Source organism: Centruroides vittatus, unplaced genomic scaffold (assembly GCF_030686945.1).
Source record: "Centruroides vittatus isolate TY-2023 unplaced genomic scaffold, ASM3068694v2 scaffold_373, whole genome shotgun sequence".
Taxonomy (NCBI): Eukaryota; Metazoa; Arthropoda; class Arachnida; order Scorpiones; family Buthidae; genus Centruroides; species Centruroides vittatus.
In genome coordinates, this window is record NW_027122704.1 from 2,086,792 (window position 1) to 2,147,952 (window position 61,161).

General features: G+C 31.4%; 1 protein-coding gene across 1 annotated transcript; it reads left to right on the forward strand.

Moving 5' to 3' along the window:
• The first annotated feature begins 10,952 nt into the window (after positions 1-10,952).
• LOC136988634 (uncharacterized) lies at positions 10,953-60,288 on the forward strand. Its single transcript, XM_067286544.1, has 8 exons — positions 10,953-11,234; positions 24,435-24,736; positions 32,574-32,828; positions 36,089-36,548; positions 41,530-41,968; positions 52,453-52,587; positions 58,864-58,948; positions 59,053-60,288. Exons 2-8 carry the CDS (start codon positions 24,557-24,559, stop codon positions 59,263-59,265), a joined length of 1,767 nt encoding a protein of 588 aa, XP_067142645.1. The 5' UTR covers positions 10,953-11,234; positions 24,435-24,556; the 3' UTR covers positions 59,266-60,288.
• The last annotated feature ends 873 nt before the right edge of the window (positions 60,289-61,161 follow it).

The following is a 61,161-nucleotide window of genomic DNA, read 5'->3' on the forward strand; positions in this document are numbered from 1 at the left end:
TGATCAGAAAAAAGTCGCAAATTTGCCAGTCACCATTGGAATGTCTAAATCAGCATACATGTAAAATCCTTTTATCTTTATTATTTTAAAAGTTTCACTTTTAAAGTTTCTTTAAATTTTAATTATATATATATAATTTTTTTGTTTTAAACTTTTAACATTTTGGGGGTTTTTTTGTAACTCTTCCCGCCCTGTGGGCACTAAGAGGGCCTCTTATAGCAAGCCCATTATGGGTTCGGCCAGGCCCACAATGGGGCGGCCGGGTGGTGAGGGACGGGGACCGACATATCCAGATGCACCCACCCCCGAAAAATTCCTGGGAATTTTTCGGCCCGTCCGGATTCGATCCTGGGTCCCCTAGGGCAGCAAGCTGCTAACCTTGACCGCTCGGCCATCCGGCCGCTATTTTTTGGGGGGTATATTTTTATATGTAGAACAAGCAAAAATCAGAAAAATATTAAACAGAACCAATAAAAATATGAATAAACTAGTAGATGAGCCCGGCGTTGCTGAGGCAAAAAGTAACGATAGCAAACATTGAGATTATTACATTGTAGTCGATCTTACCCGTTTTGAACAAGTGCAAGAATTAGGCTCCCCTCTTCCGAGACTAATTAGAGACTTTTTAGATAGCTACTTACCCGGGATAACGATAATTAAGACTCGTTGCAACCACTAACCGAGGCGTAGTACCACTAAGTGATGAATAACGAACGTTTCCGTAACTCTTTCTGAATTCTTCTTCGGGTTTACTGAATTCCAAAAATAAGCTGGATCTTCCAGAATCATTCATAAATATGAATTCGAACATAAAAATCGAACATTAAGACGAAGAGTTCGAATAAAGCGAACATATGCGCTCCCCGTGTCAACTTTGAATGCGATGGAGACTAAATATCGTTCAGAATTTCTAGAAGTGTCTAAAAATATATTCGATTTCCTGCGAAAATGCAAAACACAAAAAAAGGCATCTGAAATAGTAGAGTTGAAGCCGAGTTCTTCGGGGGTAATCTTTAACAAAAATAGTAATTTATTGTAATACATAAGATTTATTACTTAAACTATATATTCTTCCATCTAAACTGTCTACGTTAAGAGAAATTACACTAAGAAATTCAGTAATATGTAAACAGTTATACGGTGTAAGGTATGGAATCGCCAAGACGCGCGATTCCCACCTGTTTGTTATAACGAACTGTCATAACGGAAAAGTCGTTAGGATCGGCCGTTGGAAACGACCGTTAGGAACTTCCGTGGGAAGAACCGTTAAGTTTCGAATCGTCAACCATCGGACGATTGGCCGGCGGGAAGTGACCGTTGGCGGCCGTTGCGGGAACATTCAAATTTGATTGGAGCAGGGTTCGAACGCGGTCGACTATTTAAGCTCGGATCGAGCTCGGATCGAGCTCGTATCGGGAGTTTGGATCGGCTGGCAGCGTATCGGGAGTTCGGATCGGCTGGCAGCGTATCGGGAGTTCGGATCGGCTGGCAGCGTATCGGGGTGATCGGATCGGATCGGATCAAGGGAGATCGTCGTTATCGAGGTGCTAACTAACTCTCTCGTTGGAAGTTACGTGTTTGTGTATGAACTTGTTCCTGACTCGGAGGTCTTGTTAATTACAAGTCTGTTTGTTCGTAAGGAGTTCTTTCGACGAATTTGTACGGGAATAGTCGGTTGTCGTTGGATTATTGTTTGTGCATAATTAATTGTAACTCTAATTTGGATTATTTTGTACATTTACTGTAAATATAAAATTTGTGTTTTTCGTCAAACCGACTGAGTGGTTATTTTGAACATTACTGGCGCAGTCTCGACAGGATATTTTGGATAGTTTGGATTACGTTGGATTATCCTGGATTACACTTCAAAGAATCGGAAGAACTGAGCTACGACAGAGAAGCAGACGTACGTACAGAGCATCACCAGCAATTAGACCCAGGTAAATTTTTTGTTTCTCGCTAGCACACAGAGATGCCTAGACGCGCGAAATCGCGGCAGCTAGAGGCTAGGGACTGGGAGGATGACGAGCCGAGTTCATCGCGTAGGACAAGCGGGTCGGGAGACGACCTCGAAGCGCTTAAGATACAGCTCGAGATCGAGAGAATCAGGTCCGAGGCAGAGACAAAAAGAGCGGAAATCGAGGCAACAAGCAAAGAGAGAATCGCAGAAATACAGTTAGAACGGGATAGGTTAGCACACGGGTCCCGGAATAGTGAGGACGGTCTCGGCAAAGCGAGTTTTGACGATTACGCCCGTAGAGTAAGGGGGGCTCTACCGAAGATGCCGGAGGAAGAAGAGGCAGTGCCTTCGTGGTTCCGCTTGGTAGAGGTAATCTTAGAGACCTACGAGGTTCCGGCAGAAGTACAGGGGCAGATAGTGTTGGGCGCATTGTCTGAGAAATGTAGAGCGTCGCTGGCTAGATTAGCAGCGGAGAAAATTAAACATTACCCTTCCCTGAAGGAGTTCGTCCTTGAGGAGCTGAGGCTCTCCCCCGCGGAATACTTAAAGGGGTTTAGGCGGGCAGCGCGCTTCCCAGAAGAAACGTGGCCGCAGTTTGCGTCGCGCCTGAAGGATTTATACGGTTACTACGTAGACAGTAGGGAGGTGCGGACGGTAGAGGACCTGGTAGAATTGACTGTGGCGGACCACCTAAAGACGCTATTGCCCCACGAGGCGAGGAAATACGTCATACTGCAAGAAGGGAACGGGTGGAGCAAACCCGCGGTTCTAGCTAAGCATATAGAGAAATTTGCAGAAGCGACGGGCGGCGAACTAACGTTAGACAGGGAATCTGGACGGCAGCGGGAACAACAGGGGAAACCGTCAAGGGAATCGAAGCCCGTGACACGGGGCGCGCCCGAGCAACACACGAGGAATAGTTGTCACGTTTGCGGTAAAATGGGGCACTGGAGGAGGGACTGCCCCGAGCGGAAGCGGTCCAGCGAGCCGGACCGGGCGAGGTTAGCACCTGCAAACGAGCCATCCCGACCGAACGAACGTTTAGTGGCAAGAGTGACAACGTACGACCAACCGGAAGCCGACGATTCGCTACGCAGAGTTAAGTTGGCCTGTGGCGGAAGTTGTTTGTCAGCTATAGTCGACTCGGGAGCCGAAATTTCAGTTTTGAGGAAGTCAAGGGTACCAGCGGTGACAGAAACGAGGGGGAAGACACGGTTAGTGGGAGCCTTCGGTCACCAGGTAGAGGCAGGCTTAGCGTCAGTACCGCTTGGATTGTGGGAGGAAGGACGCGAAGAAACGCCAGGATCGGCACGGGTGACGTGTGCGATCACCAATAGGTTAGGGAAAGCGACAGACGCTCTCTTAACGGAAAGGGACTTCCGAGCGCTGGTAGAAGCGAGAGAGAAAGCGGATTCCGAGGCAAGAAAAAGGGAATTAGCTGAGGAGCAGAGTATATTAAGTGCGGTAGCGGGGATGTTCGTGGAAGCGAGCGAGGCGGTTAAACGAGAGCCGCCCGACGACAAAAACCGGGGGATGGTCATAGGACCGCTTGACCAGACACAAGAGCGGCAGCGCACGGCCCAGTGTGAGCGGAGGGCGCAGTCTGAGCAAAATAAAGCAGGGGACGCGATTCCTATTGCGAGGAGATATTCCGGTAGCGAATCGGATAGCCGAAGCGAACGACCCGCCGCGAACAGGAAACTGGAGGGCGAGGACGCTGATGAAGGGAGGCCGGGAGTCAGAGCAGTAAAGAACGGGGTAGCTGGGACGCCTCAGGGTCAAAATTGTGGCGTCGGGGAAATAATCGACTTGGGAGATATCGGCCGGGAACCCGCGACTCAGTTGGCGCAACACGCCGATGACCAAAGACGAGCGATCGGGGAAACTAGCGAACCGCTGCTAGGGTTACCGAATACGACACGGGATGAACCTCTGGATGCTACGAAGGAGTGTTATTCCGTGGACGACTTGGCCGGATTGATTGGGCAACAGGCGAACGTGATCGTGGCGACAGTCACTCGGGTTCAAAGAAAACACAGCGGTGAAGAGACCCGGAGGTCTCGGGCCACGGCGGGCGCGGCCAGTGGCCAATCGGAACTACCCACACACGTGCTAAGTCCGGAGGGAGGCATATCGCCGGTCCGGAAAACGACGGACAACGGGCACAACCGAGCTCGCGGTAAGAAACCCAAATTCCGTGAGAAGGGCCGAGCGACATCTGGTGACCAACAAAACCGGATGACGCGCCGAAGGCGACGGGGACGACCTCCTCGTAGGGGGACCCGCGCGGATAGGTCTCGGGGATCCAAGGGGTCCTACACTATCGCGAGGCATCTCTGTGCGCGGGTTATAGCGAGTTTGCCCGGTTGTACCGGAGGTAAGGGTCAGTCCGCACCAACGGACATGTGTAAAATTGCTGAGTGTTGTTGGATCAAACAGGCTTGGGCTAAGCTCAGTTTGATCCTTGGCCGCGGAGGTGTAAGGTATGGAATCGCCAAGACGCGCGATTCCCACCTGTTTGTTATAACGAACTGTCATAACGGAAAAGTCGTTAGGATCGGCCGTTGGAAACGACCGTTAGGAACTTCCGTGGGAAGAACCGTTAAGTTTCGAATCGTCAACCATCGGACGATTGGCCGGCGGGAAGTGACCGTTGGCGGCCGTTGCGGGAACATTCAAATTTGATTGGAGCAGGGTTCGAACGCGGTCGACTATTTAAGCTCGGATCGAGCTCGGATCGAGCTCGTATCGGGAGTTTGGATCGGCTGGCAGCGTATCGGGAGTTCGGATCGGCTGGCAGCGTATCGGGAGTTCGGATCGGCTGGCAGCGTATCGGGAGTTCGGATCGGCTGGCAGCGTATCGGGGTGATCGGATCGGATCGGATCAAGGGAGATCGTCGTTATCGAGGTGCTAACTAACTCTCTCGTTGGAAGTTACGTGTTTGTGTATGAACTTGTTCCTGACTCGGAGGTCTTGTTAATTACAAGTCTGTTTGTTCGTAAGGAGTTCTTTCGACGAATTTGTACGGGAATAGTCGGTTGTCGTTGGATTATTGTTTGTGCATAATTAATTGTAACTCTAATTTGGATTATTTTGTACATTTACTGTAAATATAAAATTTGTGTTTTTCGTCAAACCGACTGAGTGGTTATTTTGAACATTACTACGGCTTCTAATTAGTGATTACAATTTAATTATTTTAAAGCTTCGAAACCAATGTTCAACGCCTGATGAATTATTAAATTATCAAATTTCATTTTAAATGTCGTGATTTGTCAATTTGTGTTATTCAAATAAATGCCTTTCTTATTACCATAAAACCTGTCAAAAACGGAAACCGTTAAGCAAGTAAATATGTTTGGTAGCGTTCACGCAGCTTTTAAATTCAGAAATTCAAAACAGAAAACAGTTCAAACATTCAAATAAGTTTAAATAAACCATTTAATAGTTTAAATAATTTTGAAACGGGTCGTGTGGAAAAAACGGACTTTATAAATTATAAACTCACTTTCTGTAATAAATCCTAAACAATCTTTTTTGACAATATTAAAACAACGTCTGTCCAAAAAGGAACCACCATTTATTTCTTGCGTTCGTAGACAATTCACACATTCGGCAACTGACCTTTCTTTTTAGGCTGCTTTGTTGCCGGAAGTTAAAAATGTCTGTTTTTAAAACACAAAAACGTTCAATTAAAATTACAAAAATTTCTAAAAAAAAACCGGTGACATACAGACTGTTGTAAACATCCATCCATGCTTGGGGTTGTTGCTGCTTTTATCTACTGAGAAAAAGCGCTGGAAAATGTAGATTTTCGGAAAGCGGCCCCCTGGTGACGATACATGTAGAATTTCTTCTCTGAACTTTTCGTCGGATTGGAGAATTATTTTGACAATATTAAAACAACGTCTGTCCAAAAAGGAACCACCATTTATTTCTTGCGTTCGTAGACAATTCACACATTCGGCAACTGACCTTTCTTTTTAGGCTGCTTTGTTGCCGGAAGTTAAAAATGTCTGTTTTTAAAACACAAAAATGTTCAATTAAAATTAAAAAATTTCTAAAAAAGAACCGGTGACATTTCTAAAAAAGAACCGGGATCTTTTTTGAATTAATCGATAATTCTATAGGATACAGTACCTGAACTCTTCCAGAAACTTCGAGAAATTATCGTGTTTGTCGTAGTGGGCTCGTGTCTCGTTAGGATTGGTTAAATCTGGACCAATGGGAAACGTTGTATGATCCGTTGGATTAGAATGAGCGGCGGTTCGACATAGAGCTATAGACGATAGGAGACGCTGATTGGTTGCCGCTTGACTGTTGTCATGCATACGGGACATTCCAATTTTCAACGACGACTAAGCGCTGATCTCAACGTTTGTCAAAAGTTGTTCCTTTTTTCAACGTTAAAGTGGCGCTGTTGTCAACGCTGTCTCAACACACTCAACAGATATGTTGACTGCTACTTTCCAATGAATTGTGGGTAATTGGTGAGACATTTGAACGAAATCCATCTTGCTGAGAATGGAATTATGGAAAGTAAGCACTTCGTACTCAAGTTGGAACGTCGTTGATGACGTCAAATTGTTGGTTTCAGCACTCAACACTCGTGTTGAATATTGGAATGGCCCGTTATATAAGGTCGTTTGGGCGGAAAGATTGAAGTGGTTTCGTTTCGCTAAGAAGAGATATCGTCTGGCTAATAAGAAGTTATCGTCTCGCCAACGACGGTTTGTGATTGCCGTAAGAGCTGTTGCGTCGTAAGTTGAAGTTGAAAACAAGCTTTTGAAATGGGTAGAAAAAGAAAATGTTGAAGGAATTCCATTGAACGGTTTCCCGATATGTTAAAAAACTATGAAGATTGTAGAGCTTCAATTGTGACAAAACTTGATTATTTTACACCAATAAAGATATTTATGTATCAGTAAAACTAGGAGATGGATACCAATTGTGAATTAAAATTTAATGTTAAATATAAATTGGAAAATATGAAAACACTTGAATTATAACCGATGAAGAGTATATGGCCCGAAATGTACATATTGGTTTAATAAAATCTTAGTGAGCTTTCCAATTGAAAACTGGTGTGATAAGTCTTAAAATATAAACTGTAGCAAATTTAATTAAAATTATATAAATTCATATTTATTTTGTTCGTTTTCCTCGGCGATGATTGTGGTTTGAATATAATGCTCTATAACTAATCCTCTACATCCTCTATAATGGATAGTCTTTTAAAATTTTTTCTGCCCTATGCACACCAAGGCCATTTTTCTGTACCTTTCGTGGGTTCGGCTTGACTCACAATGAGAGAACTGGACCTAATATATTCAGACGAACCACCATGAAAAATTCCTGAGATTTTTCGAGCGTCCGAGTAATATTGAAAATTTTAAGAGATGAAATCTTAAAATACTTTATAATTTCAGGAAATTGCAAAAGTAAGGCACAATTCCAATGAAAAACATAAGGTAAAATTCATTAAAACTTTTTAATCCTGTTAATTAAATATTAAACATTTAAATAATACAGCTGGAAAGCACTCGTGGAATCTGTGCTGCTCTCATTTTCCCATAAATAACAACTCCACAGTTGTGTTCGTGAGTATAAGGCATTGCCATAGTGCTCTATCAATTATCAGAATGCATGATGTTGACTTTTTACTTTTCCGGCTGAAATTGCATGAAATATCATTCAAGGAAAAATATATCATTTAATAGGTTCTTTACTTTCTGCACAAGATGAAGATGCCAAATATCTTCAAATTTTTTTTGTTACAGACATTTTATTCTTACTTTATAAAAATATTTATTTATGAATTTTTGAAATTAGAAGAAATGTTTTCAAATTTGGTATTTATTGTGTTACGAATTTTCTGTTTTCATATTCAGGGCGAGATTGGATAGATGTGAAGAGATGCGCGGGATATACAATCCTAACAACCTGGATCACTTCAGATTTCGGAGGAATAAAAAAGGCCTCCTGGAGCGGGATGAACCCGCGTAAAATACTTTTGAAAATCATATCAATCCTGCGTATAAAAGGTTCTGAATAAGAATCGGTCTTTGTACCAGACTTCGTGCGATCGTTTAATAGGTAAATTATAGTACTGTTTATGTGTAATACAGTTACCGGTATATATATTATAACGTAGTACAGGTATGCACCACTTAACGAGGGAATATGTTCTGAGAAATACGTCGTTAAGGAATCATCATAGACTACACGTACAAACTTATATCGTTATTCTAACATTCATACAAAATGACAACACATCCTCTTTTCGTCTGATTTTACCCCTGAAAAATAAAATAAAATTTTAAATAGAATAATTTTATATGACTTGTACGGCAATTGGGCCAATTTACAAGTCATAGATTATTTTTTATGTAAGTAAAGACATTTTTTAAATACGCTTTTCACTGATTCTTCAAAAATGCTTGGATTAAGACTAGGAACAATGTGGTTACCCTCATACACCATAATAATAATAATCTATATAAATGATACTATGAAACGGTCCTGTTAGATGGGCACTAAATCGAGCGTGTGAGGTATCTCAGCAACAAGAATTACAAATAATAACGAGTTCTGCACACAAGTTCGAATTTCAATTAGGACAGGCCTGCTCCGTTCCGAAACTAGTAATAAATTTAATAACGCGATACTTTAAGTCCGTGGTATTGTAAATTCTTTCTTTCCATGTTCAGTATGAGATTAATCGAAGATGACGAGGAACACGAACTGAACAATAAGACATTGTGGTTCCTCCAAGTAGCATCAAAATGAATAAAAAGCACATAAAGCACGAAGATCATATGCAAAATTCTTCTGGATATGATGGTATATATGCAAATGCCTATGAATATCGAGATGAAAATAAATTAAAGAAAGTGGGATCCTTCTTCAAGGCAATGTGGAAACCCTTAAAGAGGTAAGATTTTGTATGTACAAAGTTCGATTTAGGCCCATTACTCGTTCGTCTGATATTGACGCTAAATGAAGTATGGTGCTAAACCCAAACACTAAAACTTATACGTAATATTCGGATGTACGCAGAAATTTGAATTCGAAACCTTTGTCATTTGATGAGAATCGTATAAATTTGTCGCTATATCGAGATTTGCCGAACCTGTACCATTTCTAATTCAACGAGTAAATATGCTGGATGTGAAATAATAAAGCTTACTGAATGTCAAAAGAATTTACAATATTGAAATTATTTCGCTGACAATGAATTAGTAGAACGTTTGAATATATTTCAAATATTGAATCTGGGCATAACATCGTCAATATATTTTAAGAGAATCGAAATTCAGATAGACGTTTCCAGTGAGTAACTTTGTAGTTTTGCACTTGTGTAACTCTGTAGTAACGTTTTCAGTCTGTAACAGTGAGTGAACATTTTATTTGTATTCAGATTCGTGCACAAAGTGTGGAAAGGCATAAAAGATGAAGAAACTGAATACGTTCAGTTGAAACAAGATCTCTTGCTTCCATTATTGTATCAAGCATTTGGTCTGAGTTAGTATTGGGTAAGTGTTTAATCGGAATATTTTTGTATATTATACTAAACATTCACTCGTCATCTAAACATTTTAAAATAATCAAATTGAATATATATGTATATATGTCAATAATATATCAAATATATTATTGACAAATGGCAGTGTCCAACTAATTGCACTGAGCAATATAATTTCCCTTTCATGCATATATCTGTTTTTCAACAAAAATAAAGTTATTGGCTTGAAACTAATTTAGATAATTGAACATTTTAGATAAAGATGTTGATTATTTTCATTTTATTTACAGATTTAAGAAGAAATCCAGAGATTTTTATCTCTATGTATATAGTTTTTTCTTTTTTTCTTTTATTTGTTGGTTATTCGTCTTTTTCGTCTCTTATTGCATTGTTTTTTTAAAATTTATTTCGTTTTAAATCATATCGTTATTGTTTTTATTTAATATTTCTTTCATTTTTCTTTATTCTAAAAAACTCAAAAATATATATAAATGTGGTCAGCATCTCCACCTATGAATCGGAATGTCTCCGGGAGACATTCCGATTCATAGGTGGTGATGCTAACCACTGTGCAATGGAACTTGATGGTTGGGAAAAGTGAACTGCGGCAATATTGCCGAGTTTACTCGGTTCTATATGCGACGGATAGAATAACTGAATAAATTCAAGTACTTTTAAGACATAGATTGAGCGTGATTATTCTTCAGTTTACCCGATATCCAGGTTACATAATGGTGTTAATGCCCTCTATTGATAGCTATACCTGTATTTTCATTATAATTGAAAGTCATTCTAGGAGCCAACACACTTTTTTCGATTATTTCTTGCTTAAAAATCTTGCTTCTTGAACCCATTCTCTTCTCCCAATAATCAATTCAATTACATACATTTGATAGCTTCGACCACCTTATAATACAAACGTACACCAATATGCGTGATATAATTTTTAATTAAAACAAAATGTATCAAGCGCGTTCACATCATAAAAGACAAAATTCTAGCCCGGACCTACAGCGGCGAAGAGTTAAATCCGAACTTGAGTAAGGATGAGGCCCGATCATTCATGAAAAATTCCCGATTGCCGAACTGTAGGAAATATCAGATTCAATTTTTTTCAAATTCATTATATTGAAACCCGTCGGAAGAGAAATATATTTTAGTTGCATTTATTAATAAGAGAATAAAAATTATTTTTTAATTGTAAATTTTTTCAATTGAAAGTACTGTACAGTAAATTTTTATTTGCAAACATTTATTAGTTCGTTTAACATAATCGGAAATATTTTCTCCGTATATCTGATTTCCATTTCGTAGGCAGTAAAAGAAGAACAACTAAAAAAAAAAAAAAAAGCCTGATATAAATGAAATTCGAAACCGAATCATGTCAGCGGAGGCGAGATGTTATCAAAGACTCAATATGGCGCCATATGTTATTTTCACATTCTTTTTCTAATTTCACATATTTGAATAACATTATAACTAATTAATTATTACACAGTTGTAAAATTGAGATATTTTTTCACAAACATCCATAAGAAATACTAAAAATTAATAAATTTCTATAACATGAAAGTTTTATAAATGTTTAATATTTCTTAAACTAAACTATATAATAATAATTCAAGATAAAAATCTAATATTTTTTTTTAATTCTTATTAACTTCAACACGATTAGATAAATTAACGAAGTTCTTGCTTTACAGAACACAACATGGCGCCTGGTCTGGCGATGTGTACGTCCATTTTTGGTAAGTTCTTAATTTATGTTGATAGAAAGCTTCAAATGGATTGTTATTACGGCATTTTTTAATATACAATCACTTCTATTTTTCATCTGTCCGTTGTGTTGTGTGTATGAGATGTATATTATGTTTATGTCCATTAATCAGTATAATTTAGTATTACTTTAAAGGTCAAAATAAGGCATTTGTTATAAACAATGCAAGGTCGTTGTTTGTTAACTGTCTGAACGGAAATTATTTAAGTTACAAGTGAATTTAAGTAGTCATGTGTATGAAATAAGTTTTTTTTTCTGTCTACACTATGTGTCTGGATTACTTAATAAATGTTTTTAGATGCATTCCTGCTTAAAAGGAAAATGTATAAATATTTTAGTCGAGTATCTTCTATATTTAACAAATTTCTTGCTATTTTAAGTCGACACAAGTTATTAAAATCATTCATATACTTGCACAGTATTTAAAATTAACAAACATCTGATAGGAAGATAAATATTTGTATATTAAAATTTGTTATATTTAGTATTGTTTAATTTAATACTACTGACATTCCATTTAAAATCAAATGAGTTTTATTAAAGTATAAACTGTAAATCAGTACAGATTTAATTGTAATAGTTAAAAATAGTAATTTAAAGTAATAAATACAGATGACATAGTTAAAATAATAAAGCTACGACATTTTAGATTTATAAATGTTTTAAAGTTTAAAATAATTCGGTGAATAAATTAGAAAAGGGCAAAAAAGCCGATTATTATAGAACTAGGTCACTACAATTAATGTTTGCTAATAAACTATTAAATATATATGTAGGGAATTATTAAATCTTTGTTACAGGCAATCAACTCTAATTCCTATTTCTATTATAAATAGCTTTTATAATGTAACATAAAAATGTTATTTGTTGAATGAAGCATACTTCCCAGTACTTCAAATTTTTACATTGATATTCAAATATTTAACATAAAATTGAATGAGAATCATTTTAAGTATCCTGTTTTAAATTAAGATGTTTTAATGAAATTCATTTTTTTTTCTTCTTAATTTTTGGATTGTAATTATTTTACTTTATAAATTACAAAGTCATATAAAATACTATAATTTGAAAACTTTAAAAACAGTTTTATATAATTTTATTAGCAATATTTTTTATTTAAAGTATTTAAATTAATTATTTAAATAATTTTAAAAAAAACTTAGAAATATATCTGTATTTCATCTGACATTCTTCACAAAATATACTGAATTATTTCAAATTCAGTTTTTTGTTTTTGCTTTATTAATATTTTAGTGATTTTAATAATAATTTTATATACAATAAATATAACAATGCATTTAATATACTTTATGTAATGATTTATATTGTAAATATTTAACAATATCAGTTTGTTTCAAAATGGTATCTTTTTATACATCTTTATTATTTTGAAACAATTGATTTTTGACTTTAATTATATTTAACAAAAATAACAGTTTCGAAAGAAAAGTTATGATAAATTAGATAGAGGTTTATGAATCAGCAGTATGTGATGGAATGAGTAATAGTTAAAGTTTCAACTACTGTAAATGATTAATGATACAGATTATTTCTAGTTGTTTTTATTAATCAGTGTAAAATTTAGTTACATATAGAATATATTTTAATATATTAATATTTTTCTTTTTATATATTATTACTAAGAAAACACGATTTATATTGCAATTCATACAAAAATTTAACATCGAATAGGATGAACATTGCAATACAATATTTTAAAATACAGTATATTAACTATTACAGTTAAAGGAACATGTATATAGAGTTTGTTTCATACAAAATACATTAATTTACACAAAACTGCTGCTTATTGTATATTATTTTTTAAAAGAAGAAAGGAAAATGTAATCATTTAAAAAAAGTATAAGTAATGAAATATATTCTATTATTAATTAACATGATATATAGAATGTTTTGTGAGAGTAAGAGAAAAATAATAATAGTCTACATTCTTATCAGTTAAAAATAGCAAGAATTACAAGAATTGCTAGAATAGCATTAATAAATATAATAGATATTTTGTTTTTATTTTTATTATACAGATATTGCAAACATTAAAAAAATAATAATTACATTGAGTAATAGTTTTCTTTTAATTCATTTTCATCATAAATTCAAATATTTGTTTAGAATTGATATTTATTATGAAATAATAATAATTTATTGAATTTCAAATGAATAAAGCTAAATGAGTTATCAATATGATTAAATTATCTACAATTATTGGAAAATATGAAAATAACTGTAGACCTAAATTAAATTGTATACAGTCAAGTTCACTTAAAAGAGCATCAGATAAGGAAGCAGTTTAAGAGAACACTTTTCCATATTCCCAATTTTCTTCTGTATGTTTTACACAAATTGGACTCTTTTTAACAGAGCACCAGATAGTAGAGCAATCCATTTAAATGAATACAGTGTCAGTGGCTTTCCAGAGTAAGTTTTTATAAGTGAGCACTCTTCTAAGGAAGATTTATAAGGGTCTGTGTTTAATTTAAGGCATGTCATCACCCAGGGTGCATGGCAACAGGGCTGCTGTGGAGTCGTGTAAAAATCTATCAACTCTGACTTTGCCTTAACATCCGACTCTGACCAGGGGCAGACTTGTTACCAAAATAGGCCCAGGAATTCTGATGTCATCATGTGACCTCAGAATAAAAGCTTCAATAAATAGAGTTGTAATAAAGATAGAAACTTTTTTATTCCAAAGCTAGAAGACTCCTCTAAGTAATGACATGGTCAATATATAAATATGTATTCAATAATTTTTACTTTCCCAGCTGTTATATATAATAAAGGAAAAGTATAGCAATCAGTCAAAAACTGACCCCCCCTCAAATGTTTACAGTTTTGGACTCAGGACACTTTGAAATGTCGAGATATGCAAAAGATTTTGTTTTTTTTTTTTTTCCTGTATGTGTGTGGGGGACACAATTTTGTTCACCCTGTTTGAAGCCTAATAACTTGTGTGGTTTTTGAAACTGAGTTGGATGGTTTAACACAGGAGTTATTAAGCTTCAGAGTGGTTGAACTGAACTGATCTGTCATTCTGACATCTAACATTCTAACATCTCAGGTGAGAACATCTTAACTGGGTTTTACTGTACTATTATAAAATGACAAAAAGCTTAATTTTGAGGGTAGAGACAAGTTTTATAAAAAATTGTGAATGCTAATAACAAGTAAAATATTAAGTCTGACCACATTGGAGAGATTACACATTACCCCTTCTATGTCTCTATCCTGTCAACTTTTAATTAAGAATCAAAATTTAATAGCATTAATGCCCCTTTATACAGAAGCTACTGTGCCAAATTTTGTTTATTAAACTATTTCCATTCTGAGATATTGTTTAATATCTTAGAACAGAGAATAAAAAAATTAAACAAATTAGATGCCAACACAAACGTGCACAAATTTTCACTCTCTGACATTTTTTGGGTTCAGGAGATTTCTAAATATGTAGATTTGCAAAAAACTCAGAGTCACATTTGACACAATTTTAATACTTTTTCACTTTATATACATAACAAGTTGAGAAAGTAAAAAGGAGTTGGAGTTGTTGGATTTTTGATGACTCTGACAACAACTAAAACACTAAAACTCTACGACTTCAACTCCACAGCCCTGCTACAGTATTTGTTGAAATATGGAGTATGGTTGATGAAGTAAATGGAGATGCAGATGTAATATGGTGGAGGAAGATGGAGAGGTTGAACAAGAAAAAATCAAAATGGAAATTGTTCATGAATCAACAAAATCTGTTTCTCATAAAAAAAATGTACCATTTCATTTAAGTATGGTGAGAAAATATTTAGAAGAAAATTTTACCAACTGTAATGTATTTTACAAGAGTGAGATGATTGAAAGGAAAGTTGTGAATAATCTGAAAGAAATTAGACTTTGTTAAGAAAATTTGTTTAGGTTATTGCTTTAGTAGTTATGGTAGTGCATGTAGTTAACTTCCATATTTGTAAATTATTGTAATAAAATATGATAAATATAAGTACAATACTGAATGAATAAAGTTATTTGTTAAAGTTATTTATATTGTATTTCCCATTAGAGAGCATATAGAAAGTTTGGAGCAAGGGTGATTGCATCTTCTCAGATAGACCCTACTACATTTTTGGGAAAAAGTGAAATTAATGTGGCTGATAAATATACTGTTTGAAAATTGATGATATAAGAACAGAAACCAATATGTTCAATAAAATTATGTGATAATAAATTTTAACACTTCCAAGTGTGTTATAAGTAAATGTAGAACATCTAGACACTAAAAGTAATAAGTTAAATCATTTTTAGTGTCTATTTATCCTAACCTCACTTATAGGATAGATAGCACTGGCGTGTTGTCCATGGAAGCTGTGGAAGTGCTGCTTTCCTCATATTTTCTAAAATACAAATATATATTGTGTGATTATTTTCATATTTTAATGTATTTTGAATTACTTAAAATCAATATTTTATTATATCTGCATTATGTATTTTATTACAAATTTCTGTAAATGTGAAAAACAACGATAAGATTGCTATTGTATATTCAAATATAAATTCATATATGCATATTCCCAATGGAAGCGCCATATTGTAGAATATGGGACAGCTTCCACAGCGAAAATATTTGAATGGTGTAAAGCAGCCAGATTATAGCATTATGCGCTTTACAGAGCACCAACCTCACGCGGTTTAGCTGGTGGAAGCTACACACCAAAATATTGTATAATGCTTCCAACAATTAGGTTTGTTTATAATTTTTACAGAAACACAGCTTCCCTATCATCAAATGTCACCGCATGCCACTGATATATGAGGGCTGTTCGGAAAGTTTGCGGCCTCAAATAGAACAACAAACAAAATAATGTTAAAACTTTTTTTATTTTTCAATGTAGTCTCTTTTGTTAACAATGCACTTATTCCAGCGATGTTCTAGCTTTTTTATGCCATCGCAATAGGTCGATTTGTCAAGGTGTGCAAAATACTCATTCACTTCAGAGATGACTTTGTCATTTGAGTGGAATTTCTTTCCAGCCAAGAATTTTTTTAGGTTTGGAAAAAGGTGGAAGTCACTGGGGGCCAAATCAGGTGAGTACGGTAGATGTGGAACTAATTGGAAGCGAATTTCATCTATCTTTTGTTTAGTGATTCTGGCGGAATGTGCAGGTGCATTATCGTGGTGGAACAGAACCTTTTTCTTCAAGTGTGGCCTCTTTTTTTGATTTCTTTCTTCAGTTTTTCCAAAAGTTCACAGTAATAGACAGCATTGATGGTCTTTACTCTTTCTAGGTAGTCAATAAAGATGATTCCTTTAGCATCCCAAAAAATCGAGGCCATCACTTTCCCTGCTAATAGAACTGTCTTTGCCTTCTTTGGTGGTGGTGAACTGTGATGTTTTCCATTGTTTCGACTGTTCTTTTGTTTCAGGAGTGTAATAGTGGATCCACATTTCATCAGTAGTCACAAACCGATACAGAAATCCTGTAGGTTTTTCTGATAGAAGTCCGAACACTCCTTTGACATCAAAATGCGAACATGTTTTTGCTCGGCGGTCAGCAGACGCGGCACCCGCCTTACTGAGACCTTCGTGACACCCAAATTTTCGGTTAGGATGTGGTGCACCCGGTCAACAGAGATGCCTGTTGTCTCAGCTATCTCACACGTTTTCAAACAGCAATCTGCTAACACCAAATCGTGAACATTGTCGATATTTTCTTCAGTGACAGCAGTTGATGGCCGTCCACTGCGAGGGTCATCTTCCACACACTCTCTGCCAGATTTAAAAGGGGCTATCTATTTTTTTACAGTGGTGTAAGAAGGAGCAGACTCTCCCAAAACTTCATCCATGTCAGCTTTGATTTGAGATGGGATCAACCTGTTTTTCGTCAAGTATTTTATGACCGCACGAGTCTCAGTCTTTTCCATTTTTGACAAAGCATGTGCACACTGACTATCTGCTAAGCTCTTGTGGCAAAACTTTACGACAAATCAAGTGGTATCATATCTTTAGCAAAGATGGCTGAATTATTCCCGCCAAAAATTAAATTGATCACAGCGCTGCATATAGGCAAGGTCGCGAACTTTCCGAACAGCCTTCGTATAAAGCTATTAAAATGAAGAGGTGGAAAGATTCAAATACAAGGAACAACCCCTAGATCTGAGGGTTCTGTTAACTTTTAAGCAGACTCAACTGTATTTTAGATAGTAGTTTAATATTAGTACATAATGTTGAATTTGTATTTTACATAATTAAAATAGCTAAATTCACTGGATATCTTGGACTATAACTTTAATATTTTGTAATTTAAATTATTAATGTAATTTTTAAGTTATACAGATTATATCTGTGATTTCTTAATGAAAAACTAATTGCTATAATAGCAAAACATCGTTAAATGCTTTAGTGATGTTTGATATATGTTTAAACAAATTTTAGGCTATAATGTTGATAAAATACTTCAAATAAAAAGAAAATATGTTGCATGTCAAAGTTTTAGACTTACATTTAACATTTTAAAAAATAACTATGCTTACTAGCTACTATACTACAAAATTGATTTAGCATTAGGTAATTGTGACAATTTTAGGAACAACTCATTAAAAATTTCAAAATAACTATGCATACTATGTGGCACACAGACACAAAAAGATTTGCCATCCCTGGTTTAGACAATGACTTTATATTTATGGGAAATGCAAATAATAAAAATGTTAAATTGTTTAAAACCTATTTACCCTACAATACTTTGTTTTATAAATATATCGTATTAACATGTAAGAATATAATACATTGTTATCTCATCATTACACTATTATATTATTAAAACATACACAAATTAAGAGGTGCTTTATAATTATAGAATATAACTTATTTGTAAAGGAGAAAAATAAAGCTGGGTTTTTACTTTTTAACAAAAGATGTTTTAAAAAGTTAGTTTTGAAAAAGTTTAACTGAAGTAGTGGATTTCTTGGACTATAATTTTGATAGAAAAGTATTGTTTATAATACAGTTAATTTATTTTTTCATGTTGCTATTTAAATTTAAAATTTTTATTTTCTTTTTTACAATATTAAAAATTATTTTTTATAATATCAAAGAATATTACTTACCAGTTACGCTACCCGGACCTTCGGTCCGATCTCCCCTTCTAGTTGATATAAGATTACCGTACGACCATCGACGGCTATTACAATGCCGGCTGGGGACACGTTAATTGCCCACGTCCTCCCAAAAGCACTCAACCGGCCATCGCAAACCCCGGCAAGGCGTATACATATAAATAAACAACAACTAACCCGTTATATATAAAGACCAACAACTGCCGAATTATCGGGCTAGCAAATGGCTATAGTAATATTAATAATTTAAGTTAATTTGGTACTAGAGTTAGGCGTTAGACGCCATCTCTTGCTAAATTGATGGCGCCTAACGCCTAACTCTAGTACCAAATTAACTTAAATTATTAATATTACTATAGCCATTTGCTAGCCCGATAATTCGGCAGTTGTTGGTCTTTATATATAACGGGTTAGTTGTTGTTTATTTATATGTATACGCCTTGCCGGGGTTTGCGATGGCCGGTTGAGTGCTTTTGGGAGGACGTGGGCAATTAACGTGTCCCCAGCCGGCATTGTAATAGCCGTCGATGGTCGTACGGTAATCTTATATCAACTAGAAGGGGAGATCGGACCGAAGGTCCGGGTAGCGTAACTGGTAACGTGTCTGCACAGATAGCAGAATATTACTTAAAATTTTAAACAGTGTTTGAAATATTTTGTGGAATTTTTTTGAAAAATATATATGATGATACATAATTTTCAGGTGATATGATTTGGACTTAAGTAATCAAAACTACAGGTTTGAACTAAAGTTTTTATTAAAAAATGATCTTTTGTTTCAGGATTAAGAAATAAAAAAATATATTTCTTAGCTAAATGTTGAGTTTTTAATAAGCTTAATAACCAACTATTTTTACCTCTTACATTGTAAATAAGAACACTGTATTCTTTTGGATATTTTTGTTAGAATTTATTTTTTCTATATTATCAACTATGGGTTAAGATTCTATTTTCCCAGTAATTAAATAACTGCCATTTTTCTTTATAAAGAAACATGAGTTAATTAATAATTTTTATTGAGGCTCCTTTGTATTCTTCAAAAATCATTTTATTATAATTCCAACAAACTACTAAAGGCTTTGTTATACAGGGTGACAATAATTAACCCGTACAAGTTTTTTGTATCGTAAATTTATTAAAGAAATGAAAATTAGCAAAACAACAGCATATAACAGTGACAATACTTTACGTATTAATCAGATATTCAGCCAGTTTCAAAGTGGCCTCCTTTTGCTTTGATGCAGAGCCCCAAACGCGTTTTGAAATTCTCAGCGATGGGCCGCACTCTTCTGGAGACAGTTTGTCTCACTCCCAGCGCAAGGATTGCTTCAGCGACTCCAAACTTTCATGGCACTTAGAACAGGCCCTGGCCTCCAAAATGGTCCACACACTGTAGTCCATTGGGTTCAGATTCGGCGAGTATGGTGGCCATTCCGCAGACGAGATGAAATCGGGAAAATGAGCCTTGCACACTCCTGAGTCTTCTTCGCCCTGTGTGTCGGTGCCGAGTCCTGCTGAAACATCCATTTCGCACTGCCAAAATGCTACTGAGCCCACAGATGTACCACAGCCTCGAGAATGTCATGGGGGTACACATCTTGATTGATTTTGGCCCCTTGATCGACGAAAACAAGGGGTGTCTTGCCGCTCGCACAAATTCCGCCCCAAACCATGACTGACATTGGATTTTGTGATGTTCGATGACGGCTGAGCGTCCAGGAGCCCCCGCGGACCAGTTCCTGTCGTTTTGATGGTTGTACGGAGAAAAGCTTCTCGTCTGTGAAGAGAATGCACTCCCATTGTCGACCTGCGGCCCGACGCTTGAGTTAACGGGATCTTTGGAGTCTCACGCACTTGTTTTCATCGGTGAGGAGCTGAACCTTTTCGAACTTGTAGGGCTTGAGTACGAGTTCCTTTTTCGCCATTAACCGCACCGATTTGCGATTGATTCTGATCTTGAGCAATTTTTCTCGTGGAGACCTTCGCATGTCAGTCAACTCGCTTTGTGATGATCTTGCGGTTCCTAGACGTGTTGACAGTGCGCTTTCTTCCACGTCCGGGACGGTCACCATTGTGGCTAAGCTCCTTGAATCGCCGAACTGCATCTGAGACTGTCATTTTTGGAACACCGAGCAGATGAACAATTTCACATTGATGCTTTCCTTGCCAGAATAGCTCCAAAATTGCACAACATTTGTTCGACACCATTAAAAAAATAAAGAACTAACCCTTATTACATCGAAAGTACATCTACACGGGCAGGAAATCATGGAGAATTAAACAATAGTATGTAAATTGGTGACAGTAAAAAAGTTCAGGTGCAGCATTGCTACAAACTTTGTACGGGTTAATTATTGTCACCCTGTAAGTGTATTTCATAGTGTTGCTGTTTCCCTTCTTTCCTAATGTATTCCATATGTTCCTGTAAACTCTTTTCCATTATCCTTGCTGCATTTCCTAAATAATATAATTTTCTTTGTGTATCTTCTTCTTTCAGTGTTATGGTATAAAACTTCTCTATTATTATTATTATTTTATTTTTTTTATCTATTATTTTTTTATCATTTTTTAATCAAAAGGATAAGTTTATTTTTACATCTTTTGATTCATTATGAAGAATAATTTCACAAAAACTCAGTTACTTATTCATATTTAATCTTTCTTTCTTTAACTAGTTTTGTTAATTTTTCTTTTCTTTGCTTTTTTTAAAATACATTTAACATGATAATGAGAAATGCTGTTAGAAAATTACAAAAATATATAGATTTAATAATGAAAGTTTTTTGATGATAGGTGATCATATTGTCAAAATATTTTTATAAATTTGTATAATTTTGAAAATTCTTCAATTTAAAAAAATGTTTATAATTGAAACTTATTATAGCAATGAACAGTTATCATAAATTTTAAAATCTTTCAAAATATTTCAAATTAATGTCAACTATAAACTTTTCTCATTTTAAGCTTGTTATCTTAAGTCTTTCTTCATTTCCCATGCTTTTTCAGATGGTATGGTCCATTATCAGGGGTACCACAAACACTGTGTACCCCTGATGATGGACCTGACCATCCAAAAGTGCTTGGGAGTAATTTATCAAGTTATTTATGCCTTTATGTTCTAGGAGACTGGCAAAACAGTGAAAGATAAGTTTTTTTTCCCCTTCATTAATTTATTTAATAGTGAAATTTCATAGTTTATAATAAACTACTAATATTTACATTTTCATCATCTCCTGATTCATGTTTATATGATGTGTTTCACTACAAAAAGAATTATTATTCTGGTTGGTTATCTTGTGATGGGTTAGTTGCCTATCAAATATTAAATTTTACTATTAAATTAAAATTTAGTGAAGAGCATCTTTTCAGCGATGAAGTAATGAAAGATAATGTTCTAGTGGGAAACTTAACTAATTTAAAAATGTTTAAGATGACAATGTTTCTATATACATTACATAGTGTTGTTATTTTAAAAATATCTAATACTGTACTATTAAGGTAGAAGGAATAGCTTTAGAAATAAGTTAATTATTCAAAGGAATTTTGATGACATTATATTTGAATTGTTACTTTCAAACTGTATAATTATTTACTTTAAACTAACAGCTGATCATTATATATTTTATACATTACTTTGTAAGGGTATGAGAAATACATTTGTTTCTTAGAGTTGGATAACAATAAGCAAAACTTTGAATTAAGACATTATCATCTTGGAAATTAATCTAATATACAAATATAATGAAATAAAATAAACTACACAGAATAATTATTATATCAGTTATGTTATTATATATAACATTTTAATTAAGAATTTTTAATTTTTTTAATCAGAATTTAATAGGTCATCAGGATTTTTAATTGATTTGTTGATTAGAAGTAAACGATTCTAGTTGGCTTTAATAAGCAATTTAATTGTATAATAATATAAAATGAGATATTTGCCAGATTTTTGAAAACATTTAGATCTAAATAAAATTTCAATTTTTAAGTTAAGAGGCCATTTTTTCATTATAATTTTGTACTTATACATAAAAATGCTTTTAAAATGAATTATAGACCAATGATGATAAATAATTATTACCATTTTAAAGATTATTTTAAAAGAACATTATTATAAATTGATATTAGTTTAAAAAATACATTGCATTTTAAGCTGTATGACTTTTATGTAAATAATTTTTTTAATTGGTTTTAAATGTGTGATTTTTATTTTTCAAAGTATTTTTAATATAAATGAAACAACATACATTGACTCTTGTTAGCATCAACTGTTGGTATCCATACTCCACAAATATCTTAAAAATTGCATTAAACTGTTAAATACTGTCAAAAACTTTAGAAATTAAACTGTTCATATCACCAATTTTATACCATCTAGCAGAAATTTTATATTTTACTAGCTGTTACCCGCAACTTTGCTCGCATGGATTTTGCAAGCAAACACCATTTATATTCAGTATTTCAACAACCATAGTAATTGTTGTATAACATCTACTGCTCAGAATGATAAGAATTGCTGAGAATCAAATGAACTGTTTTCAATTTGATCAATTTTCTGGAACATTTACAATCATACTATAATCGAACCAATATGCAATAACAAATTTGAATTTAAATGGTTCAAACATTTGGTTAAAAAATTGAAATATATAAAAATATTTATAACAGTGTAGTTGAGAACAAAAAAATTGCATCTAAAATAGTACAGTAGAAGCCGTTCTTCAGGTTAAGCCTTAATGCTCTCCCTCTCCCCCCACGGGAATTTTGAAAAATTCCTTCTTGGTGTGCATTTCCATGACGTACCCTATGTACCAAATTTCACTTCTTTAGGTTCAGCGGTTTGCTCTGGGTGATGATGAATTAATCACCCAGTCAGTCAGTCAGGATAAGTAATTTTATATATTTAAATTGTACATTAACTCTGCATAAAGGAATTGTGGTTAATGATTATTATCAATCTTTTTTTCTAGTTGGAAGTATGTACAGTACATTGTAAACATTATCTCAATAAATAACTGTTTCTTGGCATTAAAACTTTTTTAAACAATAACAATTAATGCCAACTTTTCTTCAGTTTACCTACTAAAATTCATTGCTCATATTGTTTTTTATAGTTTTAATAAAAAATAAATAAAATTTTAGTATTTGGTGGTTAAAGGTTGAGGGAGTGGAGAGATAGAGGGGAGGGTCGTGTGTCATATCTCAAATAGAGTCGGATTTAATGAAGATTTTACTTATTAGCATTTACAATTTCTTTTTTTATAAAACTCATCTTTTCCTTCAAAATTAAGCTTTTTGCCATTTTATAATAAGTAAAATTTCAGAATATATTTTACTGGTTTGATTTAAAAAGTTTGTGGTATATTATATGCAATATGTATGTTATCAGCATATTATGTGAAAATATTTTGTACTTTAATTGTACATTTATTTTAAAGAATTTTTTTTAATGTTAAAATTTAAATCAACAAGTATAGGCTACATAACTAATGAGGACTTTACTTTGAATGGTGTTATCATCACACCCTTATCACACTTTTTACTTAAAAAGATACTGTTGCTCTTTGACTGTTTTTGTCAGTTTATTCAAATTCAAAATTCTAAGTATGCATTTACTTACATTGGTAAATTTACTGATTACATTGACAAAATTATATGTTAGAAAATATGCCAATTCTTCATAACAGATTTTTTTAAATGACTCATTTTATGCCTGAGAGTCTTTTTTATTCAATTCGTTTGATGATTATTTTGGTATTTTTTTTATGACTCTTTAAATAAAAAATTTATTAGAAAACAAATTGCAGTCATACAATAATATATATAGTGAAATATTTACCATATCTATGCAATATAACTATCTTTGAAGCAAAAATTTTGTAATACTTGTTAAAATCAACTATCAGTTGATGCCAACTCTTATAGGCACAGGATTTCATGCTAATGAAAATCTATTTTATTCTATTTATTCATTTGTAAACATTATTTAAAGCTTATACTATTAATTTTACAATATGATTTTAATTTAATGTTATCTTTTTTCTTCCAGATATATCTGTTACGGAAAATATATAAAAAGGAGAAATTTTATTGACATGGCTCAGTCACCAATATTGCGCAGTAATAAAGTACACACACACTAAACTATTTCTGATTGTTGACAGTAGAAAAATGTCAAATCTTCGTAGGCACTTCAGCTTTAGTCTTAATAAATCATCGTCATTTGGTTCTTCGGGATCCGGAAGAATGACAGAGGATAACATACCATCTGCAGAAAAACATTTATTTTTTAAATCTGCTTTAATGAATGATATTCGAAGTAGTTTAAATCTTTGTTCTGCTTATATTCAGGTTAGAATAAATAAATTATTTATTTATAATAATTTTTATTATTAATATTTTAAAAATTATTTGCTATACTGTAATAAATGAAATGTTCCAAATTAAAATTTTTTTATTTGATAAAAGTGAAAAATTTAATATATTTATGTTACTTTTTCATAAAAATATTAACAAAACTATCAGTTACCAAACCAGTAAAAATTTTTCTGTATAGAAATAAGAATAAAAAAATTAATATGTAAATGTTTTCAGAAAGGAAAAGGTCATAATCTTAAGCTACATTAAAATAAAGTTTAAAAAAATTACATAAATTCATGTACTGAAAAATCTTTCTGGAGGTTATTCTATATAATAAACGTACTACACCTTTTTAAGTATCCAGTAGGAAGTTTTATTAGAGTAAAAACGTTTTTGGCTGCGTTAATCAGCCTTCGTCAGTTAACGAATATCAAAAACGAACAAAATTCGAAATTACAAAAAACGGCGTTCGAAATTTACAAAAAACCGCACTTGCGCATTGACGGGTTTAAGCCCCATTTTGATATGGAAAACGGGGCTTAAACCCGTCAATGCGCAAGCGCGGTTTTTTGTAAATTTCGAACGCCGTTTTTTGTAATTTCGAATTTTGTTCGTTTTTGATATTCGTTAACTGACGAAGGCTGATTAACGCAGCCAAAAACGTTTTTACTCTAATAAAACTTCCTACTGGATACTTAAAAAGGTGTAGTACGTTTGTTTGTTTTACTGTCCAGTAAACGTTTTTTTTTGTTCTATATAATTGTTTCAAACTCAGATGAATAACTAAATAATTTTATTCTTAATGTCTAAAATATTTCTATACTTTTTAATATGATTTTTTCTCACATTAACTATTGATATTACTAGAATTTTTAAAGTAATGTTAAATCTCTTCTTAAAAGCCTGATGTTTACTAGTTTTGTGTATAATACTAGTAGGCATGCAGTGGAATTATGCTGTTAATAAATATGCTAGGTTCAAAGACTGAAAATACTCAATGAGCTGGAAAAAATGACCAGACCACTTTGTGGCTTTATTAAAATAGCCACAACAAGAAATTTTGCATCCTGAATGCTTATAATCACAATGCATTCTAGTATTTTAAAAAATATTGCAATGCGAAATTTGTGTTTGTACTAAAAACATGACTGCAATATGTGCATGCATTATCAACATACCACAATACATCATGACTGTTTTCTATTTATAATAGCAAATAAGGAGTTTAGGACTAAATATGTATAATAATTAAGAACAATGGAAAAATTCATTTTATTTTTTCAAGAATTGTTAGAATGACATGTAGAATTACAGTTGATATCTTTTGAATGACTTGTACAGTACTTTTTATTGATGTAGTACCTCTTACAATGCAGCTTGTAAAGCCCTGCTTACTTCCAGATGATATAGTTGAAACTGACTAAAGATATAGTGAACTTCTGGACATTTTCTATGCCATTAAAGTTATTGTCAGCTGTTATAAATTAATTGGAGTAAATTTATTTCAGTATATATAGAGTTGCTCAAGTTTTTTTAATGCCCTTTCTGTTTTGTTGAGAATTAAGGAGGCATATTTTCTAGCCGTTACAGGTTTGATCAGACCCACAATTGGAATGGCTCGGCCAATCCAGTAAAGGCCAGAATGGTAAATGGATGGAATTCAACATATCCAGACAGATTACCCATGAAAAACTCTAGAGATATACTAATAATATAAATATATGAATAATTTTAATCAGTTAGAGGCCATTATTTGAAATATATAAAAATATTTGTTATTCAAGTTATAAAAATATGTAAATATACATACAATATAAAAATAGAGATGAATTTTAAATTATATTTAATATAAAGAAATTAAGATGATATCATCTACAAATGTGAAATTATTTCTCTCAAACATAACTTAGAATATGAAAAGATGACAAGACATTAAAATATTTCAAAAGTAACATTTTTCAGTTTCATCATTTACATTATCATTCATGATTTTATTAAATATAAGTATGGAATAGATCATTTTAATTTTAAATAATTTTGATATTATTTTAGTTCATATTATAATCATTGACTAAATAATTATCATCAGTTTTTAGCCAGGAATAATTCTTAATTAACTTGGTTAAAAACTAGTTAATAAATTTTGAAACAAAAATGTATAGAATATTGCAATTAGTAAATAAGAGAAAAAAATGAAAAATTATACAATTTATATTATTTTATAAAAGTGCAAATTTCACTTGTTTATGTAATATTACTTATTACTTACATTACTAATGTAATATTATACTTTCACAATGTTAGTGTTGTAAAATGTTTGCTAAAGCAGTCAGATGAGTGCTTTTTTACTTTAGCTATTTAGAAGTTTTTAGTATTAACTAAAAGTTCCTTTTCTCAAATTTATGATAAACATACTGTATTTACTCGTGTATACAGGGGCAGATCTACATAGGGACTAATAGGGGTTAAGCCCTGGGCCCCCAAGTACCAAGGACCCACAAAAATTGAATTATCATCATAAATTTTTAATACTTTTTCATTAACAATGAACACTTGTTGTATAGTGAAAAATAGTTAATATTAATAATATAATAATAATAATGATAATTCATAGTATTATTTGCATTAACAAAAGATGGTGCTCCATTGGACTTCAATAAGCCCTAGGCCCCAAAAAACCTAGATTTGGCCCTACGTGTATATGATGATCTCGCATATAGGACGAGATGTGACTTTAAATATTAAAATAAACAAAATATTAGAACTGTATTAATAAATCTAATTATTTCGTTTAATTACAAATAAAATATTATCAAATGCAGGTATTAAGGCAAACAACCATGTTTGCCTTAATATGTGATGAATGGAAAACAAAACCAAAACACTATAATGCGCATGACTGGAAAAAGTTTATTTTTAATGATTCAGAATGTGCTAATATTCATTAAAAATAACAATTTAACATATATGAAATAACTATGTTTATAATCATTGCTAAGTGACCAGTATTTCATTAATGATTTTATAAGTAACAAGGAACTATTTTCTGCAGTCAAATGAGATGCAATGCAGTTTTTAATTGATAAACACAGGTTTAAATTAATAAACAAAGAGGGGGTATATCTTAGTTTGTTTACAGTAGGTGCCAACTTATGATAAATAGACTGTAGAACTATTTTTATTACAAAATTAATTAATCTATTTTCATAAAAATCTCATTTCCTAGAACAATAAAAATCTTCAGATTTATTTTTTAAATCTTTGAAGTCTTTTTTTCTGTATGTTGTATAAATGTTAAAGAATTTGATAATTATTCAAGTAACAGATCTAACATAAGGGAGGATATTACAGTCATATTTAATTTATTTAAATTTTGAATTCTATTGTGCAACATCCATACATTACATAATTCAGTTGAACATTCTTGAGTAATAAGATAACTCCTTGCTGACTTACTGATGCATGTTACTTTTTAAAATATTTTTTATTTATTAGCTTCTTTACAATAGTATTTTTAGTAGTTTTCTTTTGACTTCAAGCTGTTATAATAAATGAATCCAGCTGTAGATATGATACATTCACCACAGAAATGTTCCAAAATTGGTGTTTTTATTATTTAAAATCTTTATCTTACTTTTAAAACTTACTCCTATATATTTGTTATCAGTTTGCCAATTTGTGTTAAAAGATGTGAGATGATGATAGTATCAACATTAAATAAATTATATTTTAATTATATTTAAATTTTTTAGTAATATTTTAAATTGAAAGTATATTATCAGTGATTGGCAGATGATGTCATGCAGAGTGATTTTTAATGGCATACAATAGGTTCTGGACCCACAGCACAGAAAAACAAAAATTCAAGCAATGGAAAATAATGTTTAAATACTACATTCATAATTAATTAACTGACATTTTAAAACAAACTTCTATTCATTTTTATTCTTATTGTTATTTTTATTATACATTTTTCCACTGTGTGAATATTTTGCAATTCCACATACTATATTAGATTCACTAGAAATTTGTTCAGCAGATCACCCAAAGATGTAACTTCAAGTGCTTTATAAAATTCTTACATTCATGGTATGTAATATTAAACTTGTAAAACACAATAAAGTAATTTATATGACTATCTTGCAAGACCAATTTATAGCTGTTTACTACTCATAACAATTACAGTAGAGCATCAATTATCCAAATACCAATCAACCGAAACGTCCCAGTTGGCAAATTCAAATTTTCACTAGTGGTGTAGTGCTGCAGCACTCTCCACCTCCTGCTGACCTAAACTTTAGGCCTACTTTAATGTACTACTTTATGTAAGGCATGTATTTGTAAGACGTGATATAAAATATATATGGTACAGTTTTGTGTTTTTAATATACTTTTTGTAAATGATCAGTTATTCGAACAACCCCAGTCCCAAATTGTTTTGCATAATCAATGCTCTACTGTATTTACTAAATCACTATACCAAGTGCAATGAAAATTATGAATATTATGTCACATTAAGTTTGCTTATGATTAAATGATAAAAGTAGGTAATATGTGTTATTCAAAATTATGTACCATACTTTTTCTGCAGAAAAATTTATTTATATAAATAATAGCATTAATAATTCATAAAATGAAAGCTATTGATTTATTTCTATGGATTTTAAAATGGTTCAGTTAGATTAGGTTATTCTACTCAAATATAATACCTTTTGTTAAATTTTAGAAAATTAGTATGTGTCTTTTAGCAAAATAAAAGTGTTGTACTAATTTGTAAGACATTGTATTGTTTTACTTTGGGACTTTAGCATTACATTTGCTGACCCCTTGGAATATGCACTAGTCAATGGAGTAAGATTTAAGAGCATATATCAGAGTGGATGAACATTTCTTTTTGTAATATAACTTTTCAGAATTTCATGTTTTAAAAAGGTTTAGATACTAGATTCAAATAAAAAAACCATAAAGGTTTTTTTATTTGAATCTAGTATAGATTGAAAATATTTTGTCTGTAAATCAAGAATGACTTGTTTATAAGTACATGATATAGGGATGGTTTTCTTTATTTGATCTCTTTGAGACAGTGCATAAATATTTTTCAATTCTTTTGATATATAAATGATGCTGTATTTTTGTTGAATGACAAGCATGCTGGTCTATCCAGGGGAGACCAGGAAATCAGCTATTTCCGTATGGTAAAAACCAACATGCTGGTTTATCCCACAGGAATGCCGGCATACCAGTTTAAGTGAGGCTATACATCCCTCTCCAGAGAATGCATTAAAAAAACGAACCAGTTTTTATTCTAAAACTGTGAAACTGTCAGTATTACATCAAAAACTACGATTATATGTTTAATTTCTTCAACTGTGGAATTCTGAAAGTGCTTTTTTTTTTTATGTGTATTTTATTGTTATTTGATTCAAAAATGCAAAAATAAACATACTAAATTTAAGAAACTGGCTGTAAATTATCTCAGCTTATACTTATTAACATCAGCTTTGTGTGAAACTTGAGAGAGTGTTATTTTTAAGGTTGGGGTAGATGATCAGTGTAGCCCACACTGACTAACCACTACTACTATTGATATTAGTTAGAAAGTGGTTAATTGTTTTATTGTCTTGTAAACGAAAACACTTTCTGCTTTTAAGTCAGTCAGATTACAATGTTATTATTTTATTGTACTCAGAAGAATGTTTTTTTTTTTTTAACATTTAATTAACAACTAGTTTTGTTAGATCTGATTAATTTTATATTTTAGTGGCAGTTTAACTGGCATGTCTGTAACTTGGGGTTTCCTGAATGCTGGTCTCCTTCATTTTCAAATGGCAATTTGAAAATTTGTATTTTCTGGAGATATATCATTTTGGAAATAAGCTCTTCATATACTGGGTGATTTGTAATTAAAGTACACCCTATACAACACTATTTAGAGATATATTTAGCAGTCCAAGTACACCAATTTTAGTATAGTGGCTTTTCAGGATACGTGGAAGATATTTTCATTAAAAAAAATTAGTACCAAAACTCACTGCTACTATTAGTCCAACTTATGTAATGACTAATGACATATACATCGTGATTCAATTAATAAAAGTATATCAGAAACCATTTATTGATTTTAATGAAGGAAATAAATACTGAAAAGTTCATACTTATAATCATGTCATGTCATAGTAGTTAAACTAATGAATATCTTTATTCACTGGAAAATTAGTAATGAATGCTGAAGTTTCTGTTCTGTTACAGTTCTTAATAATCAGGTGATAGAGCCATATTAACTATTGTTTGGTTTTCAAGATTAAGAACTGTATAAATATACTATATATATATTTATACAATTCTTAATCTTTGTTTTTCTAAAACATATTTTATTTGTTTTGTTAAATTCTTCAGAAATTTCTGCAGTTGCCTTTTAAAGCAGTAACCAGTTAATCTTTTGTCTTTTGAATAGTGTTCTTTCTCTAGCAATTGATATTTGATGATCTAGTTCATCCAGATTTTGATCTCATAAATTTTAACTCTATAAAACTTTGATTTCAGGAATAAAAGTCTGGATTCTGTCTGTTTCAACACAAATCTATATATATAACCCATTCAACAGGCGTCCGTCCGTCCCGTAACAGTTTGATAACCGACACTAGAGGCACCCCTATCGTGTGTCATATTTCAAACATTCAAATTAAATTAACAATTTTAATTATTATTTAAATTAACAATATAAATTATTATTCTTCATTTGGCCAATACATTATTATTTGGTCAATATAACAATATAAATAATTCAGTATATTTGTAATAGGAATTTATTACTGTCACAGAATGCCTGTAATGTTCACTAGGGGGCGAATAATGAAAAACCGGATAGATTTGAACCGCTATGATAAAACGATAAGTGAAATAGTTAAGCTAATATTTTAATATAATAATAGAAGCCTTTCATGGCACGGACAGACGGACGGAAGGAAGGACGGACACCTGTTGAATGGGTTATATATATAGAAGATAGATTAAGTGCATCAAACTTTTAAAAATTAAGCACGCACAACTTTCGTATATTAAGTGCATTAAACATGCCTCATAGAAATTTGTAATACTGCTAAAACGCCCACTAGGGGGCGTCCCGGGCTACTAGTAGTATATAATGGATTGTTGTTTGTTGATAAAGATGTGAACTATCAAAGTACTGCTACAGTATAGCTAACTCAGTATTATTCAAAACATTCAAATATGTTTTGGCCTCCATAGCTTTGTCCAAATGAATTGCTTAACCAGGATTAAATATGGAAGAATAATACTAAATTAAGATTCTGTTTCCATGAAACCCAATTATTACGATAAAATAATAGTGCCTTCTAAACATTTCTAGACTTAAACATCATTAAGTCAGTAACTGTAATTAGTGTAAATAGTAAATCAAGAATTGTACTAATTTCAAAGTACTTACATCTTTAGTTTGGTATCGAAGAATAGTATATTTTATATCAGGTTAAATAATAACTGCATGTCCATTAATGTTTAGTTCACATGGTTCAATGCACATTATACATGTACTATTGTCATCTTTTTCAATTTTGTCTGAGAATAAAAAACAATAATAATTGTCATATAAAATTTGTTGTTAACTTGAATTAACCTATTATTTTCTAATTTAAATTTTTTATAAAAAAATTATTTAATTAAACATTTTAATATCTTAACTTAAGAGATTAATGAAACTTAGAAATATTTATTAATATAATTATGAATTATATTAAATGATAATGTTGTTTGTTACTTAAAATTTAATATTCTCTAATAAATTTTTTTTTTATAAACTATATTTTAGGCTCTTAATTCTTTGTGTGATGCTGGTACCATGTTAGCTCGGAATTTGCTTCAGACTGTACGTGATGTGCCATCATATCGAGACGTTGCTACTCAGTTTTTAGGTGCTTGGGAAGATGTGAGCAAAGCTACAGCTGGAGCAAGTGCAGATGTAAAAACAAAAACTTTAATAATGTTACAAGATGTTTTAAATAATTTAGAAGGTGAAGGTGATCATTTAACTACTGAAACTACAGCATTAGCAGAGAGCATTAAAGTGAGTTACATTTTATGATAGTAAATAACTTTAATCTTATTGTGATGAGCCATTGAAATCTTGTGCAATTATTTAAATATAAATAGAATATTTAAATAACATTCGAGCTATTTCACAGCTATATTATTACTGCTATATTATTTATTACTGCTAAAAAAGTATGAATTTAAACAAGTTTAAGTACTGTACAAGATAAATATTTTCAGATAGAGACTATATACATTTGACTGAATATAAATTAAATTGTTTAATTGTCATTAGATATATGTAAATAAATTTTTGTAATATTGGTAAAAACTGTGAAATATATTTCTTAACTTCAAACATTGAGATATAGTTTAATTATAAAAATGTTTAAATAATTAAGTTGGCATATTTGATTTATAAAAAATGAAATCGGCCATATGTATATTTTACTAGATTTAAAAGTTCCTAGAATTTCTTTATTATGCAGAAATCATTAATATTACCATTATTTAAATTAAATGTTTTTTAAAATAGCTTTATTGTATAGTAATACTAGCCAGCATTCTTCAAACTTTAGAAAGCAGACCCCTCTTTTAGCTCTTTTGTAAGAATATACAGAATTCTCTAGTGATGTTATAATGGGCTTTGCTAGTTAGTGCTAGATATAAACTAATGGTTCTGATCTGATAATATAAAAACTGCATATTAATCCTTATTAAAGATTGATATATGGGCACATTGTTATGCTGCTATAATAGCCACTATAGTGTTCATCACACATACATAAACACGAAAACAATCATTACAGAAACATTTATGCTTTTCATAAACTGTGATTTCTTCATTGCTGTGTCGCTGTAAGCTTTCTGATATATGTTTAATGTCTGTGATGATGAGTTTTAAAGCAGAACATAAAATCTGATATTTGCACATTCTTTTTTCATTTCTGATGAGAGAGAGATATTTGCACTGTACATTCTTTTAGAATGGTCCAGTGAAATCACTGCTGACAATTCAAACACACTAATTCCTGGTAATGTTTTTTCTCAATTGCTTAACTAATCATTTCAATTGCAAAGTTGCAATTTCGATGATTGAGTCATTTGACTTAAATGTTATCTCATTACTCCAAACATCTTGTTTGAAAATTGTGCTCTCTGCATATTTTTCTAGGTACACGCAAAATTCAACTTTCCATGATGATCATCGTCATTGAGGATATGGACTAATGTTGAAATAAAATGTTTCACTTCAAAATGCAATGAACATTCAGTTTTGAAATTTCTCTCTCACAAACCACTTGTTTAATAGATTTTCTTTGAGGCCATGGTAAGTTTCCAGCAGCTTATTTTCTTTTGTGGAGGTCATGGACATTTTTATTCATCTGGAACATTTCTGGGCATATTGAACGTTTCTATCTGCTTCAAATGTATCTCTAATTTGAGCAATGGTGAGTCATACTGGTGGCTAACTAAAACTTTTTCTTAAACTGTCCTTGCAGTTTACTTAAATTCTGGCATTTCTAGTAGCACTTTAGATGAGTTTCTTTCTTCAAAGGTTAGTTTCATTTCAGCCATTATTTCAAATCAGTTATACTTAAAATGAACAAAAGTTTAGTGAGTAAATGACCATAAAAGTGTGTATACATTCTTTTGGGACATCCTTTATTTAGAATTATTACTTTTATGTGAAAAATCTTTATTTCAATGCCATATTATCATAATTGGATGATTATAATTGTTATTAACTAATTATTAAATTTATCAATATTCTTTCTCTGCCCTTTTTTTTCTTCATTTTATCTTTAAAACAGTTATTGTACAGTTGAAGTAACAAATGCTATTTATTTAACTACTGTAAATGCAAGAAAATAAAGATTAAAATAATTAACATTTAATATTTAAAGCATTTTTAAGAAGAAGACTAATAATAGATATAATATAATAAAATAAATATAATATAATAAATAATATAAAATATAAATAAAAATAATATAATATTATTATATTAATATTTATATAATAATATATTATATAATAATATAATATAAAATAAAAAAAATATAATAAATCTCGGTGAACAAGACTAATAATAACAACTGAAAATGCTCGCACATTATCTGTTATATGTTGGAGCTAATAGTGTGAAAAGACAGCTCAAAAACAGCTATGTGCCTAAAGATAATGAATTATAACCAAAACTGTAAATTACAATATGCCATGTTTTATAAATGTATTTGAATTGTATGTTTTGGAGCATGATAATTTTGATAACATTAGCATTAAACAAATGATGATAATATCTATGATTACGATAAGCAGATTATCTATGCTTTTTATTAAAGTCTGGATATCAAATAATGTTTGACTATCACCTTTTAACATTATAAAGATCTTTTATTGAGTATTATTTCCATTAAGAAAAATTAATTATAAATTACAGCTATAATAGAGAAGATATTTTACTTGAAAGCTGGTGTTCATTGGGAAAAAAAAAACAAAAAATAATTAAAGAGATTATAAAGATTACTATCATATTTCAGCCAAGTTAAATATCTTTAAAAGTGATCTTCAAGTGGATCATGTTATAAATAAGAGAGAGAGATATATTTTATGTAACATATAGCATGGTTGGTTGTTTTAAAAATCAAAATAGTAATAATTAAATTTAAATAATATATATAAGTACTTTTTAACACTTTAAAAATAAACACTATTGAAGATTATTCTTCTTTCATAATACTAATTTTTGAATTATAATGGATTGTAAATTTGAGAATAGTAAATAATATAACTTATGAACCAATTTTTGATAGCTCAATAAACCTTTAGTCAAAGGCTTATTAAATTATTCTAAATCACAATTATCAATTGCTAAAAATATTAAAAGATAATTATTGTATAATAGATTAAAATTTCTGATCTTGGCAAACTTGTTCTGAAAAGGAGAGATTTCTAAAAATACTATAGAAGTTATATTATGTTGTTATCTAGCCCAGAGAAGTTCAGTTGGCAAGATTTAGAAATGGATATTCAAAGAGTAGCAGTTTAAATCTATTTTTTAATGCTTGCTTTTACATTCTTTGACTCTAGTTTTAAGTTAATGTCTGAAGATAAGTGAATTCTCTGTATTTTCTTTGTGAATCGTTTGTTATAAAATTATTATGATGAAGGTAAAATTAAAAATTATTTTTATATTTTATTAACATTCAAAATATTAACATATTTTTATTAATATTCATTGATAACTCAAAATAAAAAAAATTATTAAAATATTTTTTTATGTATTTATAGGTTATTGGTATATGCTTGTTTTCATATATTGAGCTTCAGGCTCAATTTTCTTTCTCTGCCTGGAAATCATTATCTAAACTTTCAAAGAATCTCACCCTTGATAATTTTGGAGTCAGTTTAGATAGGACTACAGAACACAAGTCAACTGGTGATCTGAATGGAAATTCCAAATTTTCTGATTTAATTACAACAATAAAGAAACATTTTGCTCACTTGATGAAATTTGGAAATTTCAGAACAACTGACATACCTGATATTTCTCATAGCCAATTTTATGTTGATTTCTTAGATCAAGAAACAGCAGCTTCATTAGCATCATCTGAATCGTTAAATCATCAGGGAAAAATTGTGGGTAGTGCTGGTTCACCTCCCACAACTTGGTTGCCTGCCAATAATTTTAGACCTTTAGGAAATAGTCCTGTTTCAGCTACAGGTTTACAAATGCAGCATTCACATAAAGGTTAGTAAAATTATTATTATTTTATATAATTTAATAATTAAAGAGAAATTATTGATAATTTTTCTGTGGTGATTACAACTTTTTAATTTAATATGTGAGTTAATTCATTTAATTATTTTCTACAGTGTTAAAGAAATTGGGAGTTATAAAAATGAAAGCAAATTAAAATTTAGTGTAAAATTTACTAATTTTCATGATTATAAACATCATTTTAAAAATTGTTATTAGATAAATTAATTAATAGTCGATGAAAGTTTATCAGCATTGATAACATATGTGTCACTACAGTTTGATTATTTGATTTAATAATTAAATTTTGAATGACCCAAAGAATGTATATGCAGAGCAGTATTTAAATCTATGACTCTTATTTGCTGAATAAGTATATAATCAATACAGTAGATTCTTGCTAATTTGGCCCTCAATTATCTAGCATATCTTCTAGTATGATTGCCTATGTGCTTCTGTTTAATATACCGCACAACCTGTGATTGTAGCTTAAGAGTTCTTGAGTGTGAGTTATCATCATACACATTTTGCATTTTTCCAAAGATAAAAGTTGAATGGGCTTAAATTATGGAACCTAGGAAGTCATGAGTTTTTAGCTTACACAGTCATCGAAAATTTTCAAATGTGTCATTAATTGTCAAGCACTTTGTGTTATGGTGCCATCTTGCTGAAACTATGCATTGCTTATTTTGTTCTCATCTAGTTCATCAATGAACAAGTTCAGAATATCACTGAAGTAATAAGTGTTTATGGTGCCATAAAAGAACACGGGACAAATCATTCTTTTTGGTGATATTGTCATCCATAAGAAATCTTTTTACTTAAAAAGGAGGGTTTCAGCTGGATTTTCTGCTGATTCATGAAAAAAAAATGTCAAGAATGTCTTCAGTGTGGTCTTTGATAAATTATCGAAACCAACAGCAGTAATGTCTGCACTTTGATGATCTATTTGCTTTGATTCTTGTACTGCAGTAACTTTATGGGGGTAAGTTTTTTCTGTACCATTGCATATGTATTGCAACCCTAAAGTGATGCTGTTGTGCCTACTTCTAAACTGATTTTCAAGGACTGCATCATTGAATCACTAATGTCAAAAAATTTATCTGCAGTGAGTACAGATAGTCTTCTATTACATTGAATATTTTGAACTGAGTATTTTTTGATTAATGATTGCATTGAATATTGATTTGGAACTTATATGTCAAGAAATTTATAGGAAAATCATTCTCTAACATCTCTCTACACCATAAACAAGGCTTGATCTTCAATAGACAAAACCATATTTGATACATTCCATGTTATAATTGAGAAATGAGATTGACCATCAGTACTACTAACCATTAAATTCAAAATTGCCCATCTCCTAATTTCTGTGTATCCCATCAAATAATTGTTATATATATTAAAGATATTAAAGTGTCAGTAGATGTATAATTACTGTTTGAAAACCATGTAGACTAATAATTGATCTGTACATTTACTAATTAATTTTATTATATATTGCCTCACGGAGAAAATGCACACTATAAAAGATTTTATGACAGCATTATGCAAATTTCAGGGTATGTTCAAACAAACAAGTTATGCAAATTGATGCAGTTTCATGCTAATCATGTAATCTGGGAGCATGATAAATAGGGAAAACCAGTCTGTAAAAGCTAACATTGGGGTTGTTGTCAAACCCATGGAAACTGCTTTCTGTGATTGTTTTTCATGTCTGGATAAAATGAGTGAAGATGCTGTCAAGAGCTATTTCATCAAATGGACAAATTTACTAAAGGTTTCATCATAGATCTACATACAGCCAAGTGGTTTTTGCATTGTATTTTAGCACAAAACTATAGGATGCTATAACTGTGGGTCAGATTTGGAGATGGTGGCCAGTAGAAAGAAATGTGCATCATCATAATGGAACTGGAGCACTGAGACAAATATTGCATTGCACACATGCAAGGCTGATGCATCCAGCACCATGTAATAAGAGCTCTACAATCCACAGCTGGAAATATTCTGCAATTTATGGATAAATTTGGTTGCTCTAGTATCAACAATTTCTTATAGATTGGCTGAAAAGGCCTGTGGTCAAGCCATCTGTTGTGAAGACTGCCCTTCACATCGTTGTCATGAGTGCTTGCAGTGGTCTGTCATGACAAATGGCATAGTGGGCTGTTCAGCAACAAACTGAGATTCTGTCTCAGCAGCGACGATTGCCATGTAAGGATCTGGAGGCAACATTGCAATCAGGCTGATCTTTCTGTTATTTTGAAGTGCCACACAACTTGTCACTGTTTTGGAGACATGATTTAGGATGCTATCAGCATCGACAGCCAATCATCTCTAGTATATATCAGGGACACATAGATGACCACTATTAGGCTATTGAGATGCTGTTGCCTGTTGTACTATTACATCTTCAGGATATACCCAATGCCATTTTTTGGCAGAATAATGTGCAGCCCAACACAGTGAACATCAGTAGGCATACTTTTCAAGATGTCCAGGTGATTCCTTGGCCAGCTTGATACCAGATCACTCTCCAATTGAGAATCTATGGGATACAATTGGATGCTGAATAAATGCTCTTTCACAGCCTTGTAATGAACTGGACTAAGGTCAGTATCAAATGGTCAACACTCTACCACAAGACAGTATTCAAGCACTGATTGAATCAATGCCACATTATGTTAATGAATGTATCACCCAGCCTCACTATTTACTAATCCTGTGTATTGGGCCACAGGAGATGTTTAATTGTTTGAAATTAAAATTGATTGTTCTGAACTAGATTCTCTATTTGTCCGAGTTTCATCTCATTTTGAGCATTTCTTCATAGTTTGGCATTTTCTCTGTGAGGCAGTGTATAAATGTAGAACTAAAAATTAAGTGCATACTGACAAAAATAAGATTCATAATGGACAAAATTGCATCAACTCACAATACATCTTACCTGCTACTGTTGGAGACCCAAGATTTGTTTTTAGTAAAATTTTATTAAAAAAAATATAATAGATGTCAAATTTTACAGTTTATAATTTTCTAATTAGTTACATTTTATTAGTAATGTAATTGATTGTTCAATAATCAGTGTGTTGCCATTTTTTGATTATTTAAACACTTAATAAATAAATTTGAGAAAGGTATTTTTAAAAATTTGTGCATAGCTTTGTTTGAATTTATAATTTTTACACATTAGGTAATTATTGTTAGCATTGCTACAGAATTGATTTAGCATTAGATAATTGTGATGATTTTAGAAACAACTCGTTAAAAATTTCAAAATGCATATTTTATTTCTTTTACAGTCAACTCCGCATAAGTCAACACCCGGATAACTCGACACTGTAGGTTAATTAGTCAGTTTTCTGTGGTCCCGGCCGACTTACATAGGCAATCATGTTATTAATGTTAAAAAACTCGGTTTACTCGACATCGTTTAACTCGTCACCACTGGATAAATCAACATACTTTTTCTGTTTCACACTTTTTAGACGTCTGATAAGTCGACTCCCTCCTGAAAAATGAGTTCACACCACACAGCTTATTGTGTGGTGTGAACTCATTTTTCAGGGGGGGAGTCGACTTATCAGACGTCTAAAAAGTGTGAAACAGAAAAAGTATGTTGATTTATCCAGTGGTGACGAGTTAAACGATGTCGAGTAAACCGAGTTTTTTAACATTAATAACATGATTGCCTATGTAAGTCGGCCGGGACCACAGAAAACTGACTAATTAACCTACGGTGTCGAGTTATCCGGGTGTTGACTTATGCGGAGTTGACTGTAATTTCATGTGAAACTAACAGATTAGCTAGATTTATATATAACTCCTGGCAACTCAGACTTTGAATAACTTGGAGAAATTTTTTGAAAAATTGTACAATAATTTAAAATTTTTGACAATAGAAAAATTATAATTATAACAAAATTATAGTTAATGATATCTAAAAGTCAGTTATTACTGTAGGCAGTAAATTACTAAAGACTGTGTACTATACTGTCATGAAATTTTTGAGCTTATTTCCTAATAATAAATTCATCAGTACAAACTAAGTAATTTCAGTAAAACTTCTATATAGAGCTGATTGTAATAAACTTACTGTTTTTTCTATGATGCAGGAAGGTTCTTCAGAGAAAACAACCCACTAATTCAACATGGACAATCTTCACACTTATTAGACCTGTGGTTTACTGTGTGTAAAAATTACTTGAAAAATAATGAAATAAGAATAAAACTCTTGAAACATTGATTGAATGATTGTAAAAAAAAACTATTTAAACAAAAATAATAATTTGGTAGTTTTTAAATATATATTTAATATAATAATAAAATTATCTTGATAAACGAAAAAAGTATATATTCCATACACAGTTTTTTTTTTACAAAATTTGTTTTTTTATCTAAATCTTGTATATTTTATCCTGAGATATTTAAAGTTTGGTTAGCTCTTGTACTGCTGAGTCCTAAGTGGGAACAACAGTTTCCATAAATCATATTTAATGTTTTAGCTTGTTTGATTTTCATTCCAAAGTTAATGATACAGTAAAAATTGGAGTTGTTGAGTTTAAGAATTATTTATAGAAAAATTAAATAGTACATTTGAAAGATATTACCAGAAAAATCCAAAATCTCAAAAAAGTTAAATATTTTAGATACTGTAACATATAAAAGTTTGAGAACTTTGATTTTAAATTGTACAATTTTGAAACCATGAAAATGTAAAAAAAAATATTAAACAGTTCTAAAAATGTTTTATTAGAAAAATAATTGTTAACATTATGCATTATTATTGTCGTTATTACATATAAATATTACTAAGTTAAAATTATACATTGTAACTTAGTAATATTAGAAATATTTTTAATTTTTAAATATTATTGTGTAGTTTAACATTTTAATTTAAATGATGATAATTAAAATAATTATAACTTTTGAAACAAAATAAATATTAAAATAGTTTATTGATATTTTGCAGAAAGTACGCAAAAAGAATTAGGAGATACTGCTGAATTAGAAGAAGTTATAAATTTATTATCATATAAACCAGGAGAGCAGGTCTCTAACAAAACCTTATTACCTCCAGAGAGTGCCTTTGTGGGAGATATGTTTGGAAACCTTCCACCATCTCAACCCTGGCCTGGAGCCAGATTTAATCCTGCTGGTCAGACTTCATCTTCATTATTCTCATCATCTGCATATGATGGAAAGAGAACTTGGCCTAGAGTTGGGTGTGGTAGCAGTAGTGGAGTAACTTTCGGTTATGATAACTGGGTATGGGGACATTTTGATCCCCAATTTGGACAAGATTTAGATTGCCACCAAGTTAATCAACAACCTGTGTCTAATCAGAAATCTAGTCATGATGTGGTTAATAATGGAAACAGAGCAGCTGGTTGGGATAATAATATAGCAAGGTATTTCATATTTTTAAAATTGTTTTTATATGACATTCTTTTTATTTTAACATTTTGTTAATTATTAATTTGTTTTAACTTTATGTAATTAAAATAATAAAATAAAAATATAGAGTGATATTTTATAACTCATTTATTTGATATATTCTTAACATATTTATCCTTTTAATAAAACTCCATTTTGTAATCTCCCATGTTAAAACTGATATATGAAATTTTTATATGTTGGATAATGACAAAAAAGATACATACAGGTGTTTCCCTACTTATGACCTTTCAGACTTAAAAACAATTTGTCTTTGTATCTAAAATTTAAATTTCATGCAAATTCTGAAGTTCTCTTGTCACTTATGAGGTGGCATTGAAATTTGTAATGTTGAATAATGGTGTTTTTGCTATTGTTTTGTAATTTTTTAAAAATTTTATGATTAGTGCTTCAAAAATTTATCTAAAACATAATAGTAAATCTAGCAGTAGAGATAAATGCAAATTGTGTTGCTCTGTTATCTAGAAACTAAACTGGACATTATAACAGTAAGTGCATTAGGTGAAAAAACCCACATTTGAAACACCTGCTACTAAGCAGTATGATCAGGCAAACAAGTGTAACATATTAAGTACATTGAAGGATCAAATACTAACAATAAGTTATTCTGTGTACAAATGTACTTTCTAGGTTTGTTTTCAACTTACGGACATTTTGACTTGCAATAAAACCTTAGGAACTTAACCTGTTTATAAGTAGGAGAGAACCTTTATTTAATGTAGTGGCTAGTTTTAATAAAATATTTAGTTTTGTATTTGATAAATATGATAGAATACACTACATCGGTGGTTCCCAAAGTGTGTGCTGCAGTTTCCTCACAGGGGTGCCACGAAATGTTATAAAATTTATATAATGTTAGAATTTAATGTACTTGTTGGAATTTGACATAGGGCACCTTGGGAAAATCTGCGTTTAGCAAGGGCACCTAGAATCAAAAAAGTTTGGGAACCACTACAGTTACTAATGTGATTGGACAGTACAACCATTGCCTAGTGCAAAAATCAAATGTATCTACTGAGTCTTACATTAAACTTTTGCATGCAGTGTATGACTTTAATGTACACATTAAAGTCATACACTGCATGTTTCATGTTTGACATATATATGAGTGTTGTCCCAGAAGTACCCAACCTGATGTATAGGTGGCAGTAGTTTGAAAAAAATTAATATGGTCAAAAGTACCAATCTTATAAAGCTTAAGTTTGAAGATGCTATGTTGTTTAATATTTGTTTGACAGCCATCAATAGTGAACAATTTCAATGAACCTGTAAACATGGAAAAATTGGTTGTCATTATGTGATACAATACTTTCATTTGAAAGGTCTCAGTCTAACCAATGTCAAAACTGAGCTAGATTCTACTCTGCGGAGTCTGCTCCCTCATTTACAACAATAAAATATTGGGTGGCAGAGTTTAAACGAGGCCATACAAGCTGCCAAGACGAACATCGGGGTGATCGACCAAATGAAGTGACCATGTCAGAAATGGTGAAGAAAATCCACAAAATGGTATTGGATGACCATCGACTCAAAGTGCAAGAGCTAGCAGATATGGTAGGCATTTCAAAAAGTGCTGTACATCACATTTTGACTGAAAATTTGGACATGAGAAAGCTGTGTGCAAGATGGGTGCCACATTTGCTCATAATGGAACAAAATCAGCGTCGTGAGGATGTTTCAATCGAGTGTTTGGCGATGTTTTGCAGCAATAAAGCTGAGTTTTTGTGTCAATTCATAACCATGTATGAAACGTGGGTCCATCCCTTCACATCTGAGATGAAAGAACAGTCAAAACAATGGACTGAAATGGGAGAATCGGCTCTGAAGAAGGTAAAGACAGTTCCATCTGCTGGCAAGGCATCAGTTTTTTGGGATGCATGTGGGATAATTTTCAATGATTATCTTCAGAAAGGAAAAACAATCAACAGCGAGTGTTATGCAAACTTATTGCAGCACTTGAGTGATGAAATCAAGAAAAAAGTGGCCACATTTGGCAAAAAAGAAACTGTTGTTTCATCAAGACAATGCACCAGTTCACACATCCATTATTGCTGTGGCAAAATCAATGAGTTAAGGTTTGAATTGCTTCTTCACACATCTTATTTTCCAGATTTAGTCTGCTTGGATTATTTTTTCTTTCCAAACTTGAAAAAATGGCTCAGTGGTAAAAGATTTGCCAACAATGAAGAGGTGGAGTCTGCAGTTGATGACTATTTTGAGAAGCTCGACGGTTCTCACTATAAGCAGGGTACTGAAGCTATTGAACATTGCTGGGAAAAGTGTATCGAGCTAAAAGGAGACTATATTGAGAAATAAAGATATGTTTTCCCAAATTTTTTGTCCTTGTTAGGTCGGGTACTTCTGGGACTACCCATGTAAGTATAGTTACCATGGACAAAGTATGCTATCTATCAGACCTTCAAAAAACATTGACTTTTGGGCAAAGATGCTGGCATTTTTTAAATAGTGGACTTTCTGAAATGAAATTTTTATTTCTTCTTATTTATTTTCAGATATTTTTGCTTGTGGTTACATACTATGATATCACGAGTAAGTAATCTCCAGGTGTTAAGACAAGTCTGATACAATCATGAAAAAGACAAGTCTGATATGAAAATAGGATAGCATAGTTTCAGCATTTTTTTTTTAATTGTTAATGTTATGGACAATTTTATCATGTGCTCATATTTGTTATACTTCAAATAAAACAATACCATCACATCTGAAAATAAATATGAAGAAATAAAAACGTTAAATTTACAGAAACTTCATTTTCACTAAACAGGAAACGACATCACAATTTTTAATCTCATTTTATAAGCTTTAAATGAGAGGAATAAGAATAGTAATAATAGTGCTAATGATATGGTAAAATAATAAAATAACTTTGGTTTTTTTTAAATGTGTAACAAAGTTGCAAAGAATCAATCCCACATCATGTAGCTCCAGTATTTAGAATCTTATCCAGTCAGCTACCTCTATTCCTAGGATAGGTAGAACTTCTAAATTTATAAGCTAAACACCCCAATTTTCAAAGGCCTGTTTTTCAGAAACATTTAAGAAGTGGGTCTTTTTATTTGGACAAGGGGGGTTCTTGGTGAAATTGTAGAATTTAGGTATGGGAGGGAGACACTTGTCCTGGCTTAAATCGTTCCTTTCGAGTCTGCTGGCGTGGCACACTGTCCTCTCCCCACGCCTATATTCAAGGTGTCCCGCAGGGAAGCATTCTCACCCCCGTCTCGTTCACATTCTGCATGGTGGACCTCTGAACAGTCCTCCCCCCAACGTCATCGCCGTTCTGTACGCGGACGACCTTTACATCCTGACTTCTAGCACTAGGCCCTCACAAGTTGCCTGTAACGCTCAAATAGCCCTTGACCACCTCGAACACTGGGCAAACTCATGGAGTTTATCTTTTTCAGCCGCTAAAAGTGCCACTGTTGATTTTTCTCGTAAACATCATTGTCCACCACTAACTTTGTCCCTTCGCTCGGGAAACATTTCCCAGCGTCCTTCTCTCCATTTACTCGGTGTTCACTTTTCACATTCTTTCACTTGGCATGCTCACAAAACTTTCTTGAGAACGAAAGAGACATGTGCTGGTTCCCTCTTTAAATTCTTCGCTTCTCGCCGTAATGGCGCCAGGAGGGCCAACCTTCTCCGCTTAGTCTATACCGTCTTGAGTCCGATGGTGGAATTCGGAGCCCCTCTTCTGGATGGGGCTCCCCAACTACTATCCGCCGTATCGAAAAACCCATTCATGAAGCTCTTCGCACTGCCTTGGGGGTGCCCAAGTCTACACCGCTTCTTTCATTATACGCTGAGTCCGGCTATATTCCACTCCAGTCCAGACTGCGCCAGAGGGCCATATTGCACGCCATCGCTCAACTCTTGAGAGGCCAATATAGCCCTCTACACATGATCTTCCACACTGCCTCTAGTCTAGACTATTACCGATGGTGCCCTTTCCAGAGCTCTTATGCTTCCAGAGTTCTCTATCAGGAAGGCCTTCCTATCTCTCACCTCTATTGTCAGAGGCATGTGCTCCCGAGCTCTGTAAGCGTCGCTACTCACATACATCTAGACGACTTCCCGAACTCTTCCAGTGAACCTCTGGCAGCCTTGAGTGCTCGGTTCGCTGAATTACAAGCAACCACCTGGCGGGGTTGGTCTCACATTGGGGCCAATGCCTCAAAATCCCACTTACGGATGGCGTTCGGTGTGGTTGTTCTGGCCCACACCGTCAAGGAAAAAACATGGTCACTCCACTCCAACTGCATCGTCTTTGGTGCGGAAGCTTTTGTTATTCAACGGGCTGTCCACATCAGCGCCCGACTTAACAGTCCGACGGCCATCCTTTCGGATGGTAAATCTGTTCTCCAGGCTGTCGCCAATGTCAGTTTTTTTTCCCCGGTGATTATTATTGACCTTGCTGCCACAGTCAGTACACATCCCACACCCCTTGAAATCGGATGGACTCCAGGTCACGTTGGTATCCATATTAACGAAGCCACTGACCAGGCAGCAAGCAATAACACTCCCACCGGCTCCTGGTGGAGGCCTCTCATGGCACGTGGCCCCATCTGTAATTTGTGGGAATCGATAATTTGTACTTACACTGTCACCTGGTCCACTATTCTCCAGAGTAAAAGTCACGACCATCTCTGTCTTTTCTCCCCTTGGATCTATTATCACGCATTGTCACATCACACTGAAACCCTATTGGTCTGTCTTTGCACTGATACAGCCCCGTTGAACGGGTTTCTTTACTCTCGACGCCTGCGCGTCTCGCCTGATTGTCTCCACTGTGGCTTGTCTGAAACTTCTCACTATTGGCTAGTTTGCCTGCAGTACGAGGGGGCCTGCCAAGAATTGGGTCGTTCCTTGACCTTGGACCTGTCCATCGTTCGCAACTGAACTCCCATATACTCGCCACGAACTGACCTTTCTTCCCGTCAACACATGGAAGCCTTGGAAGGTTTTGTGTACCGATCTAACCGCTTCGTCTAATAACTAAGCAGTGCGCCTCGGAGAAAAAGCCAACAGGCTAGAGTCTCCATAGTAACAAAAAAAGAAGAAAGAAAGAAAGAATTTGGACAAGGAACTATTTGTGTTTAGGGCCACATGTTCGCTAAGTTTCATTAGAATCAGAGATGTGAACGTCTGGCAGTCTCCTTGTTAGTGTCCGTTCCTACAATTGTAACCATTCATTGAAAAAACACCACCAGTTTGCACAGCAATACCAACATTTGACTTGGAAGATTATCAATGGGTGTCTTTTCCAATGAGTCAAAGTTTCTGTTCCATCAAGTGGATGGGCATATCAGATGTGAAACATCTAAGAACAAACACCCAGATATGATTATTGACATGAGGCTGGTTGGTGAAATGGCAGTGTAGTCTGGGGAATGTTTTCATGGTATGAATTGGGTCCGCTGATACTTCTGGAGGGCACCTGAATGCAAATGGTTATCTATTGATTGTTGCTGATCTTTTAGCAAGACAATGAACCAAGCCATATGACCAGAATTGTTAATGAGTGTTTTAAGGAGCATGAAACAGATGTTTTTCCCAAGGCAATAAATTCCCGAGATCTCAAACCTATTGAACATCTGTGGGACCACCTTTATGCCACATCAGATGAATGGATCTTTCACCAAATCACCTGGAGGAACTCCAGGATGCACTACAATCTGCACGAGCACAGATATCATCTCTTCATCGACTTGTTGAGTTGTATATACTGTGAAAGACACATATTCTGGATACTAGATAGGTGGCCATAATAATATAACTGGACAGTGTCTACATATATATACACTGTTCAGTTATATTATTATGTATATATATTATATATATATATATATGTGTTATGGACAAAATGATTAATATGGGCATTATGAATAATGACCAACCAAATTGGGCATTGTAATAAATTTCAATAATTTATCAAATTGACCAGCCATTATGAATACTGCTATCACGTGGTCGGGCAAAGTGATAATAATACGTTGAGGAGTGACCATCCAACATACGCTAGCCAATCAGAACTTACATCTTAGTTGTGCATGCATATTGCATTTAGTATTGAATTTTAAATTTATGTGACCAGTAGTTAATCTTTCTTCTTTGACAAAAGTAACGATCATGGAGGAATCATTAAGTGATATGAATACTCGCTTCAACAACCAATTAAATGAGTTAATAGCAGAAAAAGGTGAGAACAATCAAATTTTTACAAAATCAGCATATTTGTCAATGATAAAAAAAAGTGAAAGAGTCAAAAATGAAAGTTACTTCTAAGTTACTCTAAGAATATCAGTTAATAGCACTTTGAAATAATTCACAAAAAATAACTGTTTTTAAATGAAATAAGTGGAGTTTTTTTAATCATATTTAAAATTTGGTACTAAACACGATACGCACACGCAACTCAGAGTGCCGATTGGCTAGCGTATGTTGGATGATCATTCCTCAACTTATTATTATCACTTTGCCCGACTAGGTGTTAGCAGTATTCATAATGACCAGTCAATTTGATAAATTAATCAATATTTATCAGACTGCGTGCCCTTTTTGGCCATTATGAATAATGCCCGATTAATCACTTTGTCCATAACATATATATTGTTTTAAAATAAAAGTCAAATTTCTGATTTTAAAATAATTTTTGATATTTATTTCAAAAGTTAAACAACTTTTGAAACTGTCATATTTCTTAGTTTTAGTTTTCATACTGAATCATTAAGTTTTGCAGTTTTACGAGTAATAACATAATTCAAGAAATGCTAAGGAGAAAAAATTGATTTAATTAAATAAATTATTATTGAACAAATATCAACCATACTACTTTTTAAGGTTACCAAACTTAATCTTTGTTTAAAAAAATTTTTTTTTTGCTTGTTTTGAGTCAAAATATTTATTATATTACAAGTCAAAAGGCCCGATGCAGGTATCGGGGCATACTAAATTACAAATGAAAATAATAATATACTGAATATTATGCTGTAAAAATATAAAATAAATATAAAATAATTTATATTGTTAATTTAAATTAATTTAAATAATAGCTAGGGATGCCCCTGTGGCTGTTTTTGACATACTGTGACAGAAAGAAAGGGACTGCCCATTTTTTCAGCTTTATATAATAAATAATAATAAACGACACTTTTAGCCCACAACTTTAATTTAGAGTTAGATAGCCTAATAAATAGGATTTAACAATTTAGAGGGCTTATTTGTAAAAGATCTGGTCCCTTTTTTCTGTCGGACTTGGTATGATAAGCCCTCCAAATTGTCAAATCCTATTTATTAGGCTATCTAACTCTATCTAAATAACATTTAATTTAATTCAGTTAATTTTTCATGTTCTATTCTGATCTTGAAAAATGAGCTTATAAAATAATCTTATAAATTTAACAGTTTACAAAATATTTGCAAATGTATTTCCATAAATGATAATTTTTTATTGCAGTTTGGCAATAATAATTATTTATAATTTATTTGAACAATTGTAATTTATTAATACTGCAATTCCTTAATTCTAAGACATCTTAATCCCTTTTTTTAACCCATTATTTTTTTAAAATAGAGATACATCTTACATTTGAAATCCAAAACAACAATCAACCGTCATCAGAAGCAGAGTATGTTGTATATTATGTCTCAATGGCAGACATTTTCATCTGCACAGCTCACCAATTATATTAATTTAAATGAGTTTGTTGCTAATAAGCATTTAATGTAAACTTATTTTTCTCCTTTAACATGCATATTTATTTTTAATAGAACATTATAACGCTAACTTGAAAAGTTATTGTATATGCAGAAAAGTATGGAAATACGGTTGCTAAATATTGCCTATTTTATGGTATTTGTATTGTTATTATAACTTCTTATTTAACAAAATTTGATTATTTAAAAATTTTTGTTGTCTTAGAAAAACTTTAAATTCAATTTTAAAATCATTGTGCAACTTAGAATTGATGGCATCTTATAATTCAAGAAATATAGTAATTATCTATCTGTTTATATGTTAAACATATTTATTATGAAAATAATTCTTTGAATGTTGTGTGCAATGTTAATTGCAGATACATTTCAAATAACATGTAGCCCACTAGTGACCAAGCAAGTCCCTGAACACTGGGAGTTTGGTCGTGGGTTTGCACCTCGTCCTGGGTTTTCTCCACGTCTGTAATGCCTGAATAGGGGCCAGTTACCCTTTAAAAAAACCTCCCGGCAGGCATTTCCCCTAGGCAGATCGTCCAAGATTGCATTGTTGTAAATTAACTAAACAAACAAACAAACAATCAAATGACATGTAATTTTGGTTTATCATTATTGATCAGAGGAAAAATAGAAATTTTATGACTTATTTATACTAGCAATGTTTTTTTTACTTAATATTTTGACAGTCTCTTTACAGAGATCATTGAGTCAGAGTATTAGCAAAAACTCTTAAGTGGCTTACAGAATTATGTTCATTTTCAAAATTTGATTGGTTGATTTTGATAAAAGTTTTGCCATTTTCTATTAATTGTGGTGATGAATTCAAATAATAAAAATGAAACATTTTAATTCATTATTTAAACTGAAATGTAATAAAAAATAGGGGTTTATGAATTTGTTTTTGAGATATAGTAGGGTCAAAGTGACAATGTCCTTGCTCCCTGACACAAATGAGCACCTAGTGGAAAATGGGCACGAAAAATGAGACAGGTTCTGTTTTGGACAGGTTTTACTGTAATTACTTTTCAGTCTATAAATATGATTTATGAAACAAGAAAAGAAAATATTCAGTTATTTTCATGAAATAAAACAAACACTTTTAACATATTAATTTTTACTTGAAGTGTTTGAATGATTTGGATTAATAATAAAGATGCCAAATGTTAAATAATGAATCATATCCTGATGAAAACAGATCATAAAGAATATAAAAAAATAATTGTTTTTTTTTTACAGAAACAGAAATTCATTTTTAATTTAAACTGTTTAATCTATACTTTATTTAAGAAGTTAATTTTTTTTCTTTATAGCATTTCATAGAAGTTTTTTGAAATTGTTAAATTTTAATGACTGCTAAATCATCAGTACAAATCCCATATTTTTTAGGAGTAAATTGGCTTTTTTATAATGCTTTGAGCTATAAGCTCAAGTAGTACAAAATAATTTATCAAACACATTACAAAACTTTACTTTGAACAACATTATATTGATAAATCACAATTTGACAGATTACCGTATTTTACGGACTATAAGACGCACTTTAATTTTGAAGAATTTTTAAGCATTTTTTTTTTTTTTTTTTTTTTTTAACCCTTTCCCGGCCAGGGTACCGATCTATCGTTACCCTATTCGTTTAGCAAAACGGCCAGGGTACCGATTGATCGTTACCCTGTTAACAATCGATTTTTATAAAATTTATCGACAATAGATGTCAGCACTTGACGGCATCGTCTTGTTTATCGTTCATTCTACATATTTTTGTCCAGGTGGAGTTTTGTCGACTTAAAAAATTTTAATTATCGGTTATTTTTTCTTAATTTTTCATTTTCTGATAATTTTTTATTTTATTTTTAGCATATTCATGCAATAATATTACTATAATAAGTTGATTTATGTTATAATAAGTTTATTCAGCTATAATATGTTAATATATCGTAAATATTTAAGTTATGACCTTCAGTTCTGATATTTTATATATTTTTTTTAATTTTTAATTTTTAATTTTTTTTTAAATCTAAAATATTAGCAAATGTTACATCTATTGCTATTGGTAATCATATGTTTATTACAAAAATATATAGTCTTGTTTGATATGAAATGAATAAAATATATTAGTTAATTATATTAAATGAAAGCTGAATAAAGTTCAGATTTGAAACAAATGTTTGATATAATGTGCGATAATTTTACAACGAATAAACGTACGTGCATAAATGTAATATCAAATTGTACAGAACAATATTCTACGTCATTCTGGCTCAGTGACAATAAGAATAAAGTAACCAGACAATGTTAATTTTGACAAAAAGTAACAAATTTTCAAGTTTGAATGTCAATTATCATATATTATTTTTTTTTTCTCATAAATTTTTCAAACAAACTTTATTGAAAAATGTCGTATTTAAAACTAACTATATTGATAAATATATGTGATTTTTTTCATATGAATCAAATAATAATTTAATTTTTGGTGAATTTTTAAAATAATATTGCCTGATTTACCTATTTTGACCTTGGCCGTTTTACAAAATAAGGGGGCGTGGCAAACGGCAGGGAAAGGGTTAAATACCTATAAGATGCTACGGACTATAAGACGCACCTGAATTTTGGAGGCAATTTTTCGAAGAAAAAAATGCATCTTATAGTCCGTAAAATACGGTATATGAGTTTTTAGATTTTAATTGATTATTTTGAAATCTTGTAATAGGAGATGGCCTACAGCACCTGGTGAAAATGGCAGCTCTAGTGATGATGCATCTTCCAATAATGGTCAAGAAAACGATGTATTTTCATTGGGCTTAGATCTTGTTGGTCGAGATTTGGTAGCTTCTGTGAGACAAAGGTAAAATGTAATTTTTGTAATGAATATTACTAATTTATAAAATTGAAAATTATTGTAATGTGAGATCTAAGGTTTTATTGACAATTGCAGTTAGGCCTGAGCAGTTTGTCTATACAAACCTCTACATGAAATAAAGGACATCCCAAACATACATGACATTGACATTGTTAAACATCAATGTTGTATAGGTTTTGGATAGAGAATGACAAATGCTCTGTTATCAGCATACATTTATTTGAATTTTTAAAGGATTAACATCAAGTAATTCTTTACATTTGAACATGCTTTCACACTCAACAATTGGGCAAGAGAGAGAATGACAAATTGTTTTACTGTCTTCAGTGGTTGATCAATAAGTATCATTTACAAGAAAGATTTTGGTTTGGAACAATTATTACCTTATCTGTTAATTTATGTCACAACTACTAATTTCCTATTGTTTTTGACCAAACTCTTACAACTCAAATCTTATGGCTTGAATGATGTGAGGTTTCCATTCTGTTTTATACAGATTGAGTTTCTTGAAAGTAAACCAACCTGAATGAAATTTTTTGATTGTATAGCCATTTCAAATTTAGGTGATTTGTTCCTAGTTTATCAGGAAGGGAGAGGATATATCATCATCTTATGAGAAAATCTTGATAACGATGGAAGTGTCTTCCATAAGGATGTTAACCTTAAGTGAAAGTCACAGAATTTAGAGAATGCAATTAATAAAATATAATAAAGTAAATTAGTATTAGGTTGATTTAAGAATTCTGGTCCTCATAATATAGTTAATGTTTATCAATTAGTTTTAATTTATTAGATTCTATATTACTATTGTCACTGTTTTGCTATTCCTTGTATATTTGAACAGATGTTTGAACATTTTTATGGTAATATCTCCATTTTGTAAAAACCTTTGTAATCACTTTTACATTAAAAGAAAATTAAATACTTGCTATTGTAGATAGAAATTGGATATTAAAAGAATATAACAATGATAAAAATACTAAAACTAATAAAAATTAAAAGCTATTAATATAACAGATTTGTTTCTTGTTTGTTAGCATAAAGTGAAAGTATAGTGTCAATAATGATGTCATCAGGCTTTTTTTTTTTAACTATTAGTGAAAACAGTATTTTATATCTGTAATAACTACAACTGAAAAGTCTATTCACAGGCAGGCTGTTATTGTGATAGCAAAATTTTCAGTTTGTTTTAGATGAATCAGATTTATAAAATATTTAGGTGTTAAGTACTTTGAAATATAATTAATAACAAAAGTTGTTTAAATTTTTTAGACTATGTTAAGTTTAATTAGCTACCAGCTAATTAGGTCTGACACAGACTTCAAATTAAGAAGCTAGACTGAAATTATGAACTGGTTTAAAAGAGATAAATGACCTAGATATTTTGCGTGTGAATATTACATCATTTACTGGTATAGTAATGAGATTGTGGGGGCAATGGAGAACAGAAAATTAACATTTTTCATTTGGATTAAGCAAAATGGAAATGGAGAGAGGAAAGAGAATTAAGAAAAGGATACTGATTGTACTGTTTAGGAAAAGACAATAGATAGAAATGGAGTGAGTTTTATGGTTATGGATAAAGTGAAAGAACTAAAATGTATACATGACAAATTAATTGAAATGTAGATAACATTATCTTGATAATCTTCATTTTTATTTAAGTAAATTTTATTAGGGAAGATAAAGAAGAATTTATGATAGAGCTGGAAAGATGAAATGAACAAGGAAAAGTAATAACAGATTTTATTGTGCAAATGGGTTAAGGAATGATGCAGATATAAGGATGTGTTTTAAGTTTAAAATACTGGAGGGGAAAAATGAAAGAGAAAGACTGCTGAAAACTTGCTTTAGAAAAAACATAAAAGTGCCAAACAGGTGGTGTAAAAAGAGTAGACAGAATTATTAGATATAACTAGAATTTGAAACAAAAGTCTGCAATAGTATTTTGGTGGAAAAAGAAATAGATGTGTATGCATACAATGATGCATACAAATATATACAAGTATATCAAACATATCTTATCATTTGATAAAACACAGACTACTAAACTTAATAGCAGATAATAGTATGTGTGGGGAAAGAATATTATTAAACACAGAGAAAGAAAGACCTAGAAGTTAAAGGAAAGATATGAAGAAATACAAATATGGGAAAGAGTTAGACAATTGCTTTTAATTTTATTGATGAATAATTTTTATAATTTTGTATTTAAAATTTGTGAAATATTTTTGTTGATCTAAATAACTCTTAAAATAACAATACAGTAATTAAATAATGAAACTTTATTACAGTTATAATAAATTATAAAATTTTCAAGCAATGTTCAATTTATTTTTTATATACAGAAGAGTACAAAAGTAGGTATACAATTGTTCTTATGGAAAAAACATAGATAAAAAACATTTATTTTTATACATAAATTAAATCACATTATAAGGAATACAAAATAATTAAAGATAAAAATAACAATAATGAACATCAAACATTGTATTTCTCAGAATTCACAACTGTCTACCTACTTTTATGCTTCTTTGTATATGAAATTTAAAGTTTTTTGTAGTGTTTATTTTAGCTTAATTAAAAATGTTTGCTAAATTGGAAATTTTTGCCTTATTTAGAAAAACATTGCAAATTTTTCCCAAATTAATTAGCATAACTAAGGTTTTCATTCTTCAAGGACATATTTGTTACAATATTCTTTGAATAAAAATGATATTTAAAATTTTTTCTTTATTACCAATAGTAAATAAGTATTAATTTAAGAATGTGTGTTTTTTGAATTGTTTAATTATTATTAAACAAATTTTATGACAATATTGGGAATATACATTGAGAACAATCTAATTGCAAAATTTATAATAAAATTATATATCTAAACTCTACACAAAAATTAATTAATTCTCACTCACAATTTATCATCATCATCATTATATTATTGTTGTTTCCTAAATCATTTGAAACTATTTGTTGTTTAACTGTTTAACTCATTTCATTGGATGTTGTAACTGTTCATAATTAAATGACTTAAATCTTCCAAGAAATTTTCTGGACATCCATTTTACTTAATTTTTTGATCTAAAATTGTTATATCTGCAAATAGTTTTTTTTTTTTGCTCATTATTACCATTCAATTGAATTAATAACTAAATCCATGATTTAGTTATTATTCAATTCAAATTTTATTTTGTTTGGTTGGAACTGATATATTATATCCTAATAATGGCAAACTTGTATTTAAAATTTTTCCAAACCATTTTGAAAATTATATAATTACTAATCATTAGTGAAATAATTAAAAATTCTATTTATCACCAGAGTATATTAAAATAAATTTAAAATTAATGACATAAAAATATAATCATTTTTTTAAAATTTTTCTATACTTTTACAACAGATTTTCCAGTTACAGTTGTAAATTGAAATCTAAAGTATTTAATAGTCAAAACCACATTTTGCATAAAGACTGACACTTCCCTGTCAAATATAGTACAGTTCTGCTCGAGTCCAAAATGCTTGACTCTTGCAAGACTCTTTACAAGAGTCTAACAATGCATTAGAGTATGAAGGTCAGCCATATGATTTTGGCCTGAATCTAGGGGTCCAAATTAATAAAAAGGATAAAGCATTTAAAATTTTTGATTAAAAATAATAATTTTATTATTGGTATACAGAAATATAGAAACTTTGTACACAACAGGAATATTTGTCCTGTTTCATTCCTCTAGTTCAGTGTATTCAATCTATGGGTCGCGACCCCATTTGGGGTCGTGGAAAATTACCTTGGGGTCGCACTGTTAAAATGTTTGAATACCACTGCTCTAGTTTATATACTCATTGTGGCACAGTTCAATATTTTCTTATCTCAAGTAAGTAAGGAGACTGATTTCTGGCACTCAGGGCCTTGGAGGCAAAGGTACAGTACTTGGAGCCTGATATTTATCATTGTAACTTTTACATAATGAAATTCGTGTTTTCTTTTCTTGTTTATTTTCTTACTTTTATCAAAGTTAACTTTATTGGAGCATTCAGGCTGTTCTTCATGCATCTAATGCATAAGTATGACTCTGACTGTACCTCTCTGATGCATGATTTTTGTTTATAAATTTCATTTATAATTGATATCATAAACTTATTTTTTTATAAAGCTTTATTACATCCAAACAAACGTATTCATAAGTATTTTTAAAATTATAGGAGCAGTTGGAAATAATAATTACAGATTTTACTTTTATTATAGAAAACAGTTACAGTTAAATAACAACAAAAATGTGGTTTAATTTTTAAAAAAATATAGCACAGCCATAAACAGATCCACTTTCATTGCCCATGAAACAAATGCCTAACTGCCTGATGATCCAGTCTTCCATCAATTACATGCTTATTTCTGTAATGACTAATATATAAATTCATTGTCTTTCATATTTAATTTACTTCATTTATCATATATAAGTAAAAACAAGAACTCTTTCTAATAATAAACTTTAATATCCTTCTTGTATATTTTATACAGTAGTCTGATTGAATATAAACTCTTTTTGGAGCAGTTTCAGTGAATATGGTAATTCAGATAGCACTTCCGAAAGTTCTGATAAACATTGCAATGTTGATAGTATTTTTCAATATTGTAAGTGAGATGAGATCCAAATTATTGAAAAACATTAAATTTATAAAAATGCATTTTTTACAGATTGCCATTTTAAACAAAAACCCTTGATCCATAGGACAAACTAACATAGATTTGTTACTGAGGGTCGGTTGCAAGAGTTACTGTATAAATTACAGAATCTGTAGAATAAATTTGAACTTATCACTAGTGTAAAGAATAATCTATGCTTGTTGTACAAGTTCCTTTAACTTGTCAGATAGCTATCAGTCAGTCACCCAAGTCACCCAAAAAATTCTAACTGCAGTCATGTTACTAAGAGCAAGATTCTAACGTCTCTGCTGAGAGCAATGGAAAACAAGACAGAGGAGCAAAAAATGAGTAAGCAAAAGAATGAAATGAATTGGAGTGCTGTATATGTACAAAAAATATATTAGGAAATTTGGTGGATTCTATCTACAATATCTTAATATACAGGGTGGGCCAGCGAAAACGAAACAGCAGAGTGTTCGTGTTCGTCCAAGCAAAGCGCTCGGACAGGTCGATTTTACTCTCGAGGGGACATCTTTTGCAATAAAGTTTTTGCGATTCTGAATGTTAACTAAACAAACATTTTTTTCAAAATAAATGCTTGTTTAGTTAATACAAAATAAATGAGTTTTTAAAATTTTTTGTTGTCTGTTGTATTCAGAATCGCAAAAACTTTATTGCAAAAGATGTCCCCTCGAGCGTAAAATCGACCTGTCCGAGCGTTTTGCTTGGACGAACACGAACACTCTGCCGTTTCGTTTTCGCTGGCCCACCCTGTATAAGTATTCTCAACACTTTCCAGTCTGTGGCCAAGTCTTATTCATCAAGCCAGTTTTCCTCTAAAAGACAAAGGTCAAGTCTCACTTGTTCAGTTTTACATGCCAAACAGCACATCTGACAGGAATATACTCTTCGCCATAATTTACTTGATCATTAAATTTTTTTATTTGTATTAAATAAGAATTAATTTTATTTATTGAAATATTTTTGAAAAATAAATTGTTTTTAATTTTTACTGATGGGGGATTGTAGTATTTTTATCATTTTATGAAAATATGATAATTACCGTATTTTACAGACTATAAGACGCACCTTAATTTTTAAGCAATTTAAAAAAAAAAAATACCTATTAGACGCTACGGACTATAAGATGCACCTGAATTTTGGAGGCAATTTTTCGAAGAAAAAATTGCGTCTTATAGTCCGTAAAATACGGTATAATACACGTATTTCTCAAAATTTAATGATGGTGATAAATATCTACACCTGTGATGATTATTATAATATCTGTAGATTTACAGCTTTCATTTTATTTTTAAACATGCAAATCCTTTTGCTAAAATATTGCTGTTGAAGATATTCAGTAATAATAATTTTAGATTAGAAATTATTTCAGTAATATTATGTACATAATAATTTTATAAGTATATAATAATTTTATAAAACAATTTTATTCGAAGAGTGTAGTATTTTAAAAAAATTTATCAGCTTTTTATTTTGATAGCTCTAAATTTTACCATCAATCTTAATTTTCTTACTTATTTTTATATTTTTCATAAATGAAAAGTGTTATTTATTAATAATAGTGAAATTATTATATTAACGTTGTCCTTTGATGATTATAGACGACACAGTAGTAGTGATGGCCTACAAGATATAACTCATGCAGAACCTTCAACCCCAATTAATAAAGCTCCAGACATATCATGGGTAAATAAAAGTTTAATATGCTAATAAGTTAATAGTTTAGTATTGTGAAAAAATTATTTTCATAGAATTTATTTAATGAATTTATGAATCATTGTATAATTTAGGAAATACGTGCAAGCAAAACGTCTACATGGCCTTTAAAACAGTCAAGTCCACGAATGACTGATCATCATCTGTCTTCATCTGTCATGTCACCACCGTCCCCTTTTCCACCACCAAATTTTGTAGGAATGTGGAACGCTCTCTCACTTAACAATGAAGCCAGAGGACAAGAAAATACGGAAAAAAAATACATGTTATTTGGTCAGCCATCTTGAAAATGAGAGCAAGATTGTGGCCTTGAATGTTTTTTGTGATTTTTATATTTTACAAAGAATAACTGTTCAAGGAAAAGATATGATGTTATTGCTTGCGCTCTTTAGTTTATTCATTGTAAGTGCAGCTAGTGTAAAGAATTTGCTCCAGTTCATACGTAGCATCTACAGTATTTTTTATTGTTTCATTTGTAATTAGTTGTTATGCTCTAACCAAAAATGTGCCTATTGATTCAGTTATTTAGTGAAGAAAAAACAAAGAAAAATAATAGTTACCATATGTTGATCATATGTGAATCGAATCATATATATATATATATATTAAAATATACCAGCGTGCCATTAACGAGTTACTTTTTATCAAAACAAATTAATAATAATAAATGTACTCTAAAGTCTAATTAAGATTTTCTATTTTGAGATATTTTAAATGCATGTATTCTTTAATTTCATTGCTTGTCTTCTCTTAATATGTTCAATGACAAAATTTAAAATATATATTGAAAAGAATTTTATGATTGTCGTTTTGCCAGATTCGCGTCTTTTCTTCGTGAATTTCGTACCGTGTGATGACACTGCAATACTTTGCTACCATGACAATCATGTCTTCTTTGGTCATTCTTCAAGGAAGACAAAAGAAAGATTTGTTTTCATTAGTAATTGAATTGATGTGTTCTATATTTTACTTAAATTATGATTTATAATTGCATCATAGTCATTATTGATTATTTTTCTTCATTAATTTCAAGTGTCTGCTTAATTTGAAACATTTTTCTTACCAAATCTGAAATTTCACAAAACAAATTATAAATCATTTTGATTATATTGAAAAACATAATTTAAATAAAAATTTTCATTATTAAATACTTTCATAGTCAGTCAGTTCTTGGCTTTTAATCTTGTGTAATTGGAATATTTTTTAGTTTGTAATGAATTTTTGATCTTTCGGCATTTATATTAACATACTGGCAACTCAATTTCGGAAAATTTTCCCTCGTTAGATAATTGTATTATGTCGGTATTTTGTTTTTTTCTTCTTTCGACAATGATTTAAAATGAAATATAATGATAAAATGTTAGAATTTGAAGTCATTTTCTTAAAAAAAAAATTGTTAAATGATAAAATTTGAAAGCAGTTTTTCATATATAAAATGTAATTTTTCCAATATGTTTAAAATTATAAGTTCACTTGTTTGCTTTCAATTTATATGAAAATGGAAAAAAAAAATTGAATATTGTTAAGTTTCTGAAATCTTAATAATAAAATGAAACTGCCAGATGGAAAATTATATAAATTTTCACATGAGAGATTTTACGTTGTTGCATTTGAGATTTTTAATATTTTGAGAGTTTATAGATTATCAATGAATTAAATGCTTTAAGAGAGATTAATATGTTATTGAATGAAACATTTTTGTTTTTTCGTAAGTCTTTCCAGGTTTATTTAAACAACTGGTGATTAGAATATTTAGAATTTGTTGGGATTCAGTTGCATCTTCAATTGCCAAAAGAGGATCAGGCATTCTCTGAAATCATACTGAAGTTTTGAATAATAATGATTCTTTTCCTCCTTAATCATTTTAAAGAAATTTGCTTATAAAATGGTATTATTAGGCCAACAACTGTGTGTAAATCATCAATAATTCTTGAATTTAATTTAATTATCATAAAATATATTTAAAATGCCAAGTATTTAATATGATTTAAAACACAAATAATATTTTTTTTTTTCAGAATTTCAGGTGTTTAATTCATTATCATGAAATTCCATTGTTTCATTTTTTATTTATTCATTAATTATTTAGTTTGTCCAATCAAAATTGCTCATATCCGATTGTATTTGTCTATGTAAAAAGTCAGTTTATTTTTATAGAAAATTGGTGCTCATACTTCAATACA

Coding starts and splice junctions, on each gene's coding strand:
- LOC136988634 (XM_067286544.1), top strand. CDS start 24,557: ATGTCAAATCTTCGTAGGCACTTCAGCTTTAGTCTTAATAAATCATCG. Junction 32,829..36,088: donor CATTAGCAGAGAGCATTAAA/GTGAGTTACATT, acceptor ATGTATTTATAG/GTTATTGGTATATGCTTGTT. Junction 52,588..58,863: donor GTAGCTTCTGTGAGACAAAG/GTAAAATGTAAT, acceptor TGATGATTATAG/ACGACACAGTAGTAGTGATG.